Below are 72089 nucleotides of genomic sequence, written 5' to 3'. Positions count from 1 at the left end.
AAAATCTCTAGTTTTGTGTGGATGCACACAAACCTATCCTAACTGGCAGAAAACAGCCATTTTGTTTCAGTGATAAACTTTAGTGTTTATCCTGAAGGTTAAAATCCTGAAGGTTAAAATACAAAAGGCTCCTAGCAGAAAGAAGCAGGGCTTCCAAGTATTACCTTCTAGATCTCATGATTTTTAAAACTCCGTATTTGGGCGATCTCACCTGTGATTATTTTACAAGGATCAGCCAGGCAGTTCATGCTGTTGACTGCTAGTATCTGAAACCTCCACTAGAAACAAAGAGATGGCTTTTAAAATGAGCTGAGGAAGTTCAATGTGTTGGCATGTACGATTAGAAAGGCACTTTGATTCCAACGTCTGCCTGCCAGGGCTTCTCATGTGCTGGCCGAGCAGCTAAGCCACCCTTTACTACAAGGGCAATATCTACTCTTCTTTCTCAGATATGTAAGTTTTTAATTACTTTTAAAAATTGACATCATAACATGACACACTGTCTTGGTTTGTGGGATATCTGTTGGGAGATTTTAATTGCAGTAGCTTGACTAATCTGTTGCCATGGTTTAACTCCAGCCAGAAACTCAGCCCCACGCAGCTCACTCCCCCCACAGCAGGATGGGGGAGGGAATCGGAAGGGTTAAAGTGAGAAAACTCGTGGACTGAGGTAAAGACAGTTTAATAGAGAAAGAAAAAGCCGCACACGCAAGCAAAGCAAAACCAGGAATTCATTCACCACTTCCCACGGGCAGGCAGGGGCTCAGCCATCCCCAGGGCAGCCACGCTTCATCACACATAATGGGGACTTGGGAAGACAAACGCCATCCCTCCAAACGTCCCCTCCTTCTCCTTCTTCCCCCAGCTCTATATGCTGAGCATGACGCCATACGGTATGGAACATCCCTTGGGTCAGTGGGGTCAGCTGTCCCAGTTGTGTCCCCTCCCAGCTCCTTGTGCCCCCCAGCCCCCTCGCTGGTGGGGTGGGGTGAGGGGCAGCAAAGCCCTTGGCTGGGTGTGAGCACTGCTGGGCAGTAAAGAAAACATCCCTGTGTAATCAGCACTGTTTTCAGCACAAAGCCAAACCATAGCCCCATACCAGCTACTGTGAAGAAAATTAACTCTGTCCCAGCCAAAATCAGCACACCCGTGAAGACCTGCAAACAAAACTGATATAAGCATGCTGACCATAAAATATGTTGAATTACTCTGTCTTATTCCCTAACACAGGAGAAGAAATACTTTGCCAGACACTGCTCTCTACAGTTTCTCTTTTTTTCTGAGCTGGATAACTGTCATCTAGGATCCCTGTCCTGAAACAGTTTCCATTACTGTCCTGTTTTGTCTTTCTAGACAAAACTATCTTCTTCCCTAAGTACTTATAGAATATGCTTCTGAGTGTGGGCCATATCAGCTTGGCCATATAGTTTCACATCAAACTGGGTAGTCAGAATTTAGCCATGATGGAGATCTAATCTTAATCTGACATTTAAATGAAACTTGAGGTCATTGAGGCCTTATTAGGTGAAACCAAAAGGCAGAAAAATCATCAAGACCTCTTGCGACGCTAGATTGATAAATTTTAATGGCCCTTCAGTGAGTTCAAGCATCTTTTAGAGGGGACTTAACATCTCACAGTAATTGTGTCTTTATGAAATAGAAATTCTAGTGGCTGGCTTCAGGAGAGTGATGACAACTGTTTGTCATCTCATGCTATAGAAGGAAATTAACCTTTCCAAAGTACGTTCTGTCAGTCATAGTCAGAAAGTTTAGACTAACATCCTATTTCATTGTCAATTGTGGTATTTTATTTTTTTTTTCATAGTGGGCTACTTCTATTGTGGAGAAAAAAGGGTTGATTTAAAGGTAAGCGATGTTGAACCATATTACTGAAAGAAGAGAATTATAGTACCGCAGAAACATGTTTTAAAATTTTCTTTTTGTGTGACTTCTAACCATGGCCAAATAACTGGATCAGAACAAAAGAATAGGATGTAATTTCTACATCCACACCTCTTTCGTGAAGGCAGGTTTTTAGCAGCAGCCATAAATATGCCCCTGTTGACAGCCTGCAGAAGGAGATGCTTTGATGGAGTCCAGCTTGTCCCCAGGTCCTCAGCTGGCTGAGGAGGTTCCTGGGCTGAGCTGCCATCCTTAAGTACCTCCTGCTGCCCCTGAGCTGCCCCTGATGCCCTGATTAAATTTTTAGTTCTCCAGTTTTGCTGCAGGGCTTAGCTGCAGCCTGGACCACTCACTTGTTCCCCCCATGACTGTGGATGAAGCGCCGAGTCTCCTCTGCCTGGCTGAGAAATGGGTCATGAATCTTTCAGTAGAAGGTGGATGTGCAGAGAGGTGAGCCCAGCGTTCAGCAGGGAGGCCAGGGTCACTTACCAGCTGTCTTCTGCCTATAGAAAAGACATGCTTGATGAATTTTACATGTTTCAATGTACGGCCTCTGTACTCTGGACAGGTGTCAGCGTGTGGACATGGCTTTCATGTTTTACAAATCTTCCACAATTTGGCTATCCTAATAACTTTTTGTTTTCTTCTTTTATCAAAGCTTCTTCTAATAGTCTCAATCCTGTTTTCCTTGTGTGATGCAGTAGTCCTAAAGGCACTTCTCCATATGCTTTTCATATATGATGTTAAACACTTCCAGGCTTGAAGCCCATGAAATTTTACCCTGAACCTCTCCCCTCTTTAGACAAAACCCATGCAGGTGCAGAGCTCCATAGTGTTGGGTGTTCTACAAACACAATACCAAAACAAGTTGTAATTCCAGATACTGGACTTCTGAGGTTTTATATTCATGCTAGGGAGGAAGACAGCTGAATCTGGACTACACTGTCCCGTTTTGGGGTCCCTGATGCATTACAGAGACTAACAAACTGGTGAGAGCACAGCGGAGGACCACTGGCATGGAGGTGGGTACAACTTACGAGAACTGGATGTTTAGCCTAGAGAAAAGGAAGCTTAGGGGCCGAGTTAGTTGCTGTTGTTCACTCTCTGAAGGATAGTTGAGAATATGCAGCCAGCATTTCCTCAGAGGTGAACAGCAAAAGGGCAGCAGACAATGGTCAGAAGTTGCAACAAGGGAAACTGATTCAGTACAAGGAAAAAAATCCTCACTGAGAGGGTTGTGCGGCACTAGGACAGGTGCTGGGAGAGGCTGAGGGACCTCCATCCTTGGAAACAATCAAAACCCAACTTGACAAGAACCTGACAACTTCGAGTCTAGTCCTCTGAGCTGGGGGAGAGTCCAGATGATGCCCAGAGTTCCCTTCCAACCGAAGTATTTCTAACATTCTGTGACAAATTCAACCTTTTCCAGGAAATACTGGAAGTGTTGCTAACAGTGACATTGCTGAAAGCAATGGAAGTAACACTGCATACTGGAACTGACACTGGACGTGTCACTAACAATGTGGTACCTCAGAGTTTTGCAGGGTGCAAAAAGAGGATTGTACCCCAGTGGTAAGTGGAAAATACTGAGTGCTAAAGGGTGACCAGAAAATGCTACACCAGTAGAGAGTTTGGAGGCACCATTGGAAGAAATTATTTGCTTGCTGGATGTTTAAAGGAAAATACTTTGCAGACAGAAGGAGTTAGGTAGAGTCATATATATTACCAGTCCCTGAAAACCTTGGCTTTCATGGAAAGCTGTGAGTACTGAAAGGCCACAAGGAATTGGCAGGTAAGTGTATTAGGTCTCTGCTACACAAAAGAATAAAACTACAAGTTTTATATCAGAGGTTATGGGCTGCTGGTTCTTCCCTTGCTAGTGAGAAGATGCCAGAGAAACCACCTCCTGTAACTGTAGTCAAGTCCTGTGTGACCACTGTTAATTTGCCAATCTGTTGTCAGTAATTAAATTGCCTCTTCTCAGGCAAAAACTTGACATAGCCAGGACTCACCCGCTGGTGAGGCTGCATGTGGGCTTCTACCATCTACAGTGAGGAATAAAGACTATTACATTACAAATAAGAAGTTTCCTAGCAGCAACAAGAATGTACCTTTAAATTATGCCTGTACTGATTAATTGGATAGAGATTAAAATTCCCGAATTATGGAAAACAGATAATTTGCTTTGTGCTGCAGATTGATGCTCTTGATGTGTGTTGTTTGATTTTAATCTTACAGAGATTTTTTTTTTTGACTAACAGAAATGCAGACAGAAAAAACCCAGACTTTGAAAACTCCCTTTTATTAAGACTAGCTTCTCGATATGAATGAATTCTTGGCATGATCCACTGAAGCTGGCATGTTACCCACAGAATTGTAGCACCTTCCTGCAGCAGAGCATGTTAGCTGCATAGGAAAATTAAGCTGGAATTGTTAAACGAAATTACTTTTGGCTAGCAACATAGTAGAAAGCAAAGGTAATATAGTCATAGCCTTAGCATACTATATATAGTGATAAAGATTTGGCTGATGAAGATTAAGTTAATTATTTCATTGTTTTATTAGAATTTAGTACTCTAGAATATTTAAATATATTGTTCAACAAAAATAATTTGGAAAAGGCTTGGGAAGTCAAAATATAGTGTATGTAAAATAAGTTAGAGAAGACATTTCAAAAGGGATTTCCTTTGGAGGTTCCCCTAGGGTGAAGAGGATCAATGTCACCACATTGTATCTTAGGAAGATATGCAAGGCTGTAATCCTGGATGCAACCTGAAACTTGTTTTGTTACACTTTGGTACTGGCATGGGAGGCAATAGCTTTGATTTTGGAAATAAAAAGGTTATTAACTTGTGTCCCTCCTCCTGTTCAGTAGACCTAGGATCCTGTAATAATTTAGAGGAACTGTTGGAAGAGTAACTATTCTTAACAGATACTTGCTAGTCCATTAAAACCACATGCAGGAAGCAATAGAAATAGAAAATGCCTGAAATAAAAAAAGCACAGCTTTTCTTCATTGGGGCTTCTCTGGAACTCTTCAATGTTACTGTTTGTCAGGGACAATGGGCTATCTGGCTGTTGTTCAGTCTCATAAAGAGAGAAGAGAGACTCATTAAATTGAGGAGATAAAACAAGAGAAGTGCTTACATTTGATTGGTTTGGATTTACAACCTAGGATCTGTTTGGTTTTCAGTTCTTGCCTGGTAATCCTATGATAGCGATGAACCAATGCCCTGTGGTGAGCCTCAACCCACTAAAGCTGCCAGCAGTGCCCAGTTCCTGGTCTGAGATTGCCTCCAATTCTATGTCAACAGATGTGGTGTGACATCTCTGTTAAAACATGTGAAGACTGAATTACATGAAATGATATTAGAGTCATAACAGATAAAACCAGGAAGCCAAGTCTAGTACTTTTAGGGGAAAAAAGTTGGAATTCATTGAGTTTCAACTGGTCAATTATGGCAAATGGGTTTTTACTGAGGAGTTTAGCTTTTTGGAAATGCGAACTGGGAAAAATTAGGGCTAAAAAAATTGCTTTGTATAAGCGAGTTGCGTGGCAGATATGCTGACATACAGCAGTTATTTTACTGCTTAGAAAGTTTATAGGGGTCTTATTTGTTGGTTACAATATAAACGTGATTATTTTTGTTAGCATGTTTTAATTCTTTACCAGATTTGGTTTTGGTTAGTAATAAAATGCAAGATTAAGGGTACTAATAATAAAGCTGCAGGAAAACAGTAGTAAATGCGAATATAAATAAAAATTATTAAACTAGCCAATACAAATTGAGCCATTACATTAAGAAACATTTAAAAAATGAAAATGCAATAGAAAAGCATGTAAAAGCCATGCTTAAAGTATGGAGAACTATGGTATCCAAAACAAAAGGTTTTGGATACCACAGATTCTTCCAAATCCTTGTATCTACCTATTGATCAATACTTGCTTATAATCCTTTTTGTAAAAATCTTCCTGGAATGGTGAGAAAGAAATTTATTAAAATTAATCAGTATTATCTAATGCAATTGTTACTACCAGATTTGCTCCAACAGTGGGGCAACTTAACCTCAGCTGATGTGTGGCATGAGTGTAGGAAAAGATAGGACACAGAAGGATTTAGGAAAAGGTCATGTTTGCACCATATATATACATTGGAATCATACTTTATGATTTCTTCTTAGAGGTGATTGCTTCCAAACCTTGTAAATATGATTTAAAAAACATGCCTTGCCATTGAAGCTTGTCTGTATTTTCTTCTACAATGCTGGGGAGCAAGGTGAACTGGGGTGAAAGAGGAGAAGTGAATATGCAGCACTTTCCCCGTGGCCGAGTCAGTGTCCCCAGAGCTGATGTGTGTGAGCAGTGCCATGTGGGGCTTGCACTGCCAAATATCTGCTTTTGGGGCGATGCTCCCCTCAGCAGGCAGCAACAAGTATTCCTCCTGCAGAGAGCAGATGGCTGAATGTCATCCTGCTGCCCTAAGCATCCCCAGGGTTCACAGGAAGGCACGGTACTTTCTCATTTCCATCTCGCCAAGGAGGTGTCTGACCACAGTGGCTGCCATCCAAGAGGCTGCTTCTGCCTCCATTAGTCACTGTAATATGCTCTATATGGAGCCAAGTCTTGAAGCCCTCACAGGGGGACATTTTGCATGCATCTGCGAGACGATGCATTTTGCAGTTGCTTCCTTGTTTGAGGGGAATTCCTGGGAGTGTACAACATCAGTGCTCTGAACTGCAGTGTCTGATGTTGGTTACTGGGAAGTCAGGGAGATGTTAGTATTGATAAAAGGTAAAAAAAAGATGGTGTGGCATAAGGTGATGATATTTCTTTCTAATGTCTGTTTTGTGGGTGCTGAAATGGGATGGTTTGGCTCTATTATATTCTTAAAAGGTAGATTGTTCATTTAGCAAGGAATTCTAGAATTCTAGTGGACAATTCTAGAAAAGAAAAGCAGCAGCAACAAAAGAAAGAAAAAAAGCCAACGATGCGTGGAACAAGTATAGGAAGGGGAAAAAAATCACAAATGTCAAGTTTTATTTTCTTTCTTTCTCTTTAGTTCTACTTTCAGCTTTCAAAACTTTCCAGATTTTGCAAAGTTACCAAATGCCAAAACCCTGCTTAATTTTATTTTTTAGTGAGTATCTTTGTGGGTTACTTTTCCAAATTGAGAAATTTCAAAAGTAACATGGTAGTAAACTAAAAAAAAGAGGAGAAAATATCTGTTTATATGTCACCTGTTCCATCAGACAGTCAGGGACAGCTTTCAGGGCAGGTTGAAAGTGAGCTGAGTTGGGTAGCCGATGCTGCTGAAGGGACAGAGACCTAAATGAGTGTATGAGTAATTACCTATAATGAGTAAATAGCTCTTCTAGCAAATATATTTTCTAGTTTTGAAGACTTTGTAGAAGTCAGCAAGTCAGCATTGTAAGAATGGCAGGGAAAAGCCTCTGCCCAGAGGCCCAGAGACTCCTTGAGACGTGCTAGAGAGTACCCAGGAGATGAAATATTAGTGAAAGTTGCTGAAGCACACCCAGACCACTGGCCAAGGCATGGTTCATGGTTCTGCTTAGTCATGTGAGTGCTGCTAATGATCCTGCACTGATCCAAAGTGATTGTGAGATGCTGGAAGGAAAATGAAGGACTGGGGACTCCCATCTGTCCCTCCAGTGAAGGGACAAAACACATCCACATAAACATGTATCCAGTAGACAAATGTATGGCTGAGCAGATGGTGCTGTCAGGAGGACTTCCACTGCTTCATCCAAGACTATTTCACGAGTCATTCACTGACTGATGACAGAGTCCAAAACACATAAAAGGGGAAGAGAAACTTTGAAGATTGCTTTGCAAATCTATTGAGGACAGTTTTAATCCAGGACCAAGACTAGTATGGGACAGCGGACTACAAATAGGTATAAACGATGCTGACTTGCTGACTTGGACGAGGGCCAAGAAACTAGAAGAGATATTCACTCATAATGTTTAGGAGTAACAAAGGGGATCATAGCACAGACTGCCAAACATTTTAGGTTTCTGTATGTAAGATAAAAACATGGGGAACACATCTTTAAACCTGATATTATTCAAGCAGATGATAAGAATATGATTTAATTTATAGAACAGACTTGAAGAGAAAATTCACATAATAGGCGTATTAATATAGAAGGGCATAGTATGTTCATAAAGAAAAGAAAGTATTTCTTGCATATCAAAGACAGGCTAAGTCTGAGGTCTCAAATGTAGTAGGAGGTGAGCTGTGCTGAAAAACTCTGCATAGGGATGAAAATGAAAAAAATTAATGTGACAAAGGAGTGGGCCACCAAATCAAGAATGTGGATGAGACTTTGTGAGAAACAATCACAATCAACCAAAACGTAAATCTTATGATAGTGGGGAATCTTCGCTAGCGGGGAAAAGAATAAAGGCATGCAGAGTTTATACTTGTTCTGCTAAACAGGAGGAGACAAGGACCAGTCTCTGGGTCTGAGGAGAAGCATGCCTGCTGCTTTGCTTGCTTACTGATGAGGACAAGCCTAGTTTAGAGCAGGTGGACATTGTCTGCACTTCACAACACTTGGTCCTGAGTCTGCTCTGATGCCCTGTGCTCAAGGGCATAGTTTGATTTTGTATGATATCTTCCTTGGCAATCCAATGCATCTGAAGAAATGCAAGGGGTGCGTTGTAGCTCATTAGGCTGGTGCTTCCATAGCGCATGCTGCTTACCCTGGGGGTAACGTATGAATGCAGAGGTCTTCAAAAACAGGTTACATAGTCATTTGTCAGGTGGGATTTCGGTTAGGTATTTCTTCCTTTGGAAGAGTAGTAAAACCCAGGTGGTTTCTTAGGCCTTGTTTTCGTGAAATTCCATGATTTACTGGCAGGAATAAAAAGAAGGGAAGGGGAGATAAGAGAGAGAAAAAAATTAAAATAATAATAACAATTATCAATTTTGAAAAGAAAAATGTAAATTTAAAAAGCCATTTCAATGTTTTCTGGTGACAAATTTCAAAATGAAAAAAAAAAAGGTGTTTTCCTAGAAAAAAAATTTTTGCTCAACTGTTTTCTGTAGGAAACTATGTTGGTTTTAAAGTCTGTTGTGGTTTAACCCCAGCTGGCAACTAAGTACCATGCAGCCGCTCACTTACTCCCCCCTCCTCTCCCCCAGCGGGATGGGGAGGAGAACTGGGGAAAAAGGTAAAACTCAAGGTTGAGGTAAGAACAATTTAAAAATGGAAATAAAATTAACAATAACAATACTAATAACGACAACAATAATAATAGTAGCATTTGTAGTATTGAAAAGGAGGGAGAAGGGGAGAGGAATAAAATCCAAAGGGAAGAAGGGGAAATAAAACCGAGTGATGCACTATACAATTGCTCACCACCTGCTAACTGATGCCCAGCCAGCCCTTGAGCAGTGACCAACCAGACCTGGCCAACTCCCCCCCAGTTTATATACTCAGCATGATGTCCCATGGTGTGGAATATCCCTTTGGCTGGTTCGGGTCACCTGTCCTGGCCGTGTTCCCTCCCAGTTCCTCGTGCCTCTCCAGCCCTGTTATTGGCAGGGCCTGAGAAACTGAACAGTCCTTGACTTCATATAAACATTACCCAGCAATAACTAAAATCATCGTATGTTATCAATATTAGTCTCACACCAAATCCAAAAACACAGCACTGCACCAGCTACTAAGAAGAAAATTTAACTCTACCCCAGCTGAAACCAGGACAAAGTCTCAAATATTATGACAATATGAATGCCCATAAAATGTGAAAGTCTCCTGCTTTTCCACTGCAGGGTTTACCTTCTGTGCTCTTTTTCTATAGTTGATATTCTACAGAGTTTTGTGGGCTTTGCAGACTTGCATTTTCTGAGTTAGGCCTGAAAACTTACCAAACCACTTCAACTCCTGATTCGAAATGGGACATCTGAAAAACCTGTATCTTTTCCTGGCTTTTGGGAAGAGAATAGTTATCAGGATTTGGGACATCAGTCTGTGTTTTGGGAGGTTGCTGTGTCTGTTTGCTGCATTCATGTGTTCTACGTATAATGTACAATCAAAATGACTAGAGCACCAGCAAGGCAGCTTTATTATTTTTCTACACATTTGAATAAATAAATAAAGGAATCAGGAAAACCATAGGGGATTTGGGATTTAGCTACTGAGGAAAACTGAGGTATGCTCAAAATCCCAAGGGCTTGGGTGCATTCCCTTATATAATCATGTTGCACAGTACTATACAGTTACAGACCTATAGATAGTCCTCTCAATTCCAAAGTAAACTCTCAATCACTTTCATTTCAAATAAATGGAAAGTGGCATATGTCCCACTAACGCTCCTTGGATCACACTAACGCTCCTTCCAGAGGAAGAAACTTCCCATCTCCCTCACCGTAGGCAATATCCATTTCTGAAAGAGCATGGCTCACTGACCCACCTACCTCAGGGCCATCCCTTGGCCTCTGCGTGGCTGCTGTGTGCTGGAAGAGGCCTGGGACCACCGCGTGGGCCAGCACGCTCCTCTTATTATCTTCAGGCAGCCTATGAGCACCCCTAGACCATGCAGTTGTCATCACTGTAGGGTCTGGGATCTGCCTTCTTTACAGGCATCTTACTTCTTACTAAATGGTTTGATCTTTGAGGAACCTGTGCTACTTATGGGATGTCTCTCTCAGTTCAAGGCTCTGCAGGAAAGAGTTCCACTCTTAGAACGAAGAGTCTTACATCTATTCGATTCCACAGGATTTCTGAAGCCAGCAGCAGCTTGACTGCCTGACTTTATTTTAGGAAATGTGTACAACTAACCCAGACCGTGGCATAACATGCTTTCCCCCACTTTACAGAGTCCAGGTGAGTATCATGGTTTAACCTCAGTCAACAAAGCCCCACGCAGCAACTCGCTCACTCCCCCCACAGTGGGATGGGGGAGGGAATTGGAAGGGTAAAAGTGAGAAAACTCATGGGTTGAGATAAAGATAGTTTCATAGGTAAAGCAAAAGCCGCGCACACAAGCAATTCATTCCCAGCTTCCCACGGGCAGGCAGGGGCTCAGCCATCCCCAGGGCAGCTGGGCTCCATCATATGTAACAGGGACTTGGGAAGACAAACGCCGCCACTCCAAACATCCGCCTCTTCCTCCTTCTTCCCCCAGCTCTATACGCTGAGCATGATGCCATACAGTATGGGATATCCCTTTGGTCAGTGGGGTCAGCTGTGCCGTCCGTGTCCCCTCCCAGCTCCTTGTGCCCCCCAGCCCCCTCGCTGGTGGGGTGGGGTGAGGGGCAGCAAAGCCCTTGGCTGGGTGTGAGCACTGCTGGGCAGTAAAGAAAACATCCCTGTGTAATCAGCACTGTTTTCAGCATGAATCCAAACCATAGCCCCATACCAGCTACTGTGAAGAAAATTAACTCTATCCCAGCCAAAACCATCATAGTAAGATTCCTGATAGCCTTACAGTGAAGCCAATACAAATAACCATATGCTCCTTTCTTGTCTTGGCAAGAGACCAATTGAAACATTTTTTAAACAACTCCAGGGATGCTGATTCCACCACCTCCCTGGGCAGCTGGATCTAATCCTTCACCACCCTTTCAGTAAATAAATTTTTCTTAATATTCAGTCTAAACCTCCCCTGGCACAGCTTGAGGCCATTCTGTCTTGTCCCGTTGCTTGTTACTTTGGACAAGAGACCGACCCCACCTGCCTACAGCCTCCTGTCAGGCAGCTGTAGAGAGCGATAAGGTCCCCCCTCAGCCTCCTCCTCTCCAGGCTGAGCACCCCACAGCCGCTCCCCATCAGACTTGTGCTCCAGCCCCTTCCCCAGCCCCGTTGCCCATCTCTGGACACGCTCCAGCACCTCAGTGTCCCTCTTGCAGTGAGGGGCCCAGAACTGAACCCAGCATTCGAGGTGCGGCCTCACCAGTGCCCAGTACAGGGGGATGATGCCTTCCCTTGTCCTGCTGGCCACACAATTTTGACTATGAACCAGGATGCTGTTGGCCTTCTTGGCCACCTGGGCACACTGCTGGCTCATGTTCAGTCAGCACCCTTAGGGCCTTTCCCACCGGGCAGCTTTCCAGCCACCATTCCAGAGGTGGACTTGGCAGTCCTGTGTTAATGGTTGGACTTGATCTTAAAGGTCTTTTCCAACCTAAGTGATTCTATGATTCTGTGACAAAATAATAGTCTGTATTGTGCTCCATGCAACCTCTTATATGGCCGGTAGCTTTGCACTATATTGAGGTTGTCTGAAGAAAAGTTTGACATATTCTTCCATTAAAAAGTACTTTATTGCCATTAAAAGTAACTTTTCACCACTCCTGAGGCTGAGTATTGTCGGGAGGCTTCATTTTTGATAATTTTGATAATTTTTTTTCAATTTTGATAAACAAACTCGTATTTAAGAATCAATTTGCTTTAGGGACCTTCTTTCCACGGTTTAATATTTGATGAATATTTGGTGCTTCTAGTAGTGACAAGTACTTATTTACTCACTGTACTCCACTTTGGAAAAGGAGAATAAAAATGCAGTGATTTACCAGAAATAGCAAGCAGAGTTTTGCTAGCACAAAATCAGTCAAAAGGCCTTAGTGTAGAGGGCAGGTTCCAAAATAAAGGCTGTGGCACTCCTGTCTGCTACGAAGCAAAACACATCTTGCAAAGCAAAGCACATACTTGACTTGTGAGTGTTGAAAGCAATATGATTAGAGAAGGCATACATGCCATCGTTGGGGATGAGGTAATTCTTTATGCTTTGCTGATAAACTTCACAAGCTCCTAAGTGTGGTGCCTCTGCTTTATAACACAGTTCTAGAATTGAGATGCTTAAACTCACCACCTTCTAAATAAAAGGAGCAAGGTGGCACAAGCAGGGCAATTTGCTGTTTCATGACTCTCTACATAGGTACATAAATTATTTCTGTTTGTGTCTGGTCATTTCAGATAAAACTACCATTTGTTAATCACTTGTCTTGACAGGGTTTTCCTTTACAGAGCCTAACTTTAAAATTCTCACAAGTTGAAATTAAAATACATGGAAAAAAGAGGACAGAGGAAAGAAAATGGAAAATCACTCATGCACTGAATTCTCAATCATCTCTCGTGTACAAAAACACCCCTGAAGGAATTACTTTATATCACAGTCTTGGTTAAATGAAGCACACATTCTAATTACAATATTAAGCAAAGTTATAATGATGAAAGGTCAAAGTAATCAAGAACTATTTTTCCTCATGGTGTGTTACCCATCCTCATAGAAAGAGTGGGCTCTGCCAGCCCTCCTCCCTCACCGCCTGTGATAAGGAAATTAAGCAATTGTTTTGAATGGAAGTAACAGCAAGTGACATATTACAACTAATGGAGACATTGATTTAACGCTTGCCCACAGGGAGAACAGAGCAGAATGCAAAGATTTATTTTTTTTAAGCTTTCTTTCCTTGTAAAACTTCACTGTCTTAAACACAGTGAGTAGAACCTGGCTTTGCAAGCTGCAGCTGGCTGAGCTGGGCTGGCCGAGTCCCACCCTCCGTCCCTTGGGGACTGGGCAGGTTTGGTTCTACCACAGAATAAAAGAGTGGGGCACTGATGCAAAATGCTGCCTTGGGAATCCCAGCACTGTGAATCCATGTGAGGCCTATAGACTGACTAAATCGTGGCAAGCACTGAAATTTATTGTAGTCTCCATCCTTGGAGATACTAAAAACCTGGCTTGGTATCCTGAGCAACCTGAGAAGTCCTTTCCCACCTCTGCTACACTGTGATTCTGTGATACGTTTGGAGTAGAGATGCTTATATAGCTCTGATCTTTTCTAGAGGCAGTGGAGAAAGGGAAGATGTGTCCATCCTTACCCCCTGATTTGCTTTTGTCTTGCATGTGATCTTCATTTATATCAAACCACTCTCAACATCTGAGAAGACTCGGTCAACGACTCACATATTCTGGGGCACATCTTGCATAATTTGCCTGGTTTTAGGTAAGTTCAGTTCAAGTAACGTGTATTCAGCCAAACCATATACCACTTCTACCTGCAACCAACAGAGCATAGAAATTTGGGGCTCAAATTATAATTCCTGTTCTATGAGTCTGTCTGGAGCCGCCTTTCCTTCTGAACAGCAAGAGCTCAGTCTCAGTCTTTTAGTTCTGTGTCTTTGGTATTTGTAATCCAGCAGTAAATTTCTACCTGCTGACACAGGTAGAGTGTGCCTAAAGGCAGAGACTGGAAAGAATACAGTAGAATAATCAGCCATCTCAAGTACCACAGTGTCCCCCAATTTTGCTGAAGATTATCACTTTTGATCTTTATGAGAGACACGTCAAGTATCCAGCTTGCAGGTATCGGAGTACTGCTGTTAGGTCCATGTGAAGCTGTCTCTGCCCTAGGCTGAACAAGCCCAGCTCCCCCAGCCTGTCCTGGTAGGTCAAGTGCCCTGGTCCTTATCGTCTTCATGGCCCTCTACTGAACTTGCTCCAGTTTCACGTTGGGTTTCTCACATTGTTGGGGCCAAAACTAGATGCAGAATCTAGATGTGGTCTGGTGAATGATCTCATTTTGGAATGCTTTCTTGGATTTAAGTGCTCCCTTGTGAATTTCATACCTAGTAGCAGAGCTCAAGCTCATACATCCATTATAGAAAATTTGTGGCTAATCTGTAAACCTTACGATATGTTAACTCCATCCACATAGCAGGTGATGTCCTGGTGCCAGCAATAGGCTGCCTCTCCACTTTTCAGGGTACGGGTGACAGATCTTTCAGATGCCCTTTTTAGATTTGAAAAAAAGGAATAGGGAGCTGTGGGCCCAAGGAGGTGAACCTGTTTCTCACATTACAGGTAATTTCTTTAATCACTATATGCAGGGATTTTTTTCCCTGTTATGCTGTGGGTTTGGTTATGTATATGAACTGCAACAGCATAAATAGGAAAGAATAAGATATCCTTCTTTAATAATAATAAATAAATAAGATATGCTTTGGCATGCAGAGCAGTCTAAAGGTATACCTGTGGAGATATATATGCCTGAGTTAGCTGTGGGATAGCTATCTCACGTGGCGGTAGCCAATACAGTGAATGCAACCTGGAGTTCAAAACAGACTGCTATTTGCACACTTTTGGTGTTTTGCTGTGGGTTTTTTTGTTGTTGGTTTGTTTTGTTATTTTAACCAAACTCTTGATTTGAGGATGAATGTGGGCCTTAAAATCCCAGTGCCTGCAGTACCTAGTGTAAAACTGTCTCTTTATCCATGTGGGAGCTCTGTGGTCTATATATTGACTGATTTATGGATGGGTCTGTAAAGAAGAATACTAAAACCTCCCTATTTCTGATGATGTCAAGCTCTGGTACATGATATCTGCTATTTCAAGGTGGGCACAGTTTGTACCCTTATATCAAGTATCACAACTATTTCATATTACTCAGTAACAAGGGACCTCACTGAATGACTGGGATTTGCTTTTCAAAGGTTAGATTCCCCTTGACAAGAAGGGGTGCAGCCAGCTCTCAGATGTCAGGCTACAGCTTCAGAAACCCTTCTGTTCACTTCATAGCTTTGCAACAACTTTGCACCACTTCGAGCAAAATGCTTGCTCTTTTCTGAACCCTGGATCCTGTTTATGAAAGGGGGATTATAATCTTGTGTTTCTTCCACCTGCTGTCAGCCTTTAGACGTGAGTTTTGCAGGTCAGACAATGTTCTGTGTGGATAGCATCTGAGCACAACAGGGTTCCAAGCTCCCTCACAGTCTCTGTTCCTCTCTTGAGCAACACAAGTTGTGGGTTAATTAAAAATGAAAGGCTGTGAAGTGCTGTAAACATACAACACTTGCAGTGTTGCCTTGGCTAATCTGAAAGGACCAGGAATTCTTTCTCCTATACAAAGCAATCACGACTCCGCTGCTCCAATCTTTTTCATTCTGACTTTCATGAAGTGCTTACTTCCAATGCCTTTGTTTTTAGAAGTGGATGTAATATTTTCTGGTTTTGCCTTTTCAGCACAATGTCATTACTCAGGAATAAGCATGCAAGGTAAAGCAGAACAACTCTTGCTCCACACCTAATTGGCAAAGAGCTATCACTGAGTGAAGCTGAGCTTCTACAACCAGTAAAGATCTTTAGTATGTGTATCTAAAGGAATTAAAGTTATTAAGTTTTCTTAATAGTTTGCTACTTGATTTGGCCACTTCAGGACAGTCAGCTTGCTATGCATTTACAATCAGATTTTTAAAGTTCAAAGCTGGAATTGTCAAAAAGACTTCTCCAGCTTGCTTCAGCTGGAGTAAGAGGAGTTCTCCACTGACCTAATCCGAATCCACAATAGAATAAAGCACCTCAGTATTTTCAAAAAGTAAAATGATCTGAAGACTCTTTTTCCAGTTCTGCTGGACTGACTGAGTGATGCCACCAAACACAACAAATGGTTAGAAACCCGTGAGGGTTGTAGGGCCTGCATGGGAGGGCTTCTTACCACCAGTTCTATAAAGCCTTCAAATAGGAGTTGCAGGAACAAACTCCCAACTTATTTTAAGACCACATATGTCAGAGAAGGCATGTGGGATAATGAGGGATGGGATCCAGTGGCCCAGGCATATGTCTGTCAAACATATCATATCTTAAGTCCTGTGAGAGGTTATTGAGAGTCAAGCCTCTAAGAATTTGATACACAATGACCAGTTTAGTCTGGTTATTTAAATATTAATATATGTATATATTAATATAAACATTTTAAACATTTAAATATATTAAATATAAATAAATATAAATATTACTTTCATATTTAGAATCTTAAATAGATGTCCCAGTTATGAGACATAACAAACATTTACTCCCTTTGTCCTTAAGTACTGATATTCCTATATTGTGGAGTCTGAAAAATCTCTGGTTTTTTCAACACCTGAACAAAATCATTCAGACTGGGTAGGAAAATCCTGGGTTTAACAGTATAGGGCTTGTGAAGTACTTAAAGGGAGCTATTCTTATGTTAACTCAGCCTGCTCAAAGCTGCTGGAAGTGTCAGAAAAATGATTATTCTCCAAATTTCAAACATGCCTCATTTTTTTTAATAGTTTGGAGTGAAAAGAGCATTCTTTTGATCATCACAACTATTTTTATAGTGACTCACCCCAGCATTCACTGTTGGCAGTTCAGGAATGTGATCAGACATAAAAAGTAAGATAAAGGAACTGCTCTGCAATCAGGGGTCTAAACAAGTACTGGAAATATAATATAAAAACACAGAAAGTTGTAATGCCATGTACAGTGAGGTAGAGTTTTTGCTGCATGCTGAGTGATAACAGGAGAGAAACTTAGGTTTCTAAGATTGAACTGGCACTTTATTAAACAGTGTGATGTTTATCAAGATGATGTTATTGTTTCTGATGTTTCCAGCTATGGCCAGCCACAGCTCCCTGGCTGTATCTCCTGCCTGCAGTCACTGTTACCTTCTCAGCCAGCACTGGGTTTGTTGCTTTGTGGAAGGCTTTTTCACCCAATTGCCGTGGGCTTTCAGGTTAATTTGAGGTTAATGCATTTTTCTGATAACTTCCTAAAATGAATAAAGCCACTATCCTGTTTTAATAAAGTAAAAGACCAAAGAAGAAAAGTGTAAGCACGGTAAGTGATCATTAGTTCCTTTTCTCAGAAATTATTTTAACAGGAAGCTCTGTAGGACAAGACCCTCTTTTTGCTGTGCATTTGTATGACAGCACCTCGCTCTCTCTGGATGTGACTAGACCCCTCAAGTGCCATGACAACTGAAGAGCAAAACCTCATAAAGGCAAAGCAGTCACAAAACCCAGACAAGTTTCAAAGCTTGTCAGGATGGTACTAACAGAAGGGTGTAAATACTGGAATGAAGATGTCATTTATTTTTGTGCCGTATTGTGCTGTAAAAACTTATGGCCATTTATCATCTCCGTGCCAGAACAGGCAAAGAAGAACAGTCACTGTTCCCCACAGGGCTGCAGCTTCCCTGATGTTCCTCTGTTTAGCAAGTGTATCCAGCTTACATGTGGTGTCCTTTAGGCTGCCAAGTTCAGAGCCATGGCATCTTGCAGCTTTGCAGCCTGGTGTCTCAGCCAGGGCTGACCTTCAGACCAAACATATGTCTATCCTTGGAGCCTGGCTCCAGACCTGAGCTTGGTGCCAAAGAAGTACACGAGAGCTGTGGCCTTTTTCAATTATACCACTAACAGTTCAGCCTGAAAGTACATAATTTGATTACATACTTTTATCTATAAACCTCTTTTTAGCCAGTGTGCTCCTTTGTGAGCCAAGATTTGTCTTACTATGTTCTGGAAGCTTTTGTGTGCAGTCTGGTCTGGACCAAATTATAACAACAATGATTTACGACCCAATTCTTCCCATATCAACTTGGAGAATGAAAAAGAGAAGTATTCAATGTAGCTGGAAGATCTCAGCCCACATGTTTCTCACCGGTGAATAGCAGCAAGTCAGAAGCTGATTTGATTTAATTTGCTTCAGTGCTGGGGAACTGTTGGTTCCACCTCTAGATGGTCAGGGCAAACTGAGACTTTTTATTCTGGAAGATAGTTTGGAAGTCTGGCTGATATTTAACATCTAGCAGCTAAACAAGACAGGACAGAAGCACACAAGCAGAGCTCCATCAAACAAGAATTTGTTGCATCAGATGCATCATGGAGTAAATTTGTCTTTAAAGAAGTTCAGTAACTGCAGCTTTAGACAGTATTTCAATACCGTGCTGTAGTGTACTGAAATTAGCTTTATTTTATTGCAAACCACAAGTTTTTGGACTGAAAACCAGGAAGATGTTACTCATGTCATAAAAAGCCATGATAAAAAAAAAAAAACAAACCAACAAAACCAAACCCATATGAAAAACTCGTGAGATGATCAGGGGGAAAAATGCTGCATAAAGAACGGGGTTTGATCCACTAGTATGCTAGTGAGTTGTTTAGGGAAAGGCAGAGTGCCTGATTCTTTAAAGAGACCAATGTCTCCAAACTGTAGAGAAGCCTTATTTGTGCCCTGCTATAGAACACTTGAAATACTAGCCTTTCTTTTTTCCTTCCTCTTCCAGTATCTGATGGTCCATTCTGTTTCTAGATCAGCAGTCAATATCATACAACACTCTGTATTTTTATTCTCTTACGTGACAGCAAGTTTTTTAGTGCATATCCTAATATCTAATTGCATCCCTTTGCATAAATGACCTAAAAAGGCCCCTTTGGATATGCCGATGCTTAAGACCTCTGATAAGCTAAAACCCATAAAAAGTACACAATATTTTTTTTGAAAGATGGGGTATCCTCTTGGGAAGACCTAGCAAGCAGCTTGGTCTGGAGAAAGTTTTATTTGGATCCTGTGTGAAGTAAAAGACAAAAGGAGATTTGGAGTGCTTTAGAATGTGATGACGTGATGTTATTCTATTGTTCTAGGCGGTTATAGCTATGTTTTCCACAGAGAAGAGAACTGAAGAGATTAATGATTCCTTTTCCACAGTTTAGTTATAAAGACAAGCTTTTATTTTCATTTTGCTTTAGCCAAATAGTAAAAAGTAGAGCAAGGTATACTAAATTTGGCTGAGGGGTTGATAACCATCCAACAGAGTGATGCCCACAGTCTGGCACTATGAAGGCTTCTGAGATGGGAATGACGATGCCAGAAGTTACTCACAGGATGGGACATGCTTAATTTTGAATCTCTTCAAAACTGAAAATCTCCATACCCACTCTAACAGGACCTGGTTTTTTCTTGTGCTGAGGACCCCAGAGCTGGACGCAGTACTCCAAGTGAGGTCTCGTAAGAGCGGAGTACTGGGGGACAATCATCTCCTTCAAAAAGAGGTGAGAAAAAGTAAGAATTATTTGTAAGATCCATTTAAACTATGTAAAATTGCATTCAAACAAATAAATAGTTTCATAAACCATCATTTTGGCTGGTGAAGAACATCATCACAGATTGGAAATCTATACTTAACGCATGCCCGTCTGTGTCACCATATAGATGCTTTAGTTCATTATGCCCATCAGTGGCTTTGGGCACGTATTTTGTTTGACAAAGAGCTGCATACACATTGAAAGGATGGAGCTCAGCTTGTAAAGCCTAACCCTTAACAGATTCAGGAGCAGCTGGAAACAGCTGCACCAACACATGACCAGCAGTGACGAGGACATAGAAGTGAAAGCCAGTAGAGCACATTTCTGCTCCAGTTAGCCACCCAGGCATGAAGCAAAGGTGAGCTGAGAATTTTCTGGGTCCTTCTTAACGTCGTGATAAATCCATGGGGCCACCACTGTAATTCCTTCTTCCTTACTCCTCTTCTCTGATCTACCTTCAGCATTGGCTGGTCAAGTGAACACCAACATCTGAGCTCTGTTGCTGGAGGTAATGTTAATTTGCCTCATTGCCTCCTGGTTTTGTCAGTATGTTCCTCATCATTGCTCTTCCAGGAATAGCAACATGTTTCTGGTCATTATTCTGCACATCAGAAGCAATGCGTGAAGTGTCACACAAAGCCTGAAACTTGAACAATTGACACTTCTCCAGTTCCTGTTCTGCTGTGTCCCTGTCCTATGAAGCAGAAGGCCAGGCCAGGTTTGCTTACCCCACTAATGCCCTGAAACAGCAAGCACCAGCAATCAGCTCGTTTAATCTTCTCAGCCTGAATCCAATTTACTTCCAGCCCCAATCCTTCCTTTGACCTGATTTTCTGTCAGACCCTACATAAAAATTACAAGTGGCTTTTGTTGGTGTGGACTGAGCGTAATGGCTTCAGCTAGGTGGAACTTAGCTCCCTGCAGAGTGTAAGGGATGGTGTGGCCAGTTGTTCCTCAGAGTTTATCAGTTTCGTATCTCTTTCTAACAAATTATGTACTAGGAAGCTCCGCTGGTTTTTACCACTTTTTCAGCATTGCTCTGATTTGAGACTTATCAATGAGACAATGATTTAGCAAGACCGTTCCCAAGAACCCCTCTGTGCATGTAATCTTTGTTGCCAAGCACTTATACAGCAATCACTAATCTTAAACCACAGTCAGTTAAATAGCAGGAACTCTTCCCTCTGTGGTGACGTTTAGGTAGGCAGGCTGAGCTGTAAGTGCACAGTTCGGTCATCAGACTGATACAGTAACATCAGCTTTTCAGTCCTGAGCTTATAGCTGGACTCTTGTCTCTTGAAACTGTTACTATTAGACTTAGTGTTGAAAGATTTAGCTTTACTCTGTCAGAAAATACATAAAACCTACTGCTTACTAGCAGAGCTGGTTCTTGGTTAGGTATCTCAGAAGAACAAGGGTTTGCAGAAATATACTGCTCCCTCCTAGCTTTTCTAAGTAGACAGCAGAAAAATTCCTGAGAAGAATAAATGCTATCATCAGAGCTGTGGGCTGCACTCTAAGCTGGGTTTCTCTTGCATTAATTTTTTTTTCTTTCTATTCTTCAAATCCTTGAAACAAAACAACAAAACACAAGTTCAGCTCATGCTTTTACTCGAGGCTGAATCCAAGCCAGTCCATTTGGAAACTCTGAATATATTTCAACAGTATGTAATAATATTTTTACGTTCCTCTGCTTCTGCACTTCCTACCCCCAGGCAGAGGTCCTGGGTTGGAAGGCAGGTTTCCACCATGCCCAAACACTCCAGACTGCCTGTAAGGCACCTTAGAAGGATGCCAACTCTTCCTGCTGTGATTCCAAACTCCAATTCTCCTTCAAGATCTTACTCCTAAAGAAGGAGACTAAAAGTAGATTGTCCTGAGCGATTTCATACCACATTAATTATCTGTATGCAAAGATTTGTCCATGTTGTTTGCCACCTCAGGTCAGATGCCTCCAGAGCTTTGTAGAACTTGCATCATTCTTCATCGAGCTACCAATGCTAACTCTGAACCTTTGATCTGCCAGTGTAAGTGCTTGTGGAACTGCTGTCTAATCTGATTAATTAAACAAGATCTACCTTCTCTTAAACGGTTTAAAGTAGATCTCTTGTAGTCCTAATTGTACTGAATTAATTCTGCTAGGAAGCGATTACATGGACAGTTATACCAATGGATGTGAAGATGTGACCAGCTGTTGGGCACAGGCTAACGGCATAACATTTTCCGTCAGTCAGCCACAGCCAAAACTAGCATGTGTGACACTAATCTTTCTGTATTTTGCATACAGTTAATGTATATAGACCTTAGGGGAAAACAGCCTACTATTGAATGCACAGCAAAGTTCCAAATTAACTTTGAGTTATAAATTACTGAAAAGACAGGACTGAGTGGTTTTGGGGATTTAATCTAGCCTAAAAGGTAAAGGGAGAACATGAGCAGTAAAACCCTCATGCTCAACATTAAGATAGTTCCCTTCTTGGTAAGAGTGGAGGTATTTCCCTTGGTTATTTTGGGAACCATTATTTTTTCTTCCTTAGAAAGCTGACATCTTATTGAATTATGTGTAAGGACCTCCACAGATCAGCTCTACCCACCGCTGACACCTGAGTGGAATTTATTAAGCTTTTAGCCTGTGTTGTGTTTCTCAGTCTTGGGAACTCTTTCTTTTGGATGTGATATTTCAGCCTGAGGTCTCTGCATCACTGGAGGCTACAGGCTTCTAAATGGTCCACAAAAGCAAGCCAGTTCTCAGTTAGCTTAACTGGTTTTGTAGGGGTCCATTATTTTGTTGGAAAACGTTTCAGAGGTTTGAGGTTCTTGTTTAAGAAAAAGACAGAAAACCCACTGACATGCTTTAAATTACATGCAACATAATTATTATTTTAAATTAATTTCAATTAATTAATTTAATCACTTTGAGTAATTCCCTTATTAAATGTGGTTGCTGTACTCCCAGGTGTTTGTATTAAAGATGTTTGTGTGAAATGAAGTTGACAAACCATTAATTATCTGAACTGCTTTCTCCAAGGAAAGTGGTGATCTAGGAATATGGAGAAAGTTGAAAACACCATGTCAGACAGTTCCTTAGTTTTGAGGAATGTAGGCACCATGCTCAAAGCTAGCTGGTCCATGGCCTATAGCATTTACCCATCGCTTTCCAAATCTCCACAGCCCACTACAACAGTGTAAATCTGAGGTGCTCTTTGATGTCAGTCTTTCATTATTGATGTAGCAAAGCTACATTAATGTTGCTAATTAATGAAAGCCAGCCTTTCATTATTAATGTTGCAAAGCTTTAAAATCCTAAACATTTCCATTGATCTTCGAGTCTCAACTGCCTACCTGATTTAGCTTGCTTCCTTGCTAGATTCCCTGCAGAAAATCCTCCTTTTTCTGGGGGCGAGCAACTCCTCTGAGTCAGTCAGGGAGAGGCAACAGGGAAAGCTGCCCACATCTCTGCACACAGTATGATTCAGATCTGTGGGAGAGTGTCTCTAAATACTGTGTAAAAGGCTCTTGCCTCTATCCTGATGACATAATACAGGGTTTTAACTTACCTTCTGTGGATGTGCCGTGTTTGTTTCCAAACGAATAGTGAACAGACTGCGGATACTATAAATATTCTATGTAGTTAGTTAATAAACCCAAATGGCTGTAAATAAAGAGGACCTTTCTGAATTAGTGAGTAAATAATAATTGCTCAATGTCTTTTGCCCCAGCAGACCTCAATTACAACTGCACAGTATGTCAGAAAACATGTAATTGTCTTTCAGAGGGCTCTGTAGTTTTGCTTATAATGACTACCTTCCAGAGGGCTCTGTAATTCTGCTTGTAATGACGATATGTCCCTATTACTTTGTGCAAAAATCACCTCTCTGATGAGTTTTTGCTTAGGGTTTGTTGCTGGTTTTGATTAAAGGAAACAACTCTAAGAGGGGTCTTGCTGCTTGTCCATCAGTTCTTCTTGCCCATCAGATTTGCTGTTGCTTACCTTCTTGTTTCCAGGGCTGAGTATGGTGCTGACACTTTGGTGGCATCAGATCTGACATCAGCTGAAGTCACTAGTAATAGGGTTCATTTCTAAATTAAGCCGTCAAAACAAAAGATTTTATATATGAGCCAAGTGTCTAAGCTCACAACTATGAAAGATCCACTCATAAAACCAAAAGAGTACTGCAAGCAAATTCTGGCTGTCTAGATGTGAGGGGTCCAATTGATCAACCTATGCAAAGGCATTTTAAATGATCTGAAATGTCCTAGGGTTTCTCCAGAAATTTACACATTTCCCACAGGTCCTTTGTCATACATGCCTTACAATATAGCCTCAGATATCTCAGGATATTTGAAACAGCATTACATACCTATTTTTAGGCAACTGGATGATATATTGGTTATCTACTGTAGGGTGAGATTCATCTGTGTAATAAGACTTTGGACACCCAGATCACATGCAGATATCTACCTAAAACCCTCTAGACTGAGATGTCTTAAGACTGAAACCTTACCCTTTCCATAGAGAGTAATAATTTTGCTTTGGGCCTTGTAGCTGGAAAAGGACCTATGCTATGAAACTGGGTCGAAAAGCAAGTCAAGTTATATGTGGTCTCATTTCAGTTGGACTTCTCCATCAGCACTCAAGTGGCTGAAAAATACCAGGAGTATGGCTTTGAATAGTCACCCTAACTGTTGTCTGCTGATGTACCTCCAAGTGACTGCGCGTGGTGCCAGAGGCTGTGTCGTACAAGGGGTGATTTCCAAGTCTTGTGGTATTGGAACAAGTTGGCTTAAATGCTGAGCGCTTGGGAGTCACGCTGTAGGCTTCACAGGGGCTTGTAGAGAGCATTTCTCTCCCAGATGGTGTGAGTGCAGTCCTCCTCTAGAAAGGATTTTTATGGCATTAATTGCAAAGGGGAGGAGAGCATGACCTACAGCAAACTGTGCCCATGTCTGGCAGAAACAAAGAAATCAATGAGCAACTAAGTAGGTGTTTTGGTAATTATGGATTCAGCTCTCTTTCCTGATCATAGTAAATAGTATGTTAACCTGAAAGGAAACCCAGCTACCTCCATGAAACTGTTATACCATTTAGCCTGTGAAATACCCTCAGTTTATGCCTGAAATGTGACAATGCAGTAGTAGCAAAAAGATACTGACATGACAGCCTTATGCACAGGAATCAGGCAAATCTAAAACTACGTCATGCTTGTGGATGCTCCAGAATCCAGTCTTTTGGATGAAGTATGTGTAGTAAGCATAACCATTGTGCCCTTGTAGCTGATCCCTGAATACAGGGAGAAACGCAGAGTATAGCTAGATATTCTATACATCTCCTGCTGTTTCTTTCTGCTCCAGGAAAACAGTTGAAATTTTATGGATGCACTGATGGAAGGAAATAGTAAATAATGGACAGAATTGGAAGCTGATTCTTTTTCGTGTTGTCTTTAGGCTCCTGAAAATTTTTACTTGATTTTAATCTGATCAAGAGACCTACTTCCCATTTTGCCATGGCATGAAATCCCAGGATGGTTTTACTTGCCTTTTATATACTTAGAACATACACTTGTGGCAGAACAGATGCTGTATAGTAGCCATGTACGATTACTGCTACCCTAGTAAAAAAGGAAATCTGTAGTGTGGGAACTCCCTCCTACACCAAAAGGCAGCGTCACTATTACCATTGACAGTTTGGACCTAAGTGGGTCTCGAAACTGTAAATGTATGTCTTACATAAATACATCAATCGTACCAATAGATTGCTGCTACTTACACAGCATGGGATGAGGCTTCTAGCTTGTTTTGTGGCTGCATGGGGGATTTAAATGGCCTTTTCCCAGTGCCTTTCATAAATGCTATGCAATCTGAAAATGACTGGCCTCTATTTCAGTGTAGCTAATCAGTTACCAACTCAGCTGTGACTGTAGGTACATTTTCTTCTGCTAAAAACCTGTCTTCCTCTTTTCTCTATGCAACTATGGAGACTCCTTTCTGTATAATCTAGAGGAAATGTCATTGAACATGAAAACCTTCATCATGAAGTCTGGAAATCATGCAGCAGTTTAGAAGTTTGAAGTTTAGAAGATAACACATCAACAATTAAATGAAGTGTTAAAATAATAGACTGCTGCTGAAGCGCAAAGCTGACAATGTGAATTTTTTTACAAAGGGCACTTGCATCTTCAAAGAAAGAATCATGGGCTTCTGAAACTCATCAGGTAAATCCTGCAGCCTATGCCAATCCAGTAAATATAAATGAAAAGGGCTATGATGAAGAATTACAGGGGCTGTCTGGTAAGCTATGCAATAGTTAGCTGGAATAAGGGCATCTGGAAAAGGTCTGTTAGGCTTAGTTTACTTATACTTTTAAAATAAACTTATTTAGTGCTTGGGTGACCAGAGGATCCTCAGTCAAATCTGAAGCATTTGTCTCTGCATGAAGAAAGCCATTATCCTTCCAGCAGCTAATGTCTCTGAAGAACCATAAGAAATGATTCAGCGCTTATTGCTGTCAGATCTCATATAGCAGAGAAGAAATATGAATGTTACGAACAATGTTTTATCCTGCTTTCCTAAAGATCACTTGGGTGCCTGCTGCTTCTTTTGCTGGTGCTTCACACTGCAGATGAAGAGGTCTATCAGCATGTCTAAAAGCAAAAAAAAAAAAAAAAAAAAAAAGCCATATATTTAGTATGAAGTGATAAAAAACCTGCTTGCCAAGTGTTTGAAGAGATTTTAAAAAATAATTTTTCTTCATTTTTAAATGCCGTGTGTTACAATTTATCCAATTTATACTATGAGGAAACTGCTTAAATGCAACAAACAAGTGAGCCGTCAGCCACATGGAAACAAATAATGTGTTACCTACTTATGGCCTAATGAGAGAAGATTATGCTTACCCTCCAAAAGCACACACGCTTCTCATAATACAGAACTCCTAAAGAAATAATGAATTTCTTAAAACAAAAAGCCCTATAAAATTTGAGGTACATATTGTTAATACCTATGATTTTTTTAAAAAATAAATATAAAGAAGCAGTGCTGTTTGGGGGAAGAATAAAATAAACTTATTGGCTATTACTTTCATAAGTCCAAATGTACTTCGGTGTCTTTGTGTTTCCAGAGAAAAACTAACCTGATTCTTTCCATGTGCTTTTGTTGAGAGATAAAATAAGGTGAAATATCATTTGTTTTACAGAAGTGGGAAATGTCAAGTAAGATTTTCCCACTTTATGGGACAAATTGAAAATCTAAGAGCAGACCTTCCAACACAGCTAGTATGTCTTGATTTTTTAATTGCATCCCTCCTAAAGACTCACGGTGGTTATGCAAGTGGATAAATAAAAGCTTAATCCCATCCTGCTTGTGCTGAGTCTCTTATGGCATAACAACTCTAAGGATGTATGTTTATGTACATTATTACATGTCCCCATATATCTGTAGCTGGTATTTATTAGCTAGGTATTTATTAGATATTTAAAAGTATCTATTAGTATACACTGCCACCATACCAAACTCTCGCAGCAGCTCTGCATACTGCGTCTTCCATCACCCACATGTATGGGCAGTACAGGACTGGTGGGGAAATGCAGCTCCTCAGAAAGATTCGGGTTCCTTTGGTTCATGTGGAACAAGGAACCACATGACATGGAGCCACCGTCCTCTCTTCAGCGGTTTCGGCACGCCCCGTAAATGCTGAGGTTATGGAGTGCCCCTAGGGTCTGGGTGGGAGCAGAGCCCAGGACCTCGGTGCAGCATATCTAGGGAACCAGAAGAGAAAGCAGGCAGAAGTGCTCCTTCTTGCCCTTACCTCTGTCATGAGGAGGCCTTGTCCAAGCTGGGAATATTAGCACTTGTAAGACAAAAGACCAACACTCTATACTGTGAATTTTCCATTAAGCCAAGAAAAATACTGCATGTTTTAGCTTTGTGTCATTAAAGTTTAAGGTATCCCATTCAAACTACTTATAAGAAATACCATCCGGGGGGGGGGGGGGAAAAAAAAAGAAGAAAAAAAATACTCTAATTTTAGTCAGATTGTTTCTAACACTTGTGGGTTTATCACTGCTCTTGTGACAGTTAGGTGTTTTCTTTAGCATCCAGGCTGGTCATACAAATGTTAGTGGCAGCAGTAAAGCAGGACAGTGACTATTGCTGACGTAGTCATTGAAGAATCCTGAACCTACTTAACCATTTTCTGAACAACCTGGTTTTGTAGACATCTGCCTGTGTCCCAGAGGAGGGTGTGAGGAGTTCATCAGAGACTGCAAAGTGCCTATATTTGTAATTGTGATGGGAACAGAGGCTGTTTCCAGAGCTAGAGTCATTACTCTGAGGATCAGAAATACGTTGTTCATTTGACCATTTATCTCATAGCAGCTCATAACAAATTCATCCTCACAGCCAGTATAATTTGACCTTTTACTCGGATCTTTTGTCTCCAAGACTATATGATTTGTATGTCAGCAGATCTGTAGAGATCAATGAAAAAAAAGCAAAGGCTGAAAATCTGCTTACCTGGGTTTCATTTTCAGGAAGCCACGTAGGACTTGTTTATGGTAACAGGGATTCCTCCTGCTCTGGAGAGTATTCAGTAGTCGCATGTGCATGGTGTGTGACATCTAGAAGGTTCCCATACCCTGGACTGAATTTTATGGCTGTGGAAGATGCCTTTTATGATTTTTACTCGTATGCCATGAATAAAAATTATGCGACATTTACTCACTCTTTTCATTAGAGGCACCCTTTCTGGAAGGAATCTGAGTAACAAAGTTGTATTATTTAAGAAGAGGAACAACAAAATTTCCTTGCCTCTTGCGTATTGTCCTGTTTGCTGCATACTGGACGAAAGACACACAGAACAGATCACAATTTGCATTCATGTTCCTTGGTGATTTCTGCAACTTCAAATGCCATTCATTAATAAACTATGAAGAAGACCTCACTGCTTCTGATATGATTTTTTGTTATACTTAGCTGAGAGACCCACATCCAAATTTACTGTAAAATCCCTTCCTAGCTCCAAGAAAATGAGCACATGAGGGAGAATCTGTCAGGCAGAAAAGGGCATGGGATGAAAACCTTCTTGTAACAAAGCCCTGGTCCTCTGGGGTGGAGTGGTGGGGACACAGAACTAAATGCATCAGTATCACGTGAAATTGTTTTGAATAATACCATTTTGGATTCATAGATTTCAGTTCAACCCATACTATATTTTGCATAAGAAAAGCTAAGGTGATGGCATAAGTTGTTCGATAAGCAAGCGTATCTTTTTGAAAAATAGCTGGATAATGAGATGGAACATAAAACTCCAGGATCCATGTACTTTTCCCTCATGGAAATGGTACTTGAGGCTGCCTAGTTCCTTGCATGTAATGTATTTGAAAGATGGTCTCTATATATAAGACACTGTCACGTTGGTTTTGTTGTTTGGTGTGTTTGGTTTTTTAAATTGTTATCCACCACATGAACAAATCTGGAAAAAAAAATCTGTATGCAGAATTGCTTTAGTACAGATGACTTGAATGCCATATCAATTTGTGATATACGCCAGAAAGGGCTATTAGAGCGTTCACTTTTTGCATTACCAGCTGAAAGCTCGACACTGTAACTAATGGCCCAAGAGTATCCAGATCAGTCACTGTAGTAGCTTTTTGGTAGTTCATATCTGTGAATCATATGAAATACTCTAAAATACTAAATTTCTGCTTGAAGTTTACCAGCAGAACAGGCTTTCATGGTGTTACAGTGATACCCAGTTTAAAATTAGTGCTACTTCAGGACAAAGGGAAAAAATTCTTCTGATGCACTGTGTTTAATGATGTAATGTTGCTTGAAATTCCTGTTTTCTGCTGTGCTATTGTGTAAAGTGCTGGATTAAGACTAATTAGCCCTTGCAGGATTCTAGCCCTATGAACACAAAATTTGGAGTGATTTCCAATGACACAGCAATTAAAGCATGAAAAAAATGCTGCAGTTGATTAAAGACTGAATTAGAGCTTACTATATGAAAAGCATTGGGATCGCTAGGTCTTGGCTTTATGGATTATTATATGTATAAGCTAAGGCATGTGGGATTGGTGAATACATTAAAACATGGAAAATCTAGTTTATATTTTGAAAATTATATATATATTACATATACTTCATGTCAGTATTTCTGATTCATTGACTTTTAAACAAGGTGAATTATAAAGAAAAAGGTTTGCAGCAGTTACTCTGGCTAAAAGCAACTTTTGGCAAGGACATTTTAATGTTAAGAGACACAAAACTGCTTGAACTAGTCTAATGAAATGGACTTTCAGTGAAGTTCTGCTTGAGAGAAATGAAAAGTGAAGAATATGGTAATAACATTTGCAATCTCAAAAATATCTTTTAGAATTCCCTAGATTGCTACTGATGTATAAGAGGAAAAAGTCCCAAAGCCTGATTTTTCTTTTTGATTGATTGACTTCTTCACAAAAAGGTTTACTTCTCAACATGCTCTGGCATTTGATCAAAATGTAATTGTCAAGGGATGTTAGATGGCTTGCCAATAGAGTCTCTCTCCTACTGGGCTATGCGTTCAGTTTGGATCATCAAGATTAGTCTGCACCAGCTGACCACCTCCCTATAGGAAGCCATACAAAACAGCATCTACTTCTCCCAGTCACAATGTCGGGCTGCTGCAAATGGGATGGAAAAGGGAAGGCTTCTTCAGACTCTGGAGCACAGAGACTGGAATTGAATCTGTGCAGTCATCTCCTTCACAAGGTACATAAAGTACTGGAGTGACCAAGGTGAAGGACAACAAGGAAGGTCTCTATAAATACATTGGTATGAAAAGGAAGGGTAAGGACCATGGGGGGATCATTTGTTAGTGGGGAAAGAGACCAAGTGAGATGCCACAAGGAAAAGACTGAGGTACTCAATGTGGGGTTTGTCTCGGTTTTCACTGGGAAGGTTTGTCCACAGGCATCCAAAGTCCCTGAGCCTTCTAGCAGGATGTGTGGGAGTAAACCAGTACTCACAGTAGCAGAAGAAAGAGTTAGGGATCACTTAAGCCTCTTGGGCATACACGAGTCCACCGGACCAGATGGGATGCATCTAAGGGTGTTAAGGGAGCTTCTGAATGACGTTGTGATGCCACACTGCATCATTTTTTAAATGTCATTGCAACTGGGGAGGCTCCTCATAACTGGAAAAAGGCAAATGTTGTGTCATCTTTAAGACGGGCAAAAAGATAGATTCAGGGGACTCCAGGCTGCTCAGTCTCACCCCAGTCACTAGGAAGGTGGTGGGACAAATCCACTCAGAATTCATTCCTAAATGTCATGAAAGACAAGAAGGTGACTGAGAGCAGCCAGCACAGATTTACCTAGTGGAAATCACACCTGTTCATCCTCACTGCTTTCAATGATGAAGTGACGGGTGCTGTGGCCAAGGGAGGGCAGTGGGTGCTGTACACCTTAATTTTAACAGGCCTTTGACACAATCTCCCATAGTCTCCTTATCACTGAATCTGTAGTGTAATGGCTGTATAAATGGACAAAAATGTGGGTGTGGAATTGGCTCAACTAGTGGACCTGAAGAGTTGTGATCAGTAGTGCAAAGTCCAGCTCATGGTCAGTAATTAATGGGGTCATTCAGGAGTCAATAATGGCACCAATGCTGCTTAAAGTCTTCAGTAACAAACCAGATGATGGGACAGAATGCATCCTTAGCAAGTTTGTGGACAACACCAAGTTGGAGAAAGCAATCAATATCCTGAGGGGCAGGGCTGCTACTCAGAGGCACCTGGACAAGGTAAAGAAATCATCAAATTCATTAAGAGCAAGATATTGCACATAAGATGGAATAACATCATGTAACGCTACGGGCTGGGGCCCAACCATCTAGGAAGCAGGTCTGCAGAAAGGGACATTGGTGTCCTTGTGGACAAGAAGTTGACCATGAGCCAGCAGTGTGTGCTTGTAGCAGAGGGCTACATTAGGAAAAAGGTCACCAGCAGGTCAAGGGAAGTAATCCTTCCACTTCATTCAGTGCTTCTAAGACGACATCTGTAGTACTGTGTCCCATTTTGGGCTCCCCAGTGCAAAATAGGTATCGATTTACTGGAGTAAGTTCAGCAGAGGCCACCAAGCTGATCAAGGACCTGGAGCACGGGCCATATGAGGAAAGGCTGAGAAAGCCGGATTTGTTCAGCTTGGAGGAGAGAAGCTGAAAGGAAGACCATACTGCTGTCTACAGCTAGCTGTTCAGAGGATGATAGAGCTAGAGTCTTCATGAGGGTACATAGTGACAGGATGGGAGGCAATGGAAGCAAGTTGCAACATGGGAGATTCCAAATAGGTATTAGGGAAAAAAATACACCATAAGGGTGATCAAATACTGGTGTAGGACATCCAGAAAGGTTGTGTAGTGCCCATCCTTGGAGGTGTTCAAAGTTGGCTGAACATGGACCTAAACAACTTGATCTGTTTTGAGCAGGGAATTGGACAATTTGACTTCTGGAGGTTCCTCCTAACCTAAATGATGATTCTAGGATTCTGACAGTATTCTTGAGATTTCTAGGGAGAATTTCCAGCTACTTTTATCCTGATTACCACACAGATGTGAACATTTCAAGTCAGAGGTAGTCTTTGTTTTAAAGTCTCTTAAAAATGGTTGTGATGTGGGTTTTTTTTCCTTTTTGGTAAGAACTGTTCAAAAAAAGAAGTGCTGACATTGAAAGCAAGAGGCTGTGAGAGAGGTTGTTCTTCCTGGAAAAGCTTTTTTGTCAGTTGTAGAGACTGCTTAAAGCTTTTCAGCCCCAAAGGAAAACTGCTATCCTTAAGGCTGAGGCAACGGGGCTGGATCAAGATGCTCCTGACATGAAAAAGGGAGCAGCGTGCGAAAGAGGTACAAGTGCAGTGAAAAGTCAAAAAAGAGAGCCCTGAAAATTTGCTGTCAGCAGAGGATGAGGAGGGGACAGTGACTATCTGCTAGCAGAATCACATTTCTGTTAGCAATAGTTGTGGTCTTATCCTCCCATAAACCATCCCGGAGAGCAGCAGGATTTCCAGAGTGCTTCCTGGGCCTGGCATATTCCTGCACTTTTGTGTTCACAATAATAAGGCAAGCTGCACTTCGTGGAGAAAACAAAATTATTGCAATTCATCATTGTGCAGTCTTCCACATTTTGTTCTCATATTATTCTGTGTGTGTCTTCAGTGTCTTACAGGGACTTTGGAAAGTTAGGAATTGCAAAGTGCACGTTTCTACAGTAAAGTATCTTTTGCCTTGGAACAGCACTATATCGTTTTATTTTTTTGAATTTTGCAAAGCCTTTTGGATATATTTTCTGGGGTTAAATGGTTACATTTAGACTAAATACATGCAAACAGGTGATTTGCCATGCGGTTCCTTTGTGGCATAATTTAAAAGTATTATCACATGACCTGTTTTCACAGGCTTGCTTTTTTTTTTTTTTCTTTTTAACTTTCTAAGGACAAAATCTCACTGTTCATTAGTTTGTCATTAAAAACCAAGAAAACATAGCTGACATCAACAGACATCACTAATCATTGCCTATAATATCAGTTGGCATGCATTTAGTTGATTTTATCACATGACTGTAGGTAAAGGGGAACCTCAATAAGTTTACAGAACACTAATATTAGTTGGTATGTATTTCAGACATAGAATACAGTTTTTAAAATGCTGTTACTGTGGCCAGCTCCCCTTTGTTTTCCCAGATAATGATTCTTTATACAGCAATTTTGAGGCTTCATTCAGCAGCCATTGAACTATTTTGAATTTTGCCTGCACAATGACATGACATTCATTTTTTCTATGAGTGGACACCAACAAAATTCCATAGGACGTTCCCAGGTATCCCAAAGGACTAAAGCCCTCAAAGCTGAACACGAGAGTTTACAGTTAGTGAATGTCACAGTCCTACCTCTGTGATCAGGTCCAGTGGGTCATGTTCTTTGTGGTTTCAACCTCCAACTCCAGCTGTTAGATTCAGAGTATCCGTTTTCTGGCAATGCATTTCATATGGTTCTTATCCCAGAGCAAATTCATGCCACAAAAATATTTCTTAAAATACAGATTTAAAAAATGGGTTTTGTCATTTTGTGTCTCACTACAGCTGGAGGTGTCACTAACAAGATGATGAACAGGAATCAGTTATGTGTTCTACAACAGACATCCATAGTGGTCTCTTTGCATGCTCATTGTAACTTGAGACAAAATAGTGATTCATTATTATAGACTAGTGTGCAAGATACAGTTAAAATACCAACATATCAATAGATGACAGAAAATAAATTGTCTTCCACATTTTTCATTAAATCTGTAAATGCCTTTAAATGCAAGATACTGTTCAGATGACCAAAACTGTATTATATACATATTAAGAAATATATACAATCTTCCATAGATCTTTATTCAGTAGCACATTCCCAGACTTGTGCAGTTCTTTAAAAATACAATTGGGAAATATAAGTAATCATTTTTGTCTAGATGTGTTCTTAAAGGAAGAAGTGGAGAGACAGAAGTGCATTTCTGCTCCTGAGAATAAGCCAGGCAGAATTATTCTATTCAGTCAATAATTTGGTGTGAAAACCTGATCTCACTGAAGCCAACAGTAATAGGATTAAATCTTTAGTTTTAATTCTTCTTTGAGAGTGAAATTTTCACTTGCATGGAGAGGCAGGATAAGGCTAATGCATCATGTCAGTCTCATTGAGACTTTACCACACCTCCACTTCCCTCTTTACTGAAACAGAATGTACAAGTGGTCTTCCCCCATCTGTGTGAAGATAAGTTTTTTCTAATTAGAGTTCCATTGTAAGAACAATCCTAGAATACTTTTTTTTTTTTTTTAAATAAATAGAAAATACAACACTTTTTAATCAAGATAATAGTAAATGCTTGAAAACACTCCAAATTTTCTGGAAACAGACTTTGTCCCTGAGGCCCTAGTTTCGCCTTCACTAGTCACCTTGTGCAGAACACAGGGTCTACATGACTTTCATCCTCCTTTTTCTCAAAGTGTCTATGTCTGATATGAATACTTCTATGTAACAGAAATAATAATATCCTCAAAGATGAATGAATCTGTACAGAACTGGTATGTTCTTCCTGCCCACACTTTCAAACCATGCTATAACCACATCACCTATTGCAGTACTTTGCACTGTACTGTCACAGTGCTTTGCTGTACTTCACATAGACTTTTGGCAAGCAAATAAACATTTAACATTTTGTGGTTCTTGGATGCTTTTCTATCAGTGTAGAAACATAAGGATGATGTTTAGTATGTCTTTATGGCTTCAGGAGCAGCATATCAGCTGTATACATTACAATTACTACAGAAATATTTTTCATAATATCCCAGTCAGGAAACCCAAACTGGATTGTAATAGCAACCTGAATTCCTCCTTTTCCTATCTGAATACCTGCCATGGATTTACCAGTGGCCTGTCTCCTCTCCCCTGAGCAGCACTACTGAAAGTAATGTTCATTTCAAGTCTTATGTTCAAATAACTTCATTGGCTGTGTGTTTACACACAGATCCCTAATCTGATTTAGAGATAATACAAACCACATTGTGTAAAAAACTATGATGCTGTGATGTATAACCCAGATGGTAATCTGATCTGTATGGTCACTGTTACAATCTGTTACCTCAAAAAGAAGAAATCCAGTCTGAATTTGAGCTGAGTTTGAAAAAAAAATATGGAAACCCATCCTTTTGTTTTATAAACTGTGCAAATATGAACTGTAGGTACACGAATTATGTGGCTGAGATCACCTGTCTTTGCCTGAGATGTGACTACATGATCTGCCTGATCTCCATTACAGTCAACGAAGACATAGTGAGTTCTGTTGATCAGTTCCCCTGACCAACGAAGACAGGTGCCTGTTTCAAGATAAAATTAATAATTTCCTAGAACTCCATGGACTACAATGGGAATTTATAAAATAAATCCTGTGCAAACACCTACATTGGTAACATCCCAAATTAGGCAAGATAAAACCCCATCTAGCTATCCAAAGTGAGATGTTTGAACTAGCAATCAAAGTTCCTTCTAAAATCAACGAAAGGAGACCAGCACCTCCACAAAGCAATTCACCTAATCCTTGGATGTGTGTTTATCATCATAGATGGAAGGAAACATATTGTCACTATAGGGAACCTTGAAGCTTAGGTTAGGCACTAACAGTGGATTTTGCTCATGATTAGATGTAGACATGTGAAGCAGGTATCTCAGCTACCATTATAGACAAAAGAGTTTCTTCTTTTGGTCTTAGCATCATTTGAGATGATCTAGGATATACTGCCCTGTGTCCAGTAGCCACTCGAGATGATCACAAGTCATATGCCATAATTTCCAGCCTGTTGCAGATATGTAAGGTGTGCTGAAGTGCATCAAATGACACTGGATCTGTGTATTTAGGTAAATAAATGGAACACAATGAAAATTTAATCATATCTAAAAAAAGAATATTGTGTAAAGTAAATGTGTAAGAAATCAACCATTTGTATTATATCAACTACCGTAACATTGACCACAAAACATGAACAGAATAGACTGTATTCCAAATCTCAGTGTACATAAGTTTGAAAAAACTGTGAGGAAAGGCTCTTAATGTTAATGTTTGCTTTTACACAAGTGTTCTTCTCTCCATTTTACAAGTCTGATTGAAAAATACTACTACTGCCACCAGTACATACACAGAAATGTGATGTTTGGCTTGTGTGCAGAAAACAGTGTGTATACTTCACCCTCTTTGTTCAGTTATAGGAGGGGAAACCATCACTCCTCAACCTTGATGAGCTTCTGTGCCCATAGACAAGTACCTTCACTACGTCTTCTAAAAAATGCATCCTGATCTTGTATAAAGAACACAATACAAAACTGGGAGGAGTGACTGATTTACCAGCACTGCCATCCAGCGAGGCCTGGGCAGGCCGGAGAGCTGGCGGAGAGGGACCGAGTGACCTTCAGCAAAGGCCAGAGCAGGGTCCTGCCCCTGGGGAGGGACAGCCCCAGGCACCAGCAGGGGCTGGGGGTGACCTGCTGGGGGGCAGCTCTGCGGGGAAGGGCCCGGGAGTGCTGGTGGGCAGCAAGGTGCCCGTGGGCCAGCGGTGTGCCCTGTGGCCAAGGGGCCAGTGGGACCCTGGGGGGCACCAGGAGGAGCGTGGTGGCCAGCAGGTCGAGGGAGGGGGTCCTCCCCCTCTGCTCTGCCCTGGTGGGGCCGCACCTGGAGTGCTGGGTCCAGTGCTGGGCTCCCCAGTTCCACAGAGACTGGGAGCTACTGGAGAGGGGCCAGCAGGGTCCTACAGAGATGATGAGGGGACTGGAGCATCTCCCTGATGAGGGAAGGCTGGGAGAGCTGGGGCTGTTCAGCCTGGAGAAGAGATGGCTGAGGGGGGATCTCATCGATGTCTGCAAATACCTTAAGGGCGAGTGTCAGGAGGACAGGGCCAGGCTCTTTTCAGTGGTGCCCAGCGACAGGACAAGGGACAACGGGCACAAACTGCAAAACAACAAGTTCCATCTGAATGTGAGGAAGATCTTTGTTACCCTGAGGGTGACAGAGCCCTGGCACAGGCTGCCCAGAGATGCTGTGGGGTCTTTTTCTCTGGAGACATTCAGAACCCACCTGGACGTGATCCTGTGCAGCCTGCTCTGGGTGACCCTGCTTTAGCAGGGGGTTGGCCAAGATGATCTTCAGAGGTCCCTTCCAACCCCGACCATTCTGTGATTCTGTGTAATACAAAACTCCCACTGAATTAAAAAAATGCCTCAGTCATATCTCTGGGAGCAGAATTCAGCTCAGAACTATTATGCTTGCACTCACCTGCTGCTTTATTTCTAAAATACATTTCCAATTGATACCTTGTATAAATCATTAATTGAGAGCAATGTGCTTTATCAAGGAGATGGTATTCCAGTCACAAAATGCCATCAAAATGGCAAGCCCCCAAAAGTAAGGAAGAATGACCAGAACATTACAACTATATTCTCGGGTTTCTCGATGACAAACTGTTGCATGACTATTACACATTTACAAAGTATCAGTTTTCATTTGGTCATTGTTGTTTAAAGCAGGAGAAGGTTTGCTCTTCTGACCATCAGTTCCTCCTTTGGATGTGTCCTGGAAGAAAAGCCTTGGCATCCACAGTGACATTAATATTCGTTTGTATTCATTCCGAAAATTCTGGTTAAGGAGTCCATATATTATTGCATTAAGGCAGCTGTTGAAATAGGCCATGAAGTAACTTACAATAAATAACCATTCAGGAACTTTTGGTGCCATTTCCATAGGATCAATGGCTACAGCCAGTCCAATGAAGTTTAGAGGTGCCCAGCAAAAGGCAAAAATCACAAAAACTACAAACATGGTAAGAAAGTTTCTAAAGTCACTTGGCTTCAGTCTTGGTTTTGTTTCTGATTTGACTCGTCTTCTAACTTGAATTACTAAAACCCAAATTCGAAGGTAGCAGAAGCTCACAATTGTGATAGGGACGATGAAGTGAATTACTACAACAGCTATCGTATAGTAGGAGCTTGCAGTCTGAACAAATGTGCATGAATAGATGCGTGGATCATACTTTAAAGAGCCAACAAAAAAATTTGGCACTGTTGCAATTACTGTTAATACCCAGACTAAGGAGACGTACAGCATGGTGTTCCAACAGCTGTACACTTTGTCATAGGCAAAACTATGACATATATAACAATATCGGTTTATCGCGATTGCAGTGATGTTGAAAATAGAGCCTATTACACTTAGTCCCATCACAAAGCCACTCACTTTACAGTGCATTTCACCCAACGTCCATCCATTGCGGAAAATAGCTAAGAGCACCAGTGGGTATGGATACAAGGCCACCACCAGATCAGCCAAAGCTAGGCTCACCACAAATGCATTACCTGGGGAGAAAGAAACATACATAGACATAAGTCTGAAAGCAAGCATAGCTGTGAACAAGAATGAAATATAATATATTATTTTTGATATCTGCAATGCTAAATTATTAATGATGTCAGCAAGTGGCAGGTACATAGGACCAATAGGTCTGTATGGGAAATGATTTTACAGTTCAGCTTAGCCATGGAAATAGCTGCAGCAACACGACGTTTCAGATCTGTCGGTGACAGAATTATACCCTCCTTTCTGTTCTAATCTTTAATAAACATAACCATCAGCGAGCCATTACGTAAGCACAGGTTGAGTTATCTCAGTGTAGCTAACTCCCCAACTGGATTGAATAAGGTGAAAAAGAAAAAAAAATAAATCTAAACTGTGCCAGGTAGGCAGGCCATTATGCCATTCTAACCTATCACAGGGATATTAACAGGTTTGACAGGTGTCAATGGGAATGATATACAAAGACCAGATCTATAGGGAGGTTGTTGTATGTATATTCTAAATTGCTACACAATAGTCTGTAGTATAGATATTTTCTGCATGAATGGCCTACCCATACTGCTGTTATTTTACCATTGGATTGACTAAGAGTGAATTGCTTTCATCACCCTCTGTGGAAAAGCATACTTAATCATACAAAGGAAAAAATCATCAATGCAAGAGAAAGTATTCAAATTCATGGAAGGAGCCTTTAGATCCTTTTCTGTTGATGACATTTAAAGAAATTTTAGTGATATGGTTGAGACTTTTTGCCTCTTTTTAAACAGTGTTCTTTTCATCAGTTTGAAATTTCTGAACATTTTATCTAAGGATACGTTAATAAAATGTTGAGATATTAAACAATATTTCTGAAAAATGAAACGTGTAATCATACTCTAGGAACTTCCAGGAAGCAGAAAATAGAGGTACTAAATTTAGATTCTTGGCATTTAGATAGCATAAAACACAATTCTGGTTTGCATACTCACTTTTTTGCTTTAAAGTCCTTCACAGCAAGAACAGAAGTGCAAAAGACCCAAGCAGCTTTTAAAATTGCTTGCAGAACATAACTATTTTTCGAAAAGAGCAGTTAGATTCTACAAATGCTGAGCTTTCTGGCTGTCACCTAGGAAAGCAGTTCTCCGTTTAGTTTGAAGTATAGAAATAACGTTGTGGATCATCATCATTAGCTGGGAGCCATAAAACCAACAACCATGTAGGATTGAACTCCTCAAAATACGGCAGACGTTCACCTGTATGCTGTTTGCTCCAGCTGCTCTGCATCTGTAGCTTGCTTAACCTGAATGAAGGGATAGGGAGCTCTCTTTCTCCCACACACTTTAGCGGAAGACCACGCTCATCAGAATTTGCACAACAGCTAGTGAACTTAATAGAAAGAAGGATTATCAATCTCTAGCTACAGAAACATGGCTTATTTCAAGAGTGGTGTGCAATTTATTTTAAACGGTTCCTTTTATATGTTTAGCAGCCTGCGGCACCATTGCTTTATACTTTATAGGCCACAGAAATGTTTTCATAGCTACAGTTCACTGACATGGCACTGGAGGTAAGGCAACTCCATGCTACTTGTCTTAGAAGCAGGGTGTAAAACCAATAGTACTGTGTTGGGGTTTGTGCCCTCCCAAGCCAGTCACTCCCTGTGCTGGGAGTTAAGGGTTGTCTATTTATGGAGTATGTTGTTGGACCTGCACAAGGACACATTTCCTGCTGGCTTTATACAATTCAGTAATGACATGCTGTTGTGGAAAAGGTAAACATAATTTTCAGATGCAAAACCACATAAAGTAATTTTTCTGTCTTATTCGGGATTGCTAAGGCATTAGAAAAATGTCTCAAATTTGGTGCTTCACACTTCAAGGAAGAAGTAAACTCTAGTTAGAGCTAATCTAGAGCAAAGCAAATATCTACCAGTTTTGTGATCTGTGAGGAAAACTGAACAAACTAGGGAGATGATTGAGGGGGAGATGATAATCTCAAATAAGCAAAGCAGAAAGGATATAATCCATTCCCATGACTGTGGTGAACACAAACAAGCTTCAGGCACAACAAAGACGTTTCAAATTAGATGCTGAGAAAAAGGTTTTAATGGCAAGAAGAAGGAAGTACTGGAACATCTTGCTTTGAGTCTGCCATTTGAGGTTGTAAGAATATGTTAAATTAGCATTTGTCAGTACTGGCCTAGATACAGCTGATTCCTGTTTTGAGCATAGGAAGGATAAGATGACTTTGAAGGCCTCATCTAGCCATATGATAACTAGAATAAAAGACAAGACTAACAAAGGAGCAAGGGCATCTTTATCAGAATGTATTTATATCATAGCAACAAGAATTTCTATTATGTTTTTTATCATTGTATCTGACATCAGAAGATAGAGAATTCAAGAGAAGTCAAAAGAAAGAAAGAAAGAGAGAAAGAAAAAAAGAAAGAAAGAAAGAAAAAGAAAAAGAAAGAAAGAAGGAAGGAAGAAAGGAAGGAATGGAGGAAGGGAGGAATGAGGAGGAGAAATACAGAGTTTTGTCTGTGTGTGTGCTAAAATTAACCTAATCTATAAGGCCTCCCAGCATCAACTTATATCTAAAATGTAATTGTTTAGTTAAAATCAAGTGGGCATTCAGCTCTTTCAATTATATTTGGAAATTTACTGTGCAGTACATTTGGCAAGAGAATTTCACAATTTTTTTTTGTAATTTAGGACTTGAAAATTCCAGCTGCAATGAGTAAGGTCAGTTAGCAATGAACCTGTCAAAAACATAGTATACCCCTTTACAACACAGAAGAAAAATTGTGCAATACCTATAAAGGTCTCAAGTGATATGTCACTTTTATTGCTGTTTACAGGGTTGAGTGTTCACACTGAGCACTGCAAAGTAAGGTCCAATGTTTTTTTCTTTCTAGGTGGCTGACTGCGGAATGAAGTTTAATGTTCTAGCATTGCAATGAATAATCTACGAAAGTAGAGAGAAACTTTTCTATTTCATAAAAAATACATAATCAACATTTTGAGAAATAAAGTTCTTAGATGTCTTTTAAGTGCTTGGAGAAAGTCAATGTTCCTTGGTACATCTAAGACACAGCACTTGGACTGGTTATAATTACATGCATAAGATAACCAAAGAGGTAAATTTTTGCTGTCAGTAACAAAATAAAAACCACAGAACGCTCATCTAGTTGGAAGTATTATAATTATTTCCATAATTTACCTGATGTTTCCAGATTTCAGTTTCATCAGACAGAAGGTTGTATTCATTTACAAGAAACACATTTGCTTGCTGGAATGGAAAGCCCCCTTGATTACAAGCAGTAGTTACTAAAAAGCAACTGTCTCTCCAGGGACTCAAAAAGATACGCATCTGCAAAGTTGCAAACATTGATGGTTGGGTGCATAAAAAACCAAAATAAGTTTGATATTGACTTTGGGTGCAACAGAACTAGATCAACACTTCATGAAGCATTCTTGCATGTTGGTTTTGCTACCTCAATTAACAGAAAAAAGGAGCATTTTACACCCTCTTGTAATCTTGATATGACTTGATATTGTAGGAATTTAATGCCAGAACAAACTTTTTGGTAAGGTCAGAAATTTTATGAGGTAAGCATCTGCCTTCTGAAAAGACAACCGACTTCCAATGTCTAACAAAACCAGAAGCCATTGCAATTGCCAACCATTTTTTAAAGGTTTTGCTTCTTTCTTAGGTTTCAAACTGGCTAAAATGATTAATTATAAATCATGGTATTTTGTTTTTCATCAGACAGTGTTTTGGTTGTTACACATTTGTTTAACAAGTTGTTATACATTGCATACAGACATCACCCTCTTAGGTCTATTTCCCCCTGGCTACAGTCATGTTCATCCTTGTATGCTCTTCTTCTGCATCCATTACTCGTCTTCTTTAGCATACAAATGCCTAGCTTCAGGACAGGAAAATTGTTCCTGTGCAGCCTATCCTGCAGACTGTTTCCCTGCCCCCTCCTCTCCTCCTGTTGAACTTGGATTCTTGTGTAGCAACAAAAGTAAGGAGCAGGATCAGGCAAGGCTGAACCTCAATCAATATGACTATAATGTGTTGGCAGATTTTTTTGTAAATACCAAGGATGACTCAGGATAGTTATTTTATTCTCCCATTTCCATATCCTAACCTTAAGGGGAAACTCACAGCTACTCCCACAGATTTTTTACTTCATTATGTCTTCAGCTGGAATGTGAGAAGGCTCTTCTCACATGTTTGGGCTTGAGGCCTAAGAAGTACTGGTTATAATTAAATAGCCTTTTATACTGGCTGAGAATAAGAACTAGAGGTTTTATGTGACATCACGCTGACAACTACCTGTAGGTACTTATCTCTAGGATAAGAGGAGCAAGGTCTTGGCATGCATGAAGTAAGTCCTGTCATTCTATAAAATGAAGCCAGTCATTCCTCTGCAGCGTTCGCAGTAAATAAGTATCCTCAAGAAGAAGTTAGACTGACAGACTGTCCATACACACTAGGCATGTCGCTAGTGCTAGCTCATTCTTCAACCTCCTTCTTTATTCCTCTGCCAGACTCCTGTAGCCCTTGTACTTGAAATGAGTTCTGGAAGGCTTCTGGTAGCTTTCTTGCTGTGGCTGATATATAAAGACAGAAATTTGAGCTCAGTTTCTAAACACCCTTATAGTCAAAACCACAAGATATCACTTCAGGGATGCCTGGTGTCATCCATTCTGTAAGGTATTTTTATATAAAACTAAGCATACAAAATGCTTTTTTGCTCAAGTATTTAAGAAGTTCACAAAATACACAAGGTGAGTCTAATATTTCACTTCTTTCCTGTAAGTCTTTAAAAGGGGAAAAAAAATTGCAGTCTTGATCATAATTCCAAATTTCTGCAAGCTATATGCTGCTTGATACAAAACCCTTCCTCGGCTGTGATACCACCTCTCTCTAATAAAGGTAACTTTGATCCTGATGCTAGGCTTGGTATGGAAGTTGCTGGTGGCTTATAAGTTTTGTTTCTGACCACCAGCAATTGTAGAAAAAAAATGTTATTTTTATACTTTTATTCTTAATGTTTTTGCCCTTATTTATGTTTCATACAACATGTTGTTTACTAAGTTACATTACATTGGTGTAAATTATCTGCCTTTTAGGTCTCTTTAATGACTGCTGAAGTTGGTGGCAGAATTGCTATAAACTTAAAGGAGACATTAATCAGATATAAGAAAATAAAGACCTGTTATTAACAAGAATGTGTAATACTGAAAGCATTTGGTCCACATAACCACAACAATGAAAAAAATGTAGCACTTGAATTATATTTGGATGGAAAAAATCCAAAAATCAAAGCCTAAACCCATTTTACAGTTCCTGCAACTTTTAAAAGAGCAGGTTTTACCTTCAGACAAAGAGGAATAGCAGTGTGCTAATCCCAAGGCATGTTAGCCAGGATTCGCTACAGCAAGTGCCTTGTTTGATGTGTTGTTTGAGTCTAGACCAACATGGAGATTGAAGAGGTATATATAACAGCTTGAAGAAAGCAATCAGTCCTTCAGTCAAGAAGACTGTCCCTCTTTAATGTCTCCTTGTCTATAATTGCCAATAGAAACAACGCAGCTCTGATGAAGTATTGTCTTGAACTTTCTTGTGCAACGTCACCTTTTGAGAACCAAGCTTAAACGTGATTTGCAGGCTCCAGACCCTGTTGAATCCTCATTAAAGGGAGTCTCAAGGTCTGGGCCAGATAAAACAGGAGCATACTCAACTAAGAGAAAATTGGTAGAAAATTGACTTAATGTGTCTATGTCTCCACTCCTTGTTGTATGAGAATAGCCCTGAGATTGAAACTAAGGACCAATCTGCTCAGCCAAACCATTTAAGCAGCAGATTATTCTATGTGCCAGCCTGACTGCAAACCTGAGCATGAGGTGTGAGTGCTTTTCCAGCTCAGACTTCAGGCAAAACAGGTGATTACTGTGATGGAACTGTGTAGCTGGTCACACTCCTGGAGCTTCTTCATTAATACGTATGTCCATGTACACATGGATGCTTACTACTTATTCAGCTGACTGTCTTTCCCAATTTTTGAGTTAATTTTGGCATGTTTTATGAGGAATTACATAAAAAAATAGAAGGCTATGCTTTCAGAGCCAGGACTTGTGCTAAACTTCCAGGTGCTGGCTTTTAAACTGAAGCCCTGGCCACCTTATTGCTGGCTCTTGCTGCTGCCATTGTCACCTACATTTTCTGACCTGTCATATTTTCCACTGGGCTTCAGTTCCTGTAATTCTTGCAGCTCATTTCAGGCTTGGTTGTAGAGATTCCTCTTAAGGTTTGTTCTTTAAAGTGGAAAGCAAAACATGACTCTGGAGGAACTGAAGAACTGGCACCAGGTCAGCAGGCAGAACTAAGAACTGTGTAGGTTTTTTTTCCTTTGTCCAGAATGGCTCTGCAAATACGGTTTAAACGGCATGCAGGGAGATGTCAGCTGCTCCTGGAGAAAGGCTAATGCTTCATACTTCCTCACTACTGATTTTTGTCTCTAGTTTTGGCTTTTTTAATTAGTTGTGGGGGTTTTTAACAGTAATTAAGCTCTCGTAGTTCTTGATTTTTTGTTTAAAAGTTACCTCTGTCATCTCCTTTTTTTCTCACAATCCATCAGAAGAAGAACAACCTTCTACCCTGATTCAGGTGAAACTCTGTTCATGTCAGCAGGAACGAAGCCACCAGAGGTTGACACTGGCAGCAGGTGGAGCAGAGACTTAAGTCTTTCACAGACTGATGTTTGCATTCCCTGTGACAGTACAAGCCAAGATCTAGGGTAATCTTTGATTTACTGAGACATATTAAACTGTATAATGTTCAACATTGTGTTACTAACAGAAGATTTAATATAATGCTTCAAACAAATGCCACATGTGTTTTGGTTTTCTTTTAATATGACAGTTTAAAAGTGATGATATGCTTCTTTGTAGTTATGTTTCATGTTTTCAGGTATTAGCAGGATATACTGCAGACTGATGTAATGGAAAGGGACAGGCAATATGTTCTCACTAGAACCACGGTATTTTAAAGACTAGTAAAAAATACAGCATAGACAATGAAACAAGGCTGGTTGTTGATCTATGAAAAGTTCAGGATATTTCTTTTTAAGAAATGTATGTTCTATGAAACTGTTTAAAATGTTTGGCGAGTATAATTATCCTATGATACGTACAAGGAAAATTCTGTACCATTACTGGGAGTAGAATCACTGAATCGTTTAGGTTGGAAAAGCCCTTTAAGATTATTGAGTCCAACTGTTAACCCAGGACTGCCAAGTCCACCCCTAAACCGTGTCTCTAAGCGCTACATCTAGGCATTTTATAAACAACTCCAGGGATGCTGATTCCACCATCTCCCTGGGCAGCCTGTTCCAATCCATCACCACCCTTTCAGTAAAGAAATTTTTCCTAATCTCCAGTCTAAACCTCCCCTGGTGAAACTTGAGGCCATTTCCTCTTGTCCTGTCACTTGTTACTTGGGAGAAGAGACCAACACTCACCTCACTACAGCCTCCTGTCAGGTAGTTCTGAGAGTGATAATGTGTCCCCTCTGCCTCCTTTTCTCCAGGTTAAACCACTCCATTTCCCTCAGACACTTCCCATCAGACTTGTGCTCCAGACCTTTCCTCAGCTCGGTTGCCCATCTCTGGACACGCTCCAGCCCCTCAGTGTCCCTCTTGCAGTGAGGGGCCCAGAACTGAACCCAGCATTCGAGGTGCGGCCTCACCAGTGCCCAGTACAGGGGGATGATCCCTTCTCAAGTCCTGCTGGCCACTCTGTTTCTGATACAAGCCAGGATGCTGCTGGCCTTCTTGGCCACCTGGGCACACTGCTGGCTCATGTTCAGCTGGCTGTCGGCCAGCACCCCCAGTGCCTTTCCCACCAGGCAGCTTTCTGCAGCTCTTCCCCAAGCCCGCAGCGCTGCCTGGGGCTGGTGTGACCCACAGGCAGGACCCAGCACTGAGCAGTGTTGGACCTCACACAACTGGCCTCAACCCATGGGTCCAGCCTGTCCAGATCGCTCTGCAGAGCCTTCCTGCCCCCCAGCAGATCAACACTCCCCTCTCAGCTTGGTGTCATCTACAAACTTACTGAGGGTGCACTCAATCCCCTGGTTCAGATCATTGATGAAGACATTAAACAGGACTGACCCCAGTACTGAGCCCTGGGAACACCACTTGTGACCAGCCGCCAGCTGGATGGAACTCCATTCACCACCACTCATTGGGACCAGCCATCCACCCAGTTTTCTGCCCAGTGAAGAGTAAGCCCATCCAAGCCATGAACAGCCAGTTTCTCCAGGCAAATCCCGTGGGAAATGGTGTCAAAGGCTTTACTAAGGTCCAGGTAGAGCGGGTAGACAACATCCATAGCCTTTCTCTTACCCACTAAGCAGGTCACCTCGTCATGGAAGATCAGGTTCGTCAAGCAGGACCTGCCTTCCATAAACCCACCCTGGCTGGGCCTGATCCCCCAGCTGTCCTGCACGTGCTGCGTGATGACACTCAGGTTGATCTGCTCCACAACCTTTCCCGGCACTGAGGTCAGGCTGACAGACCTGTAGTTCCCTGGATCCCTTTCTTGCCCTTCTTGTAGATGGGCATCACATTGTCTAGCCTCCAGTCTTATGGGACCTCCCTGGTTAGCCAGAACTGCTGATAAGAGATGGAAAGTGGCTCGGTGAGCACTTCTACCAGCTCCCTCAGTACCCTTGGGTGGATCCCATCCGGCCCCATAGGCTTGTGTGTGTCTAAGCAGTGTAGCAGGTCACTGACCATTTCCCTTGGGTTATGGGAAGCTGCCTTCCAGCTCAGAGGGCTGGGTACCCAGAGAAAAACCGGTGTTACTGTAAAGACTGAAGCAAAGGAGGCATTAGTCACCTCAGCCTTTTCCTCATCCTTTGCCGCTACATTTATCCCAACATCCAATAAGGGATGCAGATTCTCCTTAGCCCTTCTTAAGTTACTAATGTATTTATAGAAACATTTTTTACTGTCTTTTAGGTCAGTTGCCAAATTAAGTTCTAGCCAGGCTTTGGCCCTCCTAATTTTCTCCCTGCATAACCTCACAACATCCTTGCAGTCCTCCAGAATTTCCTGCCTCTTCTTCCAAAGGTCAAAACCTCTCCTTTTTTCCCTGAGTGCCAGGCAAATCTCCCTGTTCAGCCGGGCCGGTCTTCTGCCCCGCTGGCTCCTCTTTCAGCACATGGGGACAGCCTGCCTCTGTGCCTTTAGGGTTTCCTTCTTGAAGCACGCCCAGTCTTCCTGGGCTCCTTTGCCTTTTGGGGCTGTACTATACAAAGAGCAGAAGGGGAGTTTTACTGTGCCAGTTACCTTTTTATTGTGCAGCTACCTAAAGGCTTTGAGAGAGCTTTGTCTTCAGAAGAAATCCAGGTATAGACACTCTGAAAGTTAGATGCCTGGGTTTTCACAGGAAAGCCTGGGATCCAGACTCAATAGGGTTTAAACCTTCGTCATACGCTTTCTGGATGAAAGCACTATGCTGTTTTGTAGAAGATAAGAAGAGCAACTTTTTGTTTTAAGATGAAACAATACAAACACCCCACTGTGGGATAGTTTAGTGGAGAATCCGCTCTACATCCCTTTTTCAAACTGTTCTGTAATGCAAAGAAAGCAGGATTCACAGAAATAGAAGTTCAGCATGTAAAAGGAAGCTTATGATTGTGGCCTAGTGACTTGCAGACTGCTGGACTGGGACAGATTTGTGTTCTTGGCCCTACATCTGCAGATATGAGTTGGTGCTGGAAGCTACATTTGCAGGAGCTGATTTCGGGCTTATAAGCTGTAGCTCTCAAGTGTCAACATAGTCTTGCCGAAAAGAGGCACCTAAGTTGCGCTGTTGATTAATATGTTTCTGAGATCATGATTTTGGTGTGCTTGGCAGCTAGGTATGACTATAACCCAGTGGGCAAAGCTTCTGACTTTTCTGTGTGCTCAGGCTTCTCCTTCTGGTTAAATATGGGGGCACCGGTACTTGCTGTGAGTTTGATGAATTTCACAATAGACTTCAGGTGCCAAAAAAAAAAAAAAAAAAAAAAAAAAAATTCCAGTGCTGTGCCGTTAAAAACTTAGTGAAGGCTTGAGATTTGTAACCCCTAGGTGTACAGTTTTGCTTGCCGGTGGCTTCCTCTGGTGCGAGTAGGGACAGTGGCGACTCTCTAGTGCCACCTAGTGCACCAGCCACCGCAGAGCCAAGGCATCGCACCGCCTCGCCGGGCAGGCGGCGGGAGCAAGCGGGTGGTTCTTCCAGAGACAAAGTCTGATGGATAATCAGATAGATCTTTTATGAGGTGATACTTTCCTGGGCTTCTGATATTTTCTGAGATTGCAGGAACTTTCCTGGTACTGGGGGTTTTCAGAGAGAAAAGCAGAAGCAGAAGACAAGCTCATCTAGAGACTTCACTATCACCTAGTGGTTAGGACACTTCCATGGTAGAAGATCCTTTCTTTGAAAAAGGATTTGAGCGTATGTCTCCCATAGTCCCAAAAAGTGCCCTACTCACCAGCCCTGCTGCTCTTCTGGGGTTAGCCTGCTTGTCTCTTTCTAGGTTATGTTCAAGAATTTCACCCTAGAACCAGAACACACAGGTTATCACTTATATTGTAGAGTGCTTTTCATCAGTATGTTTCAAAGCAAAAAAAAAAACCAACAACAAAAAACAAACAAACAAACAAAATATCCTTCTTGTGATTTAACAGGTGGGAAACTGAGATAGATAGGTGCAGGGACTCTCCCAAGACACAGATTAGGAAGAATACTCTAGGTTCATGACCCTTGCTCTTCTCTATTAATACCATGTTTATTAGGCACACTATGGAAAAAGTGACAGCGCCTGTCCAGCTCGCTCCTCCAAAATGACACCATAGTGGCATACTGGTACTGAAGGGTGGGGCCAATAGAAGAGCTAGAGCTATGAAGCCAAGCTAGTCAAATTCAAAGCAAAAGGGGGTGGTTGCTGTGATAGGTAGTAAACCTGTGCAACTCCTTAACAGATCTTGCAGATGCAAAAATTTTACCTGTATTCAAGGGAAGGCTGGAAAAGTACTTCAAAGAGGCATCAGTTGAAGGTAAATAAATAGACATAACATACTAGGTTCAGGAAATCCTCCAAGCTGGAAGGAATCACAAGCCTAGAGAATACGGAAGTATCATAGAGGGTTGCTCTGTTCTCTTTTTTTTTTTTTTTTAACCCTGAGTGCCTGCTTACATGTACAGTTAAAGACAGTGTGAAGCTAGCTATGCCCTTTGTCTGTATCAATACAACTGCTTTAATGATGAGGACAGTAGGTTTCAGTGACACTGTTCAGAAGCACAGCTCCTTCTCGGGCTCCTCTGTTGTGGTGATCTGAGTGGTACAATGTGACATTACCATTCAGGTCCTTGCCATCCACTCCTCCACACAACCAGCCCAGTTTTGCTGACAGAATGTTTGAAGGGGTGGATAACCTTGTTCTCTCTGTCTAGCTACCTGCAACTGAGCTGCGTTTTGCAGCAGGCTTCGGTGCAAAGATCCCTTACACCTATGCCCTCACCCTGTAGTCAGGGTCTTGCCTTCAGGGCAGTCTAGGGTGGCAAAAGGCCCCTGCTGTTGGTGAGAGAATGTCTCTATCTAGGGTACTATTGCTTTTCATGCAAGGAATGAAGCCAAGACATTTACTCTGAGAGCTTACCACTACGGACACCAGTGACAGCCCAGCTTCAAAACTTCCAGCTGCTGAGCATGATCATTAAATAACAGCAAAAACCAGACTGGTTTTTCACTAATTCATGAAGTTAGTTGTGTTTCCTGTATCTGTCGTTACATATCAGTTTAATTTTCTTCACTTGAAGTAATCACAGCTGTTGATTGCTTCAACCAAGGAAGAATAGGAAACCTACATGAACAACTGCAAGTATGAAAACTCATTTACTGCTGACAAAGGGGCTAATATGAAAAGCTGTAAAATAGAACAGGTGCAATCTAGTCAGATCCTATAAATAGCTAGGCAACTTATTATTGGTAATAACTTTTTTTTCCAGTCTCCCAACACTATATTGCATTTCATAGAAAAAAAAGAATTGAAATATGTAGCGTTTTGTAGGATGTTATATTGTAAAAAAAAAAAAAAAAAAAAAAAAAGAAAAAAGAAAAACTAAAACTTGGTTTGGATTAGCGACAAAAGACTTAAAAGTGGAAGCAAACAAAGTAACAACATTTCACAGCTAAAAACTCTGGACAAAACTTAGTTGTGTCCTGGCAGATAATAATTTACATTGTGTGAAAGGACAGCTCATTTTTACCTTTCACTATTACCTTCTATTACCTTCATCTTTGCTACTGTCTTTAGCCTGAATTTGTCGAAGGAAATTATTTTGGGTTTTTTTTCTCTCTTGCAGCAACAAAACAGCCTCAGGTTCTTAGAACAACTTATCTTCCACATTCTTTTAGAAAGGAGGACAGGAAATTGAAGAATGAAAATAATTTTGTGTGAACAGAAACTGTGTTTTGTTTTCTTAAGCTGGTTCGTTTGTCGTTGGTTTGGGTTTTTTTTAACATTCACTAGCAGATTAGTTGAATAAATAAAAAAGCAAACCCTAGAACATAAAATAATAGTATTTTGTAATATAAGGCTCAAGATATTACAGAAGTTATTCAAAATATTCAGCAGATATATCAAGCAAATAAAATTGAGACTATTGCAAATTATGGGACATAACTCAGCATGAGTGAGCCCAGAGATTTGGTTAGCTATAATAACGTGCATCTTGCAGCTTTGCCCTGTACACCCATTTAAACAGAACAGAGCATTCTGACCAGTACAAATGCTTGGATCTCCTCTTATGGAAATGAAGATATTAAAGTGGTAATTTCCACAGTGATTTACTCAACTGTTCTGTGAGGCTCAGACGGACTTGCAGCCTGTGGCATCTACACAACCAGAGACAAGTACATGCAAAGCATGTACATGCAAACCAGTTACAGCTGCAAAAAGAAATCAAATCAAAGCCCATTATTACTGCTATGTACTTTTAGGGGTTCCTGTGTTCAACTCCCAGACAGTGGGGGATCCTAAGACAGTCTTGGAATTCTATAAAATGGGATCTGATACACTGTAATAAATATAGTATATGGGAACATCTAATATGGGGAACACTTAGGTAGACAAGTTGCTAACGCTTCTAACATTCTCTGGAGTCCCTTCATTATGACCCTCCTCGTTTCTTATTTTGCCAAGGAAGAGAATAGATGATACTGGATGAAAATGACCATTATAACATTTCAGTGAGGAAACGTCTTACCCTTTTTGTTCTGAGATTTTGGAAGGCCTCATCACTGTACATGCATAGGGAGATGAATGTCTTCAGAAGCTGTTGTCAGACTGTGCCATCTGCTTCTTTTGGAAACAAGGTCTTAAAGCAAAGTACACTGACATGATTCATCTTATAATGATACCCATAGGTTTGTAAACAGCGTGTAAACAGATGAGTAAATCAAATGCTTTTACAGAAAGTGATTGTGTATTCTCTTCTAAAGTATTGGCTGGTTTGCGTTTCAGCTCAATAGAGACAAAGTGTGTAATGATCATTTCCTGAATTAAGGTCTTTGAGAGCCAAGAATTACTTGACAAAAACTCTGTTGTGGCTGGGCCTGTGAGTCACGATACTGATGAGACGATAGTTAAATGAAGGGTGACAGACATAGACATATTACCAATATAACCACTGAATCTTTTATGTTGGAATTGATCTCTTGAGATCATCTAGTCCAACCTTGCTGTTCAAAGCAGAGTCAACTACAGCAGGTTGTTCAGGGCCATGTACAATCAGGGTTTGACTATCTCCAGCCATGGAGACTCAACAGCCTCTCTGGGTGACCTGCTTCGGTAAGGAAGAGGTATACAGGGTATTTACTGTTTTCTCTAGGGAGCAGGAGGAAGCTGCTGTTGATTCTGCAACAGATGAGGATCTAATTGATCTACTAAATAGCAGAGGGTATCTACAATCATACCTGCTACTATGTAGGTACAGAAAAGATGTGGTCATTAACAGCAAGCTAGAGCTGCTTGGTCAGAAGAACAAGTACCAGTGCAGATTAGAGTAGGTGGGGGCTTTGTTTTGTTTATGCTGGTGTCTTCAGAACCCTTGTGGCAGCAGGATCTGAACAGTCCCTGACTGAACATAATGGTCTGAGCCAAACAGAGAATCTGGACCAACAAATGTTTACAGACCTGGGGGGCAGAAGGTGGAGTATGGTGAGGGCTGCACAGAAAGAGGGAAGAGGCACCAGATCCTAACAAAAAAAATTTTGGAAACCAATTCCCACTGGCTTTAACAAGGCCAGAATTTTCCTCCTTTAATCTAGACAGTCAAATACTAGGTTCAGCTTACCCAGGTTGCAGAATCCTTTTCCACGTACTACTTGGATGATCCTTAAGCACTGTGAACTGCAACTAGGCATTCAGACTAACTCCTTGTGGGAGTCCTAGCTGTAGTCCAAGTGAGTGACCTGGTGGCCTGCAATGCAGAGAGAGCAGTGGGTGACTTCAGTCCGTATGAAGTACTGACTCACACCTCTGAAAACTGGGCCAAACCAATGCAATCTGTACAAAATTAAGCTCAAATGGAAATCACTTTTGTAGATATCACATGAGAAGGTTGTGTTTGAAGGTCATGCACTTCGCTATTTTGTTTGCTGTCCATAAGCAGATGAGATACTCTTGCTTCATATTTAACCAAGAAGCTAACTGTATAGCAAGTTTTACAAGCTTTAAGGTCCTAGCCTGCCAGGGGTTTCCTATGAGTGACTAAAGAGGATTACATTGTTTTAAGATCATCTGACTAAAGGACGGAATTACAGGATCTCAAATTAATTAATTTTTGCTCAGTTTTGAAGCCAGAAATGCCCAGTGCTGAAATTAGACTCTGTGCAGTTAATATTTCATACCTGGGACCATAATCATACGTAAAATCTTTTAAACTCTTTTGACACGCTTACTGGTAGATCATTTTTTTCTAGGCAGATCAGTATGGTTAAACTGCCTTTTTACAAGGCCTGCTTCGATATCTGATGAACATTTAATGCATTTTGCTTCTAATGACTTCAAAAGAAAGCAAAAAAAAAAAAAAGGGAAATGTTGCTTAACATGAAGACCGATTCAGAAAACAATCTGTTGTTCGTGGGCTCTAACCCTACCTGTGAATCTAATAAGTATTTTTGCAGTCACTTCAGAGCTCTCACAGGTAGGCTTTGTGTCCTTGAGTAGGACGCTCTATATTTCCAGAGCACAACAATCACTTTCTGCCACTATATTTTATGCCAGTAAAATACCTGGAACATGCCAGTGTGCTACCTGACTTTTGGCAGGGGACCTGGAATTTTAGATTTTTTTTCTATCATGACCTCTAATGTAACAAGGCAAAGGCATATAAGGTACCAGTCCCCTATTAATCAAATTATTGTTGTATTACCTAAGTATTAGGCCTTCCTATTTAACAGAAAGTTCTTTAAATACAGCTTTTTCTGTCAGGTGACTGTGCTGATGTAATTAAAAGTGTGAGAAAGTGTGCTGCTTTGTTTTCTCTTTTGGAAAATTATTTTTATGTTTCAGTTAAGGGTTGGACCTACTGATACAGAAGATTAATGAGAGTTTACCTCCCAGCTGCTTTCAGTATCACTGTATACTGCCAATACAGAGTTCTGCCACCAAAAGGCTATTCCTTGCTTAACAGATGACATGCAACCAAAGGTGCTAATGCTCCTGCAAACATATTTCCAGCTTCACTTTCTTTTCCTGTTTGGTCTTTTCCAAACTGGAGCGATAAAGGAATGGAAAACTAGTGTCAGTAAGCAGTAAAAGACCATGTTAAAGGCTTAGGAAATGTACTACCTTTAAACATATGTGCACTGAGAAAAAAAGCAAGCTTTTCAGAAATCAGGGATCTCAGAAATCAGGATGAGTCAAACCTAACTTACGCATCAATAAGCCAGTGCTGTTAATAGAGTTCCGCCAATTATGTCAAATGAAAATCTTTCCACCAGTACTTATTATACAATACAATTTTTTACAGCAAATTGTGGTGTTGTGCTGGAGTCTTAAGAATCACCGTGTCACATACTGGTTTAGGTTGAAAGGGAACTCTTGATATCATCTAGTCCAACATCTCCTGCTCAAGCATGGTCAGTGACAGCAGGTTGCCCAGGACTGTGTCCAGTTGGGTTTTCAGGATCTCCAGAGATGGAGACTCTACAACCTCAATAATGTAATGTAATGTAATGTAATGTAATGTAACGTAATGTAATGTAATATATATAATATAATATACTGATTATAGATTGAATATAGATTCCCAAGAGTCTTAAGACCCTTGTAGCTCACAGAAAGCAGGGATGGATTATCTCCCGGTTGATATGCAGTGACTACACCACCTGCGTGTCTTCACTTGTCTTGAAGCAAAGCATCAGGATTTAATATATCAATGTCCTTTAACTTGTCAGTAGAAGAGCTGAATAGAGTTGGCTCTTTCTAAGAACATCTTTTAAAAGTCGTAAAGACTACAACACTAATGGACTCCAGCATGGGCAGGAACAGCATGAGTAACTTCAATAGACACTTTTTTAAAAAACCCAGCAAGTAGACTATTTTTACTTGAATGAAAAATAGGAAATAAAAATACCTAGACCGATTAGATTACACATATTCATAGGTGACAGTCATTTGACATAAGGCCTTTTTCTCTATTTGAACTCAAATGAAATGATGTGTATACTGAGGTAATTGGAAAAATTGCACTAGCTTTAGAATGAAAGGACATTGAGAATTGCATGCAGGATTTGAGCAAATCTTAGAGACATGAGGATGCCTATATATAAGTCCTTGTCTCTTTTGCAGCGATATATTTTACAGTTTGATGCTAGCTCTGAACTTGTAATTAGTTAACATAGTTATATTTAAAAGGATGATGTTCTGGTGGGCAGCAAGGTGCCCATGGGCCAGCAGTATGCCCCATAGCCAAGGGGCCAGTGGGACCCTGGGGGGCACCAGGAGGAGCGTGGTGGCCAGCAGGTCGAGGGAGGGGGTCCTCCCCCTCTGCTCTGCCCTGGTGGGGCCGCACCTGGAGTGCTGGGTCCAGTGCTGGGCTCCCCAGCTCCACAGAGACTGGGAGCTACTGGGGAGGGGCCAGCAGGGTCCTACAGAGATGATGAGGGGGCTGGAGCATCTCCCTGATGAGGGAAGGCTGAGGGAGCTGGGGCTGTTCAGCCTGGAGAAGAGATGGCTGAGGGGGGATCTCATCGATGTCTGCAAATACCTTAAGGGTGAGTGTCAGGAGGACAGGGCCAGGCTCTTTTCAGTGGTGCCCAGCGACAGGACAAGGGACAACGGGCACAAAGTGCAGCACAAGTTCTGCTTGAATATGAGGAAGATCTTTGTTAGCTTGAGGGTGACAGAGCCCTGGCACAGGCTGCCCAGAGATGCTGTGGGGTCTTTTTCTCTGGAGACATTCAGAACCTGCCTGGACGTGATCCTGTGCAGCCTGCTCTGGGTGGCCCTGCTTTAGCAGGGGGGTAGACAAGATGATCTCCAGAGGTCCCTTCCAACCCTGACCATTCTGTGATAATGTGATTAAGCAGATATTTTTCCTTTTAGTCAGACTGCTAGCTCCAGTGGCTGCATGTGGTATTTTCTGACAATTGTTGCCCTTGTGCAAATATGGCAATCTAAACCAACAGATGAACAGATGTTGCTCTATAGCAGAAAGATGACAATGTGGATATGTCACGCAACATTATTATAACCTTAATACAGGTATTTAAACACTGAAAATGAGCCATGTCTGTAAAAAGCAGCTGAAAAAAATAGTAACTTTGTGAGAAGGGTTATGTTTTTATTTCGTAAATAACTTAAGCAGTAAGCGTGCTGACAACACCAAGCTGTGTGATGATGTGGACATGCTGGAGGTAGGGGTTGCCATCCAGAGGGACCTTGACAGCCTAGAGAGGTGGCCCATGCAAACCTCGTGAAGTTCAACAAGGCCAAGTGCAAGGTCCTGCGTGTGGGGCAGAGCAATCACGGATAAAGGCTGGGCAGATGAGTGGACTGAGAGCAGCCCTAAGGAGAAGGACCTGGGAATACCCGTGGATGAAAATCTGGACAGGAGTCAGCAGTGTGTGCTGGCAGCCCAGAAAGCCAACCATATCCTGGACTACATCAAAAGAAGTGTGACCAGCAGGTCCAGGGAGGGGATTCTCTTCCTTTACTCTGCTCTTCTCGTAAGACCCCGCCTGGTGTGTTGCATCCAGCTCTGGAGTCCCCAGCATAAGGACATGGACCTGCTGGAGTGGATTCAGAGGAGAGCCACATAGATAATCAGAGGGCTGGAGCACCTTTCCTATGAAGACAGGCTGAGAGAGTTGGGGTTGTTCAGCCTGGACAAGAGAAGGCTCCAGGGAGACCTTACAGCAGCCTGCCAGTGCCTAAAGGGGGCCTTCAGGAAAGCTGGAGAGGGGCTTTTTACGAGGGCATGTAGTGATAGGACAAGGCAGAATGGCTTTAAGCTGAAAGAGGGTAGATTTAGCTTAGATATTAGAAAGAAATTATTTACTGAGAGTATGGTGAGACACTTGCACAAGTTGCCCAGATTTGTGGATGCCCCATTGCTGGAAGTGTTCAAGGCCAGGCTGGATGGGTCTTTGAGCAACCTGGTCTAGTGGAAGGTGTCCCTGCCTGTGGCAAGGGGGTTGAAATGAGATGATCTTTAAGGTACCTTCCAACCTAAACCATTCTGTGATTTATTAACAAGTGTAAACAAATACCTCTATAATTAATAAATAATTAAAAGAGAATCCCAGCAATCCAGATCCTAGTAATTTGATGAACGTGTTTAGGCTGTTGTTATCTGTTGTCATGTCAAGATATGACTGTCCCATACACATCTGAAATGTCAGGAAAACACTGACTCTGATATAGCTCAGTCCTTATCAGTATTGTGACCAAAAGTAAACCAGAAGATTCCAAAGTTAAGGAGGACAATGGAGTTGCACCCACACTGATTTAGACCTATTTCTGTCAGGAAACCTCTTTCATGCCCATATCAAGGTGGGAGTCTAAAAACTAGAACAACACTCAAACTGATTTTTAGGAAGATGAAAATTCCTATAGCATTTCTTCCCTTCCGCAAAGGAAAAAAATTGGTTTTGTTTTTCAGCTCAGGATAACACGGCTGTTTTTATATATATTCTTGGGAGTATTTGACAGCTTATGTCAAGGTGCCAATATGTGCTTGTAAAGGATAACTTCTAAGAAGCTAAAGTCTGGAGCATATCTGAGGATACTGGTACTCAGAATAGATTTGAATTGGAGTAGAACTTCCTCCTAGAGGCAGAGAACAGGTTATCATTGATTTAATAAGATGACTGTAGTCTCCTATAACATCCTCAATAGACTGGTTCAAGTCACTTGGTGAATATATACATATGCTAAGAGTAGTTGAAAAAATTACTTTTTTGAAGTAAGCTGTCCTGGCTCTCTGTGAGTGGATTTGGTCTCTTTGCTCTTTGGCTGATTATGTCAAAGAGCACCACGAATCCTTGAATTGCTTCTGCTGATCCATCCAAGAACAGAGCTCTACTGCAGGGAGGTCATGCCTCATGCAGTCAGTGAGTCTCGCAAAAGAAATGCCAGTCCAGAGTCCAGGAGAGAGCTGGCAGCAAAGGGAGTGCTGCTAAGACACATTAGAATTGCCATACTACAGCTGCTAAGATATCCTTATAATTTCCTGTATCTGTGGGGTTTTTTGCATTGGTTATTTCACATGAAGGGAAATTTATTCATACTCTGAGCTGAAAAAAAACACAACTGTGTGACTGTGGTAGACTTGGACCTATGGAGAGCCTGGGTATGGGTTGCAGGCAAAGCATCGCACTAACATCATCCTTCGGTTTTTCTTTCACTCAGAACATGGGTAGAGTGGACTCGTGCCAAATGAAATACACAACATAAATATACCCTTAGATTCTTCCATTACAAGTTCAAGAAAACTTTTATAGTCCTCCAGTGCAACTAAACGCTTATCATTCTATTTCCTCTAAAAGTAAGTGCACCAACAGCTCCATTTGGCAAGTGGTATAGAATTTAGCATTATATTCCAAAGTAAAAGTGTCTTGAAGCTGATCTTGGCAATATACTTTCTACTCACTTACAAACAAATTAATCACTCTTCTACAGGAGAAAACAAGATTTTGGTTTAGAGCTATCATCCAATGTGATGTTGCCTGGTGCTTCGAACGAGGATACAAAGTACCCTATAGCTGTAGAAAAACCTGCCTCAGACTGCAATTTTGCCGTAATCCTTAGTTGCTAGAATTTGGTTTACACCTGCCACTAATATATTGCACACTTTCTCCAGTTTTTGGTAGCATTAGCCATTATGGCTTTGAACACTCAAAATATTCCTAAAAGAGTCAGTAGTTATTTAAATTTGCCAAATTCCTGACTTCCACAGTTTACCTAGCATTTCAGAAAACTACTTCTATTTTAGTATTCTCCATCTCCAAATTATGTTGAACATGTCCTTGGTCTTGCATTGTGATTCTCCAGATGATGAAAAAAAAGATTATTCTAGTCTGTCTTCTCTAAGGCTATCCACTATTTTATACACAGTGTCATATAAAGCCATCTCCTATTGCTTTTGAAGAAACTGTTTATCTCCTCAGGATTCCCTGTGATGCAGAGTGATACAGACATAATTTTTTTCGTTCATTATGTTTCTGTACTTTTGCATGTTTCTTTCAATCCCTTTAGGCCTATAATTTCCTTACAAACTTTCTAATTCCATATTACTAAATTTATATTCTTTAGATTTCTTCTCATCTAGAACATTCTTAGGTCTTTGATTTTCACTTTTTCCAAATTTACTTGCAAGTTTTCCTTCCTTTCACTGAAGGATACTTCCTTTGTTAATTTTCCAAATTTGCAAACGAACAATACTGGCTTTTCATTTTGCTCTCCTACTTTTGGAATTATTAACAGGTTAATAAACTTTAAAGTTATTATTTATAAGTAACTTTGAAGATTTATTTTCCCAGCTGGTTACTGTTTGAACTAAGTCTCATAGCAAAGGGGAGGGAATTGGTGATGAACTACTTGTGTTTCCTCTCCAAGAAGAGAATAGAAGTGTAATTAGAAGTATGAGATGAGTCATGGGAATATGACTGAATAATTCCAGAAGTGATGTAGAAAGACTTGGAGTATTGATCATTTGGAGGTATTCTCTGAGAAGAGGTTTCATATCTTCATGGACAGACTTCACCTAAGCATGTGGCATACCAGCTTGCAATCCAAGCTGGCAGAATGAATAAAAAAGAACTTGAAATTGAGAGAAGGGAGGAGAGCCTGAGAAGGAACCACATAGTTTCTTCATTTAACACCCATGGCAGGGGGAATTTTGGCTTCAGGAACGTGGTGGCAACAAATATAGAAAATAGAAACTCAAAGACTGAGGAGTTTGACTGAAGTGGAAATTTGAAAAGCAGTAGAGGCAGTAAAAAAATGCCAGGAACCTATGCAACAACATAGGGGATTCAAAACCAGTGAGAAATTAAAATCAAACTTTATGGAAATAATTCTGTTAGAATAGAATTGCACCAATGATCAGAGAAGAAAAATATTAACTGAAAGGTATACTCTTCATAAAAAGAAAAAATACACTAAAAAAACCTAAAAAAAAAAAAAAAAAGAGGATAATATACTTTTAAAAACCAAAATTACACTGGGGAAAAATTGTACAATGTGCAAGGAAGCATGCAGAAACCTGCAGTAGGATGTGATCACCTCTATTTTAGTAGGTAAATACTAATGGGAACGATTTAATGATGGGACACTGCAGTTCCTAGCATTGTAAAGGAGGTAATAAACACGCTGACCATTGAGTACTGGACATCCACCCAGTAGATTTCTTCAATACAGAGTCTATTTGCCAACACATCCTGGCTATTGTTTAGATAATGAACAAAGACATCCCTGAAGAGCCTGTCATAGAAAATAAGGTTGTGTTGAAAGCAGATGAGATTATTTTGTTTAAATTAAATAGAAGAATAAACAAAACATACATAACTAAGAAGAAGTTTTGCACATTTTTATAAACAAAAGAAGCTAATTAGGAAAGTGAAATCAACTGTATTGAGAAGCTTAGGGGCCTGAATGTGGAGGAAGCTTGGCATTTCTTCATGGTGAAGATACAAAAATATTCTCTGGAACTTGCATCCAAAATAGGGAAAAAATATAAGAAGTTCCAGATCTAGCTGGAGGAAAAGTTGTCTCAGCAAGGATAGCAGAGGCAAAAAATGAGGCTAGAAGGTGGGCTAGAAAAGATGCGCCCACCAGAGAAAACTGCTAGAGAGAGCAAAAAAAATGATAAAACAGGAACTGACAAAGACCCTAAACTTCATTGGCTTTGCAAAGACTTCTAAAACTAATCAAATGCCCTTTCACCACATAAACAAAAGGAAAAAGGAAAGAGGAGTTACAAGGGAAGGGGGAATCTGAATCTGAATATTAGCTTAAAATTCCTGCTGGTCTGAAAAAGATTTTGCTGCAGTTCTTAATAAGGACAATAACAGTGGGTTGGGTGACAAGGCAGGCTGGCATGTGATGAATTAACGTATCTACAATAAAGCAAAAATGTCAGAGAGATTGAATATCATAGAATCACCTACGCTGGATAAGACCTTTAAGATCATCAAGTCCACCACTAAACCATGTCCCTAAGCACATCTATGGTTTTTTTTAACACTTCCAGGGATGATAATGCCACCACCGCCCTGGGCAGCCTTCTACCAATCCTTCAACACCCTTTCAGTGAATAAATTTTTCCTAATATGCAATCTAAACCTCCCCTGGCACAACTTGATGCTGTTTCCTCTAGTTCTATCACTTGTTATGTGGGAGAAGAGACCTACGCTATACTTGATGGCAGGAATTTTTTAACATCTGTTATCTCAGAGATAGTGTCATGTGTTCTGAAAGGACAGAGCGCTATGTGTGGACCTGTAAAAATGGGCTGAATATATTCTCTGGTCCTCACTGCCAGTAGGGAAGTCCTGATTTCTCTCAGGCTGTGGCACAGAGCTTGGCTCCCCACATGCATCCCAAAAAGCAGCTTTGCCGTGACTCACCTGCAGCTGTGGTGCTCTCACAGTTTACTACCCATCTCTTCCTCCCTTGCTGTGGTGCTGGCAAAATTGCCATTTCTTTTTGCATGAATGGTGCTAGCAATAAGTCATAAAAACAATTAGTCAGGGAGTAATGAGAAAACTAAAACAGCGTTGCCACCTCTGGAAGATTCATCTCCCATAGACTATGTGCTAACATGGCACTTGTATTTAAGGTGATGAATCGGCTGCAAAGGAAGAATGAATCGACAAATCCTTGAGCTTCTTGATCTCATCTTAACTGTGGGTTAAGGATGCAGAAACAAATTTGGAAGAAAAGGAAAATTAAAGATGCAGGAAAGACAAATGGAAAAGAATTCAACATGAGCTTATACAAAGTGGCCATACCAACTAATCTGGTCATCTTTATTTAATAAAAGCTGGACTTGGATGTTCTGTACCTGGGAGGTTGCTCTAAACTGATATAAGCACATATGTTAGGGTACCACACACAGTCTGTTGTTACCACTGCCTGGATGGTGATGAAAGAAAACTGTTGGACCAGAGGGAGTTAACCTCCACTGAACTAATTTTGTCTGGTTCAGAAGCATTATGTCACAAAACACAAAGAGAACTAATGAAATTTTGTGATTATACAAAGTTGAGAGCCTACATTGATACAGGGAAATGTCAAGATCTTTTTTTCCTTGAGGATAAAAAGAAAAGAAAGTGGATGGAGTACAATAGCATGAGGTATGAGGTCAGGTACTGAAGAAATAATAATTGTGTGGACTGAAAACAAAAGAAAAAGAAGAGCTGCATTAGCAAGTGACTGCACAAAGAAGAGTCATATGTATGATGTTATTTTATAAAGGGAAAATGTGGCTCCAAGGCATACCATGTCTGTTTTGTCCATCCATGGAAGGACAGAACAGAATAGAATGTTAATATTATTTTCTGGAAGGTATTGGTGGTACTTCATCTGCATCACTGTGAACAGTTCAGTTTTCTCTTGTCCAAGACATTATTTCAGCTGGGATAGGTGAGCTGAAAGGCCTAAAACAATCAGGGAAACAAAGAGCCTAGTTAACTAGAGAAAACTGAAAGTATTTGACTCGCTTACCATGGAAAAACAAAGGTTAAGAGGTAAATACATGTTCATTGTCCATTAAAAGGGCAAAAGAGTTCACACCAGGTAGAGAAATGATCCATCCAAGTTAAATGCCCATTATAGTTCTACAAATTAAAATGTCCACTATAAATTAGCAACTAATAAGCATAAAGTTAAAATAAAACCCCCAGTGTGGCCAAAGAGATGAAGAATAACTGAAACCAGCATATAACAATGGAGAAAACATACCCTCAACTATACTACAGAGATGCAGAGCAAAGGTTATGGAAAGGGAAATAGCATGGAAAAAACTACAAGACTTGGTTATATGGCTGAACATGTTTATTTAGTAGACAGACGACTACCAAAATTACAATTCTAGGTGCAGGAAGTTTTCATTTTGTCTGAATGTAGATTTGAGAAGTACTGTCCATCTCTGCACTCACATGCACATTAGTTAGAACTAAACATGCAAATCTTACAGGTAAAAGAAACACATTTTGATTTAATTTATGTTTCAACAGCACTTTGCTATTTGAATGGAAATCAGGGTCTCATCATACTGTGTTAGCTGTTATATATAGAAAAGAAAACAGTAGAGAGAAAAGAGGTGACACAACGCACTAAAAATATCATTTTCTGCTAATGTATTCTGTGGCAGTGCACCAAGGTTAGTACTAGGCCTTCTGCCAAAAGTCAAAGGGTCCCAAGTCCTCGCTACTCTTTGAGTTAATACCCAATTCTCACCTCTTGCTGATTTTATGCTGGCTTTAATGACCATGAAATACAAATGGGTTGCTTTATCTGCCTCCTGTGGGAGACGCCTTGCCAGTTCCCACCTTCTGAAGTGCTTCCTACCCTAGCCCATAATGTTATGTTTATAGCTATGGCTATACAAATGTATCCTGATATTCTTAAAAGCATCTAGTGGTTTTGATTGACTTAATGCACCTTCAGGGTACTTGGCCATCCAGCAGTGGTGTGGAGCACTTGTAAACTTTATCACTTCAAAAGTTTAGCACTTTAAAAGCTGCCTTCAACTTGGGCACCCTTCATTGAAGGTGGTCAAAATCAATAGTTGCTTTTGAAAATTGAGAACACATTTGACATTTCAAATAGAAAGACAGGCTAATATATTTTATTATTTCCATATAAAAAATTTTATTTAATTTTGTAGTGTGTTGGACGAAGTTACTCCTCTCCCCAGTCAGAAGTGATAAAAGCATTAGTATCTGCAAATGAAATCACTTTTAGGGATCAGAAGTTGCTCAGCCTCTCCCAGAAAGACTGGGTGCAGTTATGTAAGAAGAAAAGCATGTTGATTCATACCAATTATGCTATGCATTTCTTGGAAGAGCCTTCGCAAGTTTTCCCCTCCCCCACCAAAACCAAATTTAAACGTGGGAAAGAGGCTTCTGTATAGTATGAAACAATCCTTCTGCCGTAAGGCTGGCAAAATTCCCACTGTTTAAGGAGTGAGTGAGCAAACTCTAAAAGCACCAGTTCTACTGAAATCAAACGATAACTAAAATTGAATGCATTGTTAGTAGTTTGACTTTAAGACAATTAGAGCAAATGAGTTGTTAATGGTTAATCCAAGATACAAGCATATTTGTATGTCCTGCTAAGCGCTTCGTTGAGCGCCAGCAAGTTCTTTGTTTAAACGAGGAAAGTACCACCACAAGAGGAATGAACGAGCAGACTGGAAGTTTACCACAAGAAGCACTAACCAGGGGGAAAGTAATTCCGGCAGGGGGAGATCGCGACCACCGACTCAAGAGCCCCCTACCCCTCCGACTCCAAAAGAAGTGGAGGCTGAGCATGCGGACTAATTAACATAAGAAGTGAGGGAACTGCTTAACAAATAGGAAAATGAGTACGAAGTAATGAAAGAATTACGTAACTTGTACCCAATGAAGGCTGATGCCTTCGCTTGCGGAGTATAAACAGAGTGAAGTTTTGGCAGTGGGTGAGCCAGGCATTCGGGGGTACCACCCAGCTCCCTACTTTGTGCAAACTAGAATAAATGAATAGAAATACCTCGGCTCGGTGTGTCAGTTGATGCTGCGCACCGGGTAATGAACCTGCCTACGGGACAACACTACCCATTCTCCATTTCTCTCCTGCTGAGCATAATACTTACCAGCATAAAGGTTAATGGGTCATTTTATTTCACTCCATTCTTGTGTCCCGTATTATATAACAGCATTACAATAGATTTGGGTTTGATCATGCTTTAGTTTTAAGGACAGTGATGCATAATTACACTGTTTGCAATTATCGGATTCCTCTGTGAAGCCCAGGACAGAATAGTGCTGATATATCCTGGGAATATGTTAAAGCCCTGTTTTGCTTTCTGCAGGGAAGATTACTCTTTGTACTAGAGAAGTGGGTAGAGCTGCTTAATTTATTCCTTATACATTTGTGGCTGATTTGAAGTCCCAAACTCTCATCCTTACCAAAAAAAATCTCATCTTCTTCAAAAATAATTGAATGCTTATGGTGCTATAGCTCTTCTTTATTTCTTCTGTCACCTGGATCCCCTGTCTCTTGTCAGGACCATTCCATCAGCTTCATCTCATTCCTCTGACTCCTTTCGTGCCATTTTTCCTCACCACTTCACTTACTACCACATCCACTCCCCTTGTGAGTACGAACATGTTGTTTCTGGTTCGCTCAGAAAGGAAGACCTGTAAGTACACCTGCTTGTCCATCTTCTTTCCTGGTGGGAGGCTAAGGGCTCCCAAGCACTGTCTTAGCTCTCCACCCCCTCTCCATCACTCTACCCACATCAGTTTGCAGTCCTGTTCCACTCTGCTACCTCCTTAAGAATTTTTCTCTGAAGACTTCTGTGGACATTTACCAAACTCCTCTTTCAGCTGCATCCCCAAGAGCCATCTCTCACCGATGGAAAACTAAAGACTGGCAATTTAAAAGTTACTTAACTTTATGGAAATTATGCAGAAGGAACTCCCTGTTATTCTTCAGGGTACTTATCAAAGATGACAAGATCCCGGTGACTCACGGCGGCTGCCGAGGGGGAGCTCCCTCCCCCGCCGCGGCGGCACGCCCGCTCCCGGCCCGGCGCCGCTCGGGGAACGGAGGGCTCCCGCTCCCGGGGTGCACCGCCTTCCTCAGCTCGGCACCGGGTAAGGCTCTGCCGCTCTCGGGAACGGCTCGGTCCCCTTGAACGCACAGCCCAGGTAGGAGGCAGAGGGCTGCGCCCCGAGCCTGCCCTGCCCACCCGCACCGCGCCTCGGGACCCTCGAGTCCGGCGCTGCTCCGCGGGCTGTCACCGCTCAGCCCCGCGCAGCCGGGACCCGCCGGCACCCCTCGCTTGCCGTTACACCTGTAGAGTGTAGGTGTACACTCCTGTACACCTTCATTAGGGAGAGGAAGTCTCATCCCGCTGTGAACTCCTGTTCCTAAGCATCACTTCATGTATAACAAGGGCGAATGAGTGCCAGCGTCCAGCTAGCAGCTCTAGTCACTCACTGCACGTGAAACACGAGAGCGCTCGGGAAGCGACACCCGTTAAAAACACACCCACAACCAAAAACCACCCAGGAGAAACCAGTCAGCAAGCTGTCCCTCCCTCCCCTTGGCGGGGAAGCACCCCGCTGCCTCCCGGTTGCGGACCTGGACCGATACGGTACAGAGCCCGTGGGGGATGTCGCGTCTCTGACTCGACCCAGGTCTCTTCAGAGTCTCGTTACCCTGACCTGCCTGCGCATCGCAAAACGATGGCATTCAAGACTCGAAGAAGCGAGCACTTTCAGGAACTTCTCGGTGCTACCCGAGTAGCTAACACCGCTATTTCGGGCGGGGGTAGCACCTTATCCTGCAGCAATACCCCATGTCAGCCGGGCGCAGGTGTGCCAGCAGCCGCCCAGCTGCGCGTCAGGCAGCGGGCGGCTGCATCAGCGGCAGGAGCCACCCTCATGCAGCGGGACAGGCGTGAATCTGGCGAGAAAATGTCCGGCAGGCAAATCCGAGAAGCTGGTGCTAGCTAGAGTTTTGTAGTTACACGTGTAGCTAGCCCAGCAAAGGCGAGAAAGCAAGCTTAGCAAATGAGAAGAGGCAGAATCACATTTTAGCACACACAAAGAACTATAGACACGATTCAGGAGACAGCACCCCACTTTATTTGCTGCTTTCTGGTTGAAGGATATTCGGTGAGGAGACAAGAAAGATGTGTCGTGAAAAGCTACTGTGGACGCCGATGGAGAGAGACTCCGGAGCGTGGGCAGAGCCACGCTCCCACACATGCACAGCACCTCATCATCCTCAGAAGTACTCTTAAGCAAGTTTTAAAGTTTCTTCTTTCTTCCTCCGACCGTTTCGGGCTCTGTCTCCGGTACGTTAACGGGGTAGCACCGATTCGCCTCATCAGTAGCTCCACAGGGACTGCACGGTGCCCCGGTCGCCAGTTGCCGGCCTGCGCCGCCCCCCGCCCCGGGCAGGACAAAGCGGGGGCTGCGGGCAGCGCCGGGGCCCTGCGCCAGGGGGGCTCCCGGGACGGGGTGCCTGGGGGTCCCTGCGCACACCGCAGGGCACGCACCCACGGAGGGGGGGTCGTTGGTCCCCTGCCGTCAGCAGGCGGCCCGCCCGGACACCACGAGCGGGCTGGTCTCCTCAGGGCAGTTTGCAGCGGGGACCGGGGCGCCCGCAGGGCTCCGGGCGCTCGTTGCCACCTGCCGCCGCCGGGGCGGGTGCCGGGGGCTCGGGCCCTTACCTGAGTTCCTGAGCTTGCGGTTCTTGAAGACGGAGACGACGACCAGCAGGTTGCCCAGGATGTCCACCACGGTGGTGAAGATCAGGACGCTGGAGAGCACCGCCACCACCCAGGCGGGCCGCGGGGCACCCGCCGCCTCCCGCTCCGCCAAGCCGAAGCGGCCCCTGCCGCCCGGGTCGCAGCAGTTCCTCAGGGAGCCATTCCCCAGCATCGCTGCGCTCCGCCCGCGGCCCCAGCAGCGGCGCGGCGACCCCGCTGACTAGCCGCGTGCGCGGGCGGGAAGGCTTTTAACGGCCGCGCCGGGCGCGCTGCTCCCCCCCTCCCCCGCGGAGCGGCCGGGGCGGGGCGAGGGGCGGGGCGGAGGGCGGGGCGGGGGGCGGTGCCCCGCGGCGCGGTGCGGGGATCCCCGGCCGGCGGCGGGCCCCTCCCGGTGCTGAGGGGGCGGCGGGGGCCGTGGCGGCGGCGGCGGGAGCAGGGCCCGCGGGCCGCGGCGCTGGCCGCGCTCCCTTAACCCCGCTGAGGGCCTGCGCGAAGGGCCTCTCCCTCGGGGCTGCCCCCGGCAGCAGCCGCCGGCCGGCAACCTCCGCCCGCCGCGGCGGGGAAGGGGGGGTCTGGTTTGTATTTCCCGAGGCTTGGCGCACCGTGGCTCCCGGCAGCGCAAGGCCGGGGAACCCTCTTCCCCTCACTGCCTCCCGGCGCCCGGTGCGCTCGGGCAGGCTTTCTGGCGCATCCCTTCCTTAGGCCGCAGATCGAACAAGGATTGACACTTACATTGCTGCGGCCTTGGCCTTCGTGCTTGGGCAAGACAGCCTGTGGGATCAAGGCAAGGACACGGCCCTTAGGGGGGCACCAAGGACACCGCCCTTAGGGGGAGGCACCTGCAAAAGTCACGGATGGGACGTGCTCTGAACCGGTGTCCACTTTGGCCACTTTGGAAAATGTGTTCATTCCAGAGGTTTTCCCTTACAAGCTGCAGGAGGTCACCAATGGACTTCACTCCGCAACTGTTTGAAAGACAGACCATCATTTGGGACCCCAAAGTGACAGATGCCATATATGCTCATGTACATTAAATAAATAAGATTCGGGTGACAAAGGGGGACAGATCCCACGTCTCCCTCCATGTCTGGCTTCCAGCATAGCTGGCATTAGTTACCAGGTGCCGCTGGCAGTGCCTCAGCGGGTTCACATAGCGTGTGCTGATGATTAGGGCTGCTCACAGCAGATGTAACTCGGAAGGGGTTTGTGTCCTACTGTGCACCGTTTTCAGGCCAACCAGGCCACACTGGATCGCTGTCCTCCTTCCAGGTTTTGCCCCAATTTTGAGAGCGATGCAGGAGCTACAAGTGCAGAAGTTACTGTGGAGTTGTATTTTTCCTCTTTGTGTCTGTTCAACACAGAGAAAGGCAAAGGTATGCCCTATTGTTTTTCAAGAATTAGGTCTTGAGATGGTTTGCCTTGTTTAGCTCATTTGGAAAAATGGGGGAAGTTTCTGTCATTTCTAACAGCAAATATTTTATTAGGGCACATTGCTGCTTTGAATCTTACCTCTACACAAATATGCACTGGTGTAATCAAAATACTACAAATTATTGCGTGGACTTCTATTTCCAAATTAGAAATAGTTTATTGTTGTTCAATTTAAATGAATTCCTAATCAATTTTAGCTAAAGTACTAAAGTAGGCCTGGTTGGAATGAACATGAAAGTGTACATGTGGATTTTTGTACCAGTCTTATTTACACCGATTTAGAAAAAAATAATCATACCTCAAATGCTTTCTGTTTAATGTAGGCTATATGTAAGGCATCATGATCCTTTTCAACCTACAGAAGGAGTTATCACAGCTTCGTGGCTTGAACCAAAGAAGGACTGTCTTCTAAGAACTATCACTCTTGAATACTTATTTTGCAGTTCTGCCATAGGAAAGTAATACTTGCACACTTGATGGAAAAGGCCCATTCTTGATGGAAGCAAAAGTTTACTTGTTTTTTCTTTTTCTTTCTCCAGAAGTTTTAAAGGAAGTTTATCCAAGGAAATGCCTATTCATCAGTGCAAACAAGGATTTTTCTCCAATGAATAATAATCTACCTTTAAGAAGAGCTTTTGTGTTACAGTGTCTCCCTTTATGTACCTTTGCTCCAGTTTGCCTTTTCAGAAAGTTGGTATCCTCACTGCCCATTATCTATGTACTGCTTTAGTCTTATTGAGTTATTATGGAAAACTTACAGATATTACCACTTATTCTCATGCCTGGGGCTCTTTCTGGGCATCTTTCCAGAGTCTGTATAAGTGCTTTTAGGAAAAATGTGACATTTTGTGGTCTGTTATTACTACAGGATTTTTCTATTAAATGTTTGTCAAAAGCTTATACTGTCCCTAAACATAAATGTGACTTTTCAAAGTAGGCTTTGCTCTTGCTGTTCTCCAGGTTTGCAGTTCATCCACACAAGAGGAACACTATATCATTTCCCTGCCACATACAATTGTTATGTAGCATCACTCATTTTGTTTTACAGCTTCCCAAAAGTGTGCCAAGTAATTTAGAGAAAAATTAGAAAGCTATGGCCTGAACTTGGCCTGAAGTATGAGTCTGATCAAAATGTGAAATAAAATAAGTGTTGCTGACTTTGCAAAAACAGCATGTGTTTTGTGGCTGCACTGGCATTTGACAATGGGAAAACAAGTAGGCAGGAATCAAAATGGGAGCCTTTCTGCCTCGGCCAAAAAAAAAGAGAGTTATTTATAAAAGGGTGTTATAAAAATTAATCTTATTTGCTTTTTAAAATGATTTATTAAACTGCATTAAACAATCTATGGATGTTCTTACTTAGTTTTTAGTAGCCTTATTTCATATTAAACTAATTCCTCTTTGAAAGTGAAATGCGTGCTTGAACTATTGATTGTTATGGTTAATATGAAATAACTCATTGTTGCGGAAAGCACTCCATCTCAAAGAAATGGGTGTATTCTTCACAGGTGGATGGTTATGACCTTGGTGTGTTTAAATTTTGGGGAAATTTCTTCTATGTCTAGGAGAAGTAACAGTTCTGTGTTTCTTTTTGAAAGCAATTTAAGTTTTTTAAGGCAAACTATATTTGTGTTGCAGGATAAGACCGGGAATTGCCTGGATAGTGGAACAATCAAATATTCCATGCATCCCTCTGCTCTGTCAGAGGCTGTACTGTGTAGTTTGCCTTTTTTTTTTTTTTGTTTGGGTTTTTTTTTTTTAATTCTGAAGACAAATAACTGCTTCCTAGAGATACATTCATGCCCTTTGTTTTCCGTGTTTTGTTAATTTGATTTTCTGAAGGGCTTAACTTTAATTGGAAGTCAAAACTTCTAATGACTATGAATGAAATTTCAGGGCAGAGGTTCCTATTGGTGAAATCTCTTGAAATCTGGGTATTCCAATAGAACAGAAGAGGATATTACACCTCTTCTCTGTTTATGTTAGCACACATTTCTACAAGTAGCATGTATTTCTACCAGACCAAAGGACATTTAGAGCTAAAATGCACAGTCTTCAAATAATGTTTCTCCTTTTAACTGTCTCAGTTTGAGTTTACTGTTTTTAGTGTACACCATGGCAAAGACTGGAGTTTGGACTTCTATACCACTTCCATTTCTATCCAATTTTATATTTTTTTTAATAGTTCTTTATATAGTTTTGAGTCAACTGGAGCCCAGCCATTGTTTAAATGAAGGCCTGTTTGCCTGTCCACTGCCATCACGAGCCTTATAGAAAAGTTTTATCTCCTTTAATAAAAAACAGCCTGTCTTTTCGGTAGGAACAGAAGATTCACTTAGTAACATTTTCTGGTCTGGGTTTCATCTTTTCCCATGCAATGTTAATATTTTGGAGGCAGAAATCAAAGCCTTAGTCGAGGAAAGTTTATTTTGTTGTTCACCATTTCCCACCCCTTTTTTCCTGTTGGAAGTTGCCTATAAAATGAGATCTGTCATCCCATTCTCAGTAATTTATTGCTATTTTACTTACATTGGATTTCCATGGCACTTAACAGGATCCTTTTGCTGTGAACTGTCAATAAAAAGAGTCACCTGGTTTTGAAACTTCATATAGATTGGGAAAAACAAAGATGGGGAGTGGGAAGGGATTTAGGTTGGATACACCTTAACCTGAGTGGGAGAGAGATCGATCTACTTCTAAAAGACTGTGTACATTCATTGTGCTGTCATCATTGCATAGGTGTGGGAGGTATGTGGAATAGATAACCTTGTGCACGTCTTTCTGCTGAAACTGAAGAGGAGCTTTGATGACTATCTTAGACCAAGTACTTCAGTGTTAAGGGATTAAAGGTGCCTCTTGCTAGTGAAGATTATTCCAAGGGGTCACAGCAGGACTAAAATTAAACCTCCATCTTCTGATTCAGGAGTCAGTGTCAACACTTCAAAGCCA

The 72089-nt window shown here is 41.7% G+C and overlaps 1 protein-coding gene across 1 annotated transcript; it reads right to left on the bottom strand.

Moving 5' to 3' along the window:
* Positions 1-37654: 37654 nt before the first annotated feature.
* Positions 37655-67938, bottom strand: MTNR1B (melatonin receptor 1B). The gene is made up of 2 exons (XM_055702461.1): positions 67671-67938; positions 37655-38663 (listed from the first exon to the last, which is right to left on the bottom strand). Exons 1-2 carry the CDS (start codon positions 67879-67881, stop codon positions 37795-37797), a joined length of 1080 nt encoding a protein of 359 aa, XP_055558436.1. The 5' UTR covers positions 67882-67938; the 3' UTR covers positions 37655-37794.
* Positions 67939-72089: the final 4151 nt, after the last annotated feature.

The sequence above is a fragment of the Falco cherrug genome, chromosome 2 (genome assembly GCF_023634085.1).
Source record: "Falco cherrug isolate bFalChe1 chromosome 2, bFalChe1.pri, whole genome shotgun sequence".
NCBI lineage: Eukaryota > Metazoa > Chordata > Aves > Falconiformes > Falconidae > Falco > Falco cherrug.
The sequence above is the reverse complement of the archived record's forward strand: the minus strand, read 5'-3'. Positions and strand labels throughout refer to the sequence as shown.

Excerpts from the sequence above, each read along its gene's own strand:
- MTNR1B (XM_055702461.1), bottom strand. The coding sequence starts at position 67,881 with ATGCTGGGGAATGGCTCCCTGAGGAACTGCTGCGACCCGGGCGGCAGG. Across the intron at positions 38,664-67,670 it reads CCGCAAGCTCAGGAACTCAG|GTAATGCATTTGTGGTGAGC; the intron begins GTAAGGGCCCGA and ends CTTTCTCCCCAG.